General features: G+C 40.4%; 1 protein-coding gene and 1 long non-coding RNA gene across 2 annotated transcripts; one reads left to right on the plus strand and one right to left on the minus strand.

Annotated features, from left to right (window-relative positions):
• Window positions 1-12,123: 12,123 nt before the first annotated feature.
• On the minus strand, window positions 12,124-29,054 carry TENT5B (terminal nucleotidyltransferase 5B). The gene is made up of 2 exons (XM_083369624.1): window positions 28,493-29,054; window positions 12,124-16,995 (listed from the first exon to the last, which is right to left on the minus strand). The coding sequence occupies exons 1-2, from the start codon at window positions 28,724-28,726 to the stop codon at window positions 15,976-15,978; spliced, it is 1,254 nt and encodes a 417-aa protein (XP_083225750.1). The 5' UTR covers window positions 28,727-29,054; the 3' UTR covers window positions 12,124-15,975.
• Window positions 29,055-29,193: 139 nt separating this feature from the next.
• Window positions 29,194-42,808, plus strand: LOC310644723. The gene is made up of 4 exons (XR_014493361.1): window positions 29,194-29,642; window positions 34,972-35,105; window positions 35,990-36,190; window positions 37,460-42,808. It is a non-coding gene; the product is annotated as an uncharacterized lncRNA (long non-coding RNA).
• Window positions 42,809-72,089: the final 29,281 nt, after the last annotated feature.

The raw sequence follows: 72,089 nt of genomic DNA on the forward strand, positions 1-72,089 counted from the left end.
TGACCGTCAAACAAACATGAGCGATATCTTCAATGACTATATCTACAAGTCCTCTCATGATATGGCAGATGATGGAAGTGCCCATATCTGATCATGATGGACTTAGTGCTGCCCAGGAATTTGGGCTACAGCTACTAATTAGTATGACTTGTCATGCTAAAACCAGCCTTCACCTTTTAAGAATAGATTTTGATTATTTGTTAACTCACCGCTTCCTCTTAGGTGTCAAGTGGCTAAATTGGGCAAAAACCCAACAAACTCTTTTTTTTTCTTCGCAAGCCATGAGAAGGATGCAGTCAACGCTGATTTATGGTGGTGGAAATGTGGTTTCCATACTCACAGATTGCAACGCTTTACCTGGTTTTTTTGGTACTGGGTTGGGCATGGAGCCAGGAGATTTTTCTTCTGTTCTAGGAATTTATCACGCGGTAACTAAGAGCTGTAATTGTGAAATATTAAACCAGGCAAGTTGGCAATGATTTCTGGAAACAAACAAGATGTTTAACCCCCATGCCACCACCACAAAAAAAATCAACAGGAGGATTATCTCAGAGGGCATCTCATTATATGTTATTTTACACTGTGCATGGCCCTTCTCTGGAGGCGTGTTGCCCTAAAGAGATAAGCGCCCAATGTTCTTGTCAGAAAGGAACAAGAAGAAATTACAACTGACCTCTTCTGGATTCAGTTCATCAAATAAATCCAAAGGGTTTATCGTGTCAGTACGAGAGCTGTGTAGGAGACAGGACCTCTTCCCCATTCTATATTTGATAGCCTTTAAACATGCTCAGGTATTCCACTGTTGCAATTTTGGAAAGAGCCTGAGTTACCTGATAGTTTTCTATAAATAAATGGGTATATTTATTGCAGGATCCAATATAAGTCAGTCACCGGGACCAAAGATTTAGTCTTCCAAACTTTTGCACTCATGCTGGAGCCCATCCTCAGTGAACTACTCCCTCTGTATGTGAAGTGGGATGTTCTGTGCTTAGTATTTATGTGGTGCCTGGTTGTGTGTGGCTTTTAGTTGTTAATTGGAGTGTGGATGGCCGGCTATCAAGTCGGTTACTATTAAGTCAGTTATAGGTTACATTTAATTCTGTATTTATTTCTTTTTCAATACCTCTATTGCTTTTCCATTGACTGGTCCTCAAAGTCATAAAGCTCAAATTCATGAACTTTTATTTGTTTAGTTCATGAAGTTTAACCAATGATTTAAAATAAAATTAACTCAGCTACAACACAATAAAATAAAGTTCGCTTCATAAGTTTTCATACTTGGGTAGGGCGCTACTGCTATTAGCTGAGTGAATGCTTCTCAGTACTTCCAGTCGGGAAGAAAAATGAAGTAATTGGCATCAAAATCGAGCTGTGGTCTTTCCTTGTCTATGGAGATTCTCGATCATCCAAGTCATGGTTGTCTCAATGATGCTTTTTTAAAAGGCAACTGGACTATGTTTTTCCCCTGAGAAAGATGTTATGCTTCTCATCCAAGAAGCTTCGGCCTTTCCTTCCTTTCTCATTCATACAAAAGAAAGAAAAATGCTAATTAGAGGAAGAAATTTTCCTGTGACTGACTTGCATCTTCCAGTTAATACCCGGAAGTGACACTGCTTAGAGAAGGCAACTCTTCCTAGGGATTCTTGCAAGCTTTGGTGTTCTCACCCCAGTTCTAACCTCAATCAGATAATTATTTTCTTCTTTTGTCATAGCAGAAGCCTAGGGCTTGCTAGACACTTAATCCTCATTAATATCTAACCTTCTTTTGTTGATGCCTAAACTGAGCAACTGTGGGAATGGAGGTACAAAAAAAGTTTGCAAAACTATACATCTTGTTGAATCCCTTGCAATTGTGTTGTAGAAATATTCCCTGCCATTTTGGCTCTCCCCAGCTCTTTGGGCATCATATCCTTCTGATGCTGTTTAGGGGAAATCTCTTAATAAACATTTTTCAAGATGTATCACCATCCTGATGCCTCTCTTAGTGTCCTCATATCCAGGGCTTTTTTTCTCATAGAACGCTCAGAATGGAGTTCCGGCACCTTTTTTGAATGGAACCTTGTAGGGTAGGCAAGGTGGGTTGTATGACATGTGTGAGTTCCAGCACCTTTTTCTTTTACAAAAAAAGCACTGCTCATATCTGTCCTGTAAATTCTAAATTAAGCATCAAAGCACATCAACAATTAAACTGTTACTCCCTCCCAACATTCCTTGCAAATTCTGATTTTCTGCTTCTATTTGAGGAAAAATGAGTTGGGGGAAGTTGAATCCACAGTGGATTCTTCAGAAAGATTACAGAATGACCTCTCTAGCTTTACAACGAGTGGTGTTGAGCAACTGTTACCCTATCACCCTTGCAGTTAGCTGGCTGCTGAGCATGCAAACTTTTAACTGTTGGATACTGTCCATTTCTCATTTTTGGCAATGAGCAAGGAAGAAACTCAGTGATGTCGTAAGGTTTAAGTTTGTAACCGAAGCATGAAGATGAAACCTTTCTTTTCTGATTCCCAGCTCATAGATTTGCTTGCTGGGAGATCTAGAGGGGAAGCTGGGCTACTTGGAACGTTGATGTCTCCCATCATGAATCAATTTGTCTAAGAGATCTAACATTTCCCCAGCATAGCATGATTTCCCATGCTTTCAGATTCAGTTACCTGCTGTAGATTGGGGGATATAATCTTGGCAACTTGAAGACTTGTGGACTTCAACTCCCAGGATTCCCCAACCAAGAGTGACTAGATGACTAATTAACTAGAGATTCATAGCAGTGTTAGAAATGCCTATAATTTATAGTTAGTAGGAGGATGGATTAGATATTTGCTTTAAAGGGCATACTGAACACCAATCTTAAATGTCTTCCTGCAGATAACTTATGTTGACTCTCACTTTCTTTTCTTTCTTTCTTCATCCAGCAGAAAATGCTGCAGAGAACTTGTCAGATTGATAGATCCAGGCTGTTTATTTTATTTATTTATTTTACACTAAATGTCAAGCAATGAGTCCTAAACAGGGAAGGGAATTAAACTTGTCCATCAAGTTTGTCCTTGCATAGAGACACTATTTTCAAGGGCTTGTTACACAATGTACAGGTTCTGACACCACATTCCACTAAATACAGATAGTCCTTGACTTAAGGCCACAACTGAGCTCAAAATTTCTGTTGCTAAGCAAGGCAATTGATAAGTGAGTTTTGCCTCATTTTATGACTTTATTGCCACAGTTGTTAAATGAATCACTATAGCTCTGGGTGGCTTACAATCTTAAAAACACTACCTTCAACATGTGATTAAATGCACCTATAAATATATATATTTCTCAGCAGGTTTAATCAGGAAATGCACATCACTAAATATATTTAATCTCAAAACAAGGATTTGAAATTCTGTTTTTTTGTAGTTGACCACTGTATTACCAGATTCAGAGACGTCCAACTTAGATCTACTCTGATCTGCATATAACTTTGAGCAGTGTGGCCCAGCTCATTTGATGGCTGAACTCCTCTCAAGCATGCATAATAACTTTGCCTTAAGTAACAGCCTAGGTAAGGCAAGCATGTAAATGTTTCTCATGGGTTCAGAACTGGTATGTTATTTCAGGTCACCCTTCAAAATTAACTATATTATCATCCTTTTTTAACGGCACGCCACAGGGCTGTGTGCTTAGCCCCTACCTGTACTCTTTATACACTTATGATTGTGTATCATGTGACCCATCCACTGCGATAATCAAGTTCGCAGATGATACAACTGTGGTGGGTCTTATTACAGGTGGGGATGAGACAGCATACAGGGCGTAGGTACAAAAACTATCCATATGGTGTAGTAACAACAACTTGCACCTGAACATCGGCAAGACGAAAGAGATGGTGTTAGACTTCTGGAGAAAAAAGGAGGAACCTGCCCCACTTTACATCGGGGAGGACTGTGTGGAGAGAGTTTCCTCCTTTAAATTTCTGGAAGTCTACCTCTGTGAAGATCTGACCTGGAAAGTTAACACAACCCAGGTGGCTAGAAAGGCCCAACAGAGGCTTCACTTTCTTAGGGTCTTGCGGAAGAACAGGGTAGAACAACGGCTTATGACCCTCTTTTACCAGTCTACTATAGAGAGCGTCCTCTCGTATGGTATTGTGGTTTGGTATGCTGGTCTGACAGCCGCGGACAGGAAAGTATTACAGAGGGTAGTGAACACAGCACAAGACATTGTGGGCTGTCCCCTGACACCACTGGATGACATCGCCAGGGCTCGTTGCCTTGGAAGAGTGAGGAAGATTCTCAGGGATGACTCACACCCTGGACGGTATCTCTTTACTCTCCTACCATCGGGTAGGAGATATAGGAGTATAGCCAGCCATACCAACAGGCTGAAAAACAGCTTTTATCCGTGGGCTGTTAGGCTTTTGAATGGGATATAATCTTATGCAGAATTGACTTGGGAGGCCAGTGTGTGGTGTAGTTGTGTGGTGGGATGGAGGGTTTGTCGTCACTGTGTGTTGGGGGGAGAGAGCATGGGGGGGGAGGCTCAGCTAATCTCAATGTACACATGTTGTACTTTGACAATAAAGGTTTATTATTATTATTATTAAAGGGGAAGACTACTTTTTTCAGCTTCTGATAATTGCTCTTAATTCAAATATCAGCTGAGACATAGTTATTTTCTACCCAACACTGGAAAAAGGTCAACCCTCATTTTAGACTGTAAAGAAACAGTTTTGGCCAACAATAGACCCAACAGCTTAAACATGAAGCATCATTTCAAAAGCAATGAAAAATTAAAATGATGGCTTCAATTTTTTTAGAGACATCTAGAAGAAGGTGCCAGCAGAGGTTTTTTCCCCCAAAGTTTTAAAACTACAATTAGCTGTTCAAAGAGCCATACGCTAGCACAGGTCTCTCTAAACGTTGTTGAAACTTGACCTAATCAATATTGTTTGATTCACCAAAATAACTAGTCTCCGGCAGATAAAACCAGACGCACATAAAACCAGACACACAGCCTTCCTTCTTCATAATTAGGTCAGTTTCATCTTTAAATGTGGTAAATGGCAGCTGTTAACAAGACGTTTGGCCCTTAGATTTCAAATATTAGGCTTTGAAACCACTTTCAGATCTAAAGATAATGTCTACTTTTTGTTTTTAAAACAAACGTAGTTGAATCTCACCGAAATAGAGAATTATTTATCAGAGAAAAAAATTCGTGTTCTTGAAAATTTCAGAATTTTCACATCATTAATGTGCAGCTTAAAAAAAAAAAGCCTGTTTGCTCTATCTCTGCATCCAACTATAGAAGGGTGAATTGAGCTTTCCTTTACTAAATTGGTCTTAATTTTTGTATTAATGTTTTAAAAATTATACCCTGTAAACCGCCCTGAGTCCTTTGGGAAAGGGCGGTATATAAATTCAATAAATTCAATAAATTAAATTCAATAAATTAAAGTTGATGTTTGAAACTCCCCACTACTGCTCATGAAAAAAAAATGAAACAAATGAAGTGTATGTCCAAGTACTACTCTTTTAGGAAGCAAGACCAAGCTTTCTGGGATTATAAGCATCTTCTGTGTTGCCCACACGTGGTTTTGGAGTGAAGTGCTATGGGTTCTGTTCCAAAAATGAGTACAGATAATTCTCAATTTACAACAGTTCATATAGTGACCGTTCAAAGTTACAATGGCACTGAAAAAAAAGTGACTTATGACCTTTTTTCACACTTACAACCGTTGCAGCATCCTCATGGTCACATGATCAAAATTCAGCCACTTGGCAACTGACTCATATTTATGAATGTTGCAGTGTCCCGGGATCATATGATCACCTTTTCTGACAAGCAAAATCAATGGGGAAGCCAGATTCACTTAACAACCGTGTTACTAACTTAACAACTCCAGTGATTCGCTTAACAACGGTGGCAAAAAGGTTGAAAAATGAGGCAAAACTAAATAAATGACTCACTTAGCAATAGATATTTTCGGCTCAGTTGTGGTCATAAGTCAAGGGCTAGCTGGGACCAGAACAAAATTTCATTTTGTTTAATTGAAATTAAGTCACGGATTTACTGTTTTTCTTCTCCTGTCATGCTAGAAACACTAATTAGGTAACCGCTTCTGGAGGTCTCTGGAGGAGGTAATCAAGATTAAGACCTCGGGTTATGCATTTCTGCTCTATGACACATGATTATGACATTATTGAAAGATTTGAGTAGCTGCCATAAATTTAGACTGTTAGCCTGTGAGCAGGGATTTTCTTCTTTTGTTTAATTACTGTAAGCCCCTCTGGGAACCAGACCAGAAATGTAGAATAAACAAACACAGTTTTGCAGGGACCACACAGGGCGTAGCTGCAGATGAACAAAGTACTTGAAAGTTACTAAGGAGGAAAAACCCTTTGCAGAAATCATAATTATATACTTTGCAAATTTCTAGGCTAGTCATTCATGAGTGAACCATTGGTCGCTGTCGATATGGAAAAACTGGCTCAGCTTGTATCCCAATGATTAAAAAAAACAACAACTTGGGAAGCAGATGGTAAAATGCATGTTAACATTCTGTCCAGCTGTTAATGAATTTAGTTAGCGTTCATTAGCAGACTGGTAGTTATATGAATCACCCTCAACCTTACAGAGTGGATATCTAATTGCGCCTTTGTAGGGTGATGAGCTAAAGGAAGTAATGGGATGTTGCTAACTCCACTGCCTTGTATTTCGGGGAAGGAGAGATAGGTGTGTCCTTCCGATGACTCCTCCCTTGCATTAAGAAGCCAAATGTAGGGCATGCAGTAAACATCCTGCAGAACAGAATGGGTTGAAGTTGCTTGCCTCTGCTTTGAAGGCAGGGTGACACTGTTCTAGCTGAAACACCCTTTTGATAAGTGGTGAAGATAAGAAAGGTAAACATGTGCGGGTGGCAGTATGGGGGCAAGGATCAGTGCCTGAGAAGGGAAAAGGGGACAAATGGACAGTAGTATTTCAGAGTTACTCTGTGTGTGTTTGTGTTTGTGTTTGTGTGTGTGTGTGTATGGATTCCTGGGGAATGGCTTGCTAAGGGATGGTGCAGGAAGAAAAGGTAGCCATATCTGGTAGATAATACAGACCTGAACACCACTATGTTTTACGGACTCCATCATATACCCTCATCCCCTACTGCAGGGGTCCTCAAACTTGGCCCCTTTAAGACTTGTGGACTTCAACTCCCAGAATTCCCCAGCTGGCTGGGGAATTCTGGGAGTTGAAGTCCACAAGTCTTAAAGGGGCCAAGTTTGAGGACCCCTGCCCTACTGTACATAGATCACCGATAAGCAACCCATAGCCAGAGACATCCAACCTTGGCAACTTTAAGACTTGTAGACTTCAACATAGCTGACTGGGGAATTCTGGGATTTGAAGTCCACTAGTCGTAAAGTTGCCAAGGTTGGACACCCCTGCCCTGGCCATCCACAATGCCATTTGTGTCTCCCGGAATCTTTCTGTTCTACTGCTTTTTAATTTGGTGGAAAAGTTCAGAAGCAAAACTAGTACCTTACATCTTGTAAAAGCTTCAAGCACCCTTCCCTTTTCTCTCTCACACACCCCCAATTAAAAGTCTCATGAATCCCATGAAATTGGGCAGAGGTTTCTCATGGGTCTGTTTGAGAAAGTTGACTTTTCAAGTAGTAGAATTTCTAAGTCACCTTCTGGCTCTAGATATTTTAGTGTGTTTTAGTGTTTGGAATGTTGCATTTAACCCCTTTGGGATTTAAACTATGCCAACGGCCCCCAACCTTTTGGGCACCAGGGACCGGTTCCGTAGACAGAGGTTTTCCCACAGACAGGAGAGGGCATGGTTTCGCATACTGCCTGCATCCCATGGCTGGGGCTTTGCTTGTTTGTCCGGACTGGTTTCTGGCATGCTGTGGACCAGTGCCAGTTCAAGGCTCCGGGGGTTGAGGACTCTTGAACTATACCACTCTTTTGAATGACATATTGATTAGCAGAAAACCTTTATTTCAATGTTTAGTAAGTCTTTAAAGAAAAGAAGAAATAGGGGAGACCTGATAGCAGTATTCCAGTTTCTGAAGGTCTGCCACAAAGAAGAGGGGGTCAGGTTTTTCACCAAAGCACCAGAGGGAAGGATGAGAAACAATGGTTGGAAGCTGATCAGAGAGAAGCAACCTGGAATTAAGGAGAAACTTCCTGACAGTGAGGACAATCAACCTGTGGAACAGCTTGCCCACAGAAATCATGGACGCTCCATTGCTGGATGTTTTTAAGAAGAGACTGGACAATCACCTGTCTGAGATGGTGTATGTCCTCCTGCTTGAGCAGGGGGCTGGACTAGAAGACCCCCAAGGTCCCTTCCAGCTCTATTCTATTTTTATTAATATTAGAGCATGGGTATTTTTTTAAGAAAAGATCCTCTATCATATTAAAATAAATCATATCCAAGACATCGGGGGCTTCAATCATACCAGAATCACAGTCGTACAACAGAGTTTGATTGGAATGCGCCTAAATCTACCCACATTTTCAGTTTGTTTACTTTTTCTTTAGAAATCCTCTTGGGAAGCTAACAACTGACTAGTATTAATATGTTAATAAAGCCCTTTTCAGCGAATGAGAAAGGAAATAATGAGATTTTATCTATTTCTCAGCTGGAACTATTTGACCTTGTCTGCTTTACAAGAAACCACCTTTGCGTCTTGCGAAGTCCCGAGAGAAACTTGTCATCCTGTCCAAGTGATATATTTTCCAAATGAGCTTTGTGTGGCTTTCAACAAATCTAATCAGAACAAGCAGCTGAATGACACCTTATGACAAGGGCAACGCGGCTGTGTTTACGTTTGAGTTGCTTGTCATTGGACTCCCCTTTTTCTACTCCTGTTTGTTCAATAGACGGAAAGGAAGTAGAGGAAAACAGCTCCTTTTCTGCATCGTCCAAGAAACGGTGTCGGTTAGCTACTACCCCAAATATTCCTTTTTTGATTCTTTATTTTTATGTGATGAATTTCCTTGAAGCCCTTACTCTTGCTGAACATAGGATCCCAACTTTGCCTACCACACTGTCAAAGAACAGGAGTTTCACCAGCATGGGGTAAAATGCCCACTTTTCCCAATAAAAATGTCTTTGTTTTCAGACATTTCCTTTTTAACGTTCTTATTTTAGCTGATCTTAATGATTAAAAACAGGCAAGACTGTTCTCATCAATATCATTAAAACTATAAATAAATGAGAGATAACTGGGACCACTGCAAGTCCAGTTTTCTTCTAAACTCCCACCTCTCCCCAAAGAACCACCGTATAATAAGGACTAACAGATTAGTATTTTAATTCTGCCTCCAAACCTCTGAAGTGTCTGCATTCCTGAATGTACAGTACTGTGTGGATTCTTGCTTAGGGTGTTTGACATCTGGTTCTAGTTGGTAAAATGTAGGCTCCATGGGAAGGGGAGTTGAGTAGGGAAAAGACAAAATAATAGTTCCTCAGCCCTGAAAACTGTCCAATCTGTCCTGGCTCACTTTTCAATTATTCCATAGACAACTAATCCCCCATTACAATAGCTTGTTGAGTCTTTTCCGGTGCCATTCTCTTCTGTGCACCAACTTACTCGATACTATTGGCTCAAAAAATCACGGTGGTCCTTTGAAATACTCTGTCGTCACTCGGGAGCTGCTCTTCCTTAGTTTAGAAAAGACTAACTGAACAGGCCAGGGAAACTTGAGGATTGGTGGGGAACAACTTGGGACCCACATGAAAGGGGAGCATGATTAGAACTGATGGGAGGAAAGGCTGCCTATTTTTTCACAAAGAAACCTACACAACTTTTCTTCTGGCCAAATGAGTCTCAGATCTTGATTCTCCCACTCCCATTCTTTCACACAGTGAATAGAGAGCCATAAAATAGGCTTGGAATTACCCTATTGTGGTCCTGTTTTTCTTTGGGTCTGTTCCTCATCTGTTTGCAGCAATACAGTGCCTGCACTGGAAATGACATTGTGTATTGCAGATATTAACTGCATTGTACGACTCTCCCCATCTTTGGCATAGTCTAGGGCCCATTAGGTGTTCCCGTGTAAAACTGAAGACACTTATCAACATTCACTGAATGTAAACATTATCTTCAGAGGACAGTGGAGGAATGATGTTGCCAGAAAGTGCCATATGGTGTTTGTTGCTCATGCGGTGACATTGGCATGGCTTGGAGAACAGGCTAGATCAGGGCAAATAAATAAGACTTACAAATCTTTATTATTCCAGGAAAAAGCACATCCTAAAAACTTCTTATAAGTTTGCACTTCAGCATAAACAACAAGGTCCAAGTCCAAATTGGAAGGTGAGAGGGACCTCTAATTTATTACATTGTTTGGTGAACTTTAAGCATCAACCTTTCAACAGTCCTGTACTGTAGGCTTAGCTAGACACTGTCACAAGTTCACCAACACTCTTTCCATACAACTCTAATTCCCTTAGGAGAGACTTAGTTCCATAGCATACGCCATTAACTATTTTCAAGATCAGATGCTGGGAATTTCCATTTGAAAAAATGAAACCTAAGTGGACTCTGGAAACCAGCTACTAAATACCAAGTGATTAGGTTAAACCTTTGAGTGGTGGGGTTTTTTAAGTACAGTATTATGTAAGAACTCCCAAAGATAGGAAAACATGCATATAGGATGCTGGCAAAGAAGATAATTCAATTTAATGATAAAAATAATTTTCTCTTCATCATCTTGTTCCTTCTCTACACTGTGTTCAACAGAAAAAAACGGATCAGAGGATACCATATACTTTTTGCCTTCAGATACATTCCGGTGGCTCAGTGGGTTAGGACGCTGAGCTTGTCGATCAGAAGATCGGCAGTTTGGCGGGTCGAATCCTGAGTGCCGCGTAACAGAGTGAACGCTTGTTACTTGTCCCAGCTTCTGCCAACCTAGCAGTTCGAAAGCATGTAAAAATGCAAGTAGAAAAATAGGGACCACTACGGTGGGAAGGTAACAGCGTTCCGTGCGCCTTTGGCGTCTAGTCATGCTAGCCACATGACCACGGAAACGTCCTCGGACAAGCACTGGCTCTTTGGCTTTGAAACGGAGATGAGCACCGGCCCCTAGAGTCGGAAATGACTAGCACGCATGTGCGGGGGAAACTTTACCTTTACCTTTACATTCCTTGAGACAATTGGTTTCCTCTTCTCTACTTCAGATATATACCTTTTGCAAAATAATTAGAGCTTTTATTTTTACACATTCTCAACCAATGCTTAACAAGCACATGGACAATCAACACTGCTATCCAAAATTCAGCACAATTTCACACCATTTCCATGCGGACTCAGAGCTGATTTGAATAGCACCATAAGAAGTTCTATTTATGAACATTTTTTGGCAGAAAGAACCTGTCAGATCACAAATTAGCCCATGCACAGGACTTAGCAATGGCTGCTTCCTTCTGAGTTTTTTTTTTTAAATTACCCTTGAATTTAAATACCTTGCATGGAAACAAGTCATTTTGGAGTAACTTGGATGTGAAGTGCAATTTTGCAAACATGACAGAACACAAATATGGACTGGTTCATAAAGCACACAAAGTTATAGAACCATAAGGTTGGAAGGAGCCAGCATCCAAATGAATTCTCAGCCACCAAGCCTCTGCCAGAACATATATTTTGCTCAATTTTGGCTCAGTATACTGGACAGACCTACTCCACCCATTGTGATTTATCCTGTGAACTGTAGTTAAGTAAATCATAGCTCACTGGTATATAACCTAGGTCATATTCTAGGCAAGGTATAACCATGATAAATAGGCTTCAGGCCAAAAAGTATAGCACTGTAAGCAATTCATCAAACTTCCCAAACCTGTATCAAACCTAAGAAAGTAGAAATAAAAATACTATTTGATTTGTTAAATTGCTGTCCCACCTACAATCCTTTAAATACACCTACATTACTACATTTTGACAAGACTTTTTAAATTTATTGCTATGGTAACTATTAAACCAGTATTGGACTGTACTGTAGAGCATTCTTCCAATTTGTTACGCTCAGATTAAACATTCCTCCAACAATAAGCTGAGCACGTATACACATTTAGTACATCTGATGCTTAAGGTTTTTATTTTCTATGCTGTTAGCCTTCATCATTCTGATATTGGCTTTTCTGTTCAATTAAAAATGACAGACCAACTTTTGAGAAAATAGATTTTTATTAGGTTTTTTTTTAAGAGATCAAACACTCAAAACATTGAAAGCCCCTTTTCAGATCACAACTAGTGTTTTCCACAAGCATCCTTTTGTTTAGGAATGATCTGCTACAACAATAGAAAAAGCCATCCACATCAGGAGGTTTGTGCTGCTCTGGTCAGTTTCAGAGACAACCGCCAATTACAGCATTAGGACCAGGGTTTGTGCTATTGGAATGGCATAAGAGGTAAAAACTTGGCAGGACCCCCTCCCCCAACCTATATGATATTATGTTTAAAGACCAAATTAATTTCACAATGGAAGGTTGTACTGAGTAGTGTTCTGAGGATAGCAAGTAAAGCCAAGAATGACTACTGAAAGAGGATAGAGAAAAATTCAGAACCAGGCTAGATCAACAGATGTCTTCCAGTAGCTTTAGATATTAACTTTCATTTACGTGCCTAGTCAATAGCAAATGGTTGTTGGAATAGCAGTATAAGGTATCTGGAAGGCACACAGAGCCAGGCTATTCCCCCATGCAAGCATCCATTATCACTAATAATTTGACAATTCACAAGCCATGTTAAGATATAGTTCTCTATATACATAGGATACTTTGAAGTATAGCATCCCAAACCTCAATTCAACACTCTCCATTTACTCTAGAAAGAAGAGCATAATAAGCAGCTAAGGCAGCCACTGATTAAACAGAGGCCTGGCAGAGAAGGCAATGCATAAATCTCATGTACTTATGAGGTTTTTTTTCTTTGCTCTCTCCATCTAGAACTGTTTGGAAAGGTAATTTAAATATGTACTTAAATACTATTGCATTAGGAAGATGTGAATCATTTTGTATCTTGGCAGAAATGATGTGACTCCTCTGTAGCAATGTTCCCTATCCTTTTTTTTTCTTTTGGCACTCTAGAGTAGTTAGTCCTGTGCCTCGGATCGTACCATATATGAACTGGGACAAGTACCATCCAATCATCAGTAAAAGATACAATCAACAATCACAGAGGACAGAAGACTGTAGTGAAACTTCAGCATGGCGTTTCCTACTTCTTTTCACCTCCCGTACTCTGCAAAAGCCAGTTATGTACTTAGGAGGAGAAAGGATAGCAGTTTGGAAGTCACCTTTATTCCTGGAGCCTTTTAATTTGGGTGGCCTAAAACAGCCTTTCCTTGTAGTCTAGTTTATCTAGAATGTATAGGTTGGGGAAAGCTAATTTAGATCAATTTTGTTTGAGGCCAAAGAGAGAATTGAGGGTTAGAAACTAAAACTATGGTACTTTGGTATGATTAAGTAAAGTAAATTCAATGGAGTTCAATACATTGTATTTATTTATGGTGACAGATTCTAAAGAATCCAAAGTTCTTATGTCAGGCTTATTGCATGACAGATTTGATAGCTGCAGAACACATTCAAACACAAGTCTAGAAGTGCCATTCATAGTGTTAAACTTTTCAGTATATTCTCATGCACACAAGGAAAACAGCAGTATCACAGCAGATATATCTGGTGCAGCTTCTACTTACATTTCACCACACATCCCTATACAGCAAAAAGTGCTTTAAAAAAGCATCCAGCAAGCCTTTGATTACATGGGAGAATTTTTCCCCCCAAACATAGCATTGATCTGTTTTTTTTTTAAGAGGCAATTTTTACTATTTAAATTTTCACCCATCATTTTAAGTCAAAAACATTGCTGGCAGCCAGCTGTGCGGTTTTAGTGCAAACCCATTTCCCTCCTTGTAAATGTGAATTATCAAATGGTTGTCAAAGGGGACAGTTTAGAAAAGCAGAGCCTTCTTTCAGGCGGCAGAGGAAACCTAGGACAGCCCCCTTAATCATCAGGTACTGCAGCCATATTCACTGCAGAATATGGAAGACTTCACCAGCATAGAGGAGAAATCATCTAAAGTCACCTACCAGTATATATTCAAGAAATCTATTTACACAGCACTGGATTTATCACAAATGAGAAGTTTCTCTTAGCTTGTATAACTTGTAAAAATACCAAAGTGGATGAAGTTGGGGTAAGTATTGGTCAATTAGTCAACAGATCTTACACAACTGCCTTACCATCTCAATTCATTGTCTCTCAGGAAGAGGCAGGATGTTAGCTAGACACAATCCAAGTATATTTTATTATTTTTCTTCATCTGCTCCAACAAGGTACAGTTTGATTGCAGAGAAAACAGATTAGTAAATAAGTCGACCTTCAAAGATACACCATGGAGCATTTTTGTGTATCCCTTACAGCGCAGGTATGTCCAACAGCCAAAGTATCTGCTGCCTCAGCTACCTAAAAAGTATAAACTAATCTGAATTGATATATTGTAAAATTTCTATGCAATCCCAAAAAATATACAGGAAGGATTATTGTGCTGGGTAAATAATTATTTCAAAACCTAATTTGACAAGACATCAACAATTTCTTGGGTACAGTTGTCTACAGCTCTCTCCCTCATCTCCTACTTATTCTACTGTAGCAAGCGCAATACATGAGGAATTTTCTCTACATCAATGTTTTATAAGCAAAAGCAAGGCAATGGGCCTGTGCAAATCAGATCTGATTCTAATGCATTTTTTTAAAATCAGATTTGAATTGTGTCAATCCAATTTGTAAGTTCAATTCAAACAAAAGTCATCTAAATTGGATCACTTCATCTGATTCAACGCATTAAACCTCGTCCTCAATTTGATGACTTGATTCAATACATCACTGATACCTTGTCAAATTAAGACTATAAAGTGTTGCACAGCCATAACAAGCAGTGTTAAAATGTTTCCTTAGTTGAACATGGAATCAAGTAGGTGGTCACAGACACCCAACAGAAAGTTCTCAAGATACGGTAGTGGGCTATTAGACAGAAAGCTGAGGGCTTCTGGGCCAAGGTCTAACTGGTTTTTTTCCTTTAACCAGGACAAAGGCTACGCATTTACCTTTTTATGTTTTTTGGTCCAGCTCATTTTTACTCTAATACCATTGACAGCCATAGAGACTATTAAAGCCTGGGAACAATTGCTCCTTGCATGAAAAAGATATATTGATCCACACAGCAAAATACTGATCTATAGACTTTCCTTGAAGAGGAATTAATGTGTTAAGGGTTTTGGCACTGCACATTAAGTTGAATTCAGGGTAGTTCCTATTTTCTCTGGTACTTTTCACAATGAGGGCACATAATCCATCTCATTAGAAATTCTTTATCATTATGAATTGAGCCCCCATTTAGTTCCCCACCCCAGCCCTGCTCTGTGAATCAATGCTGCTGGCCCATCAGACAGCAGCCATCTTACAGTGGTTGCTGTGGAAAGCCTACCTACCTCAGTTCCCTTGACAAAAATGAATGTGTAATCCTAAAACCAAAAATTCCTGGCAAACATCCATAACTAAGCTGTCAATATAGATTTCTGCCACTACAAAAAAAATTACAGTATTACTTTTTTTGTTGCAGGCACTTGTATAAGATTTCTTTGGTCCCTTAAAAGGAATTAATCACTTTGAAATATGTTCAGAGAAAATAGTCTGCACAGCCCATAATGCTTCTTGCACTAAGAAAGAAAAAAAAAGCTTGCATTTAAGGTAGTGCAGCTCTGCTTTTAACCTAATCCTTTCCACCCACCTTACACATTAATTCAAGCATTTTCTTCCTGTAAACATCTCTGGTAATTAGACATATCACTGCACAATTTCCCAGGATTAAGTAGACTTATAGTTCCAATGTAGGAGCAAGATACTCAGAGCAAGAGACCTATTTTTTTCTTCTTCTGAACACACAGCCTTTGCTCCTCGAGAAGACAAAGACTGGAGCTTTTTTCAGTATTCAGTTGCAGGGGAGCCATGTTGGGTAGGAGTGACTGCAAGGCAGAAGAGGTTGCATGTGGGTTACGTAATAGTTGACGTTTATTTCACTGATGTATGGTGCTGGCTGATAATAACAAGTCACATTTGTGACAGTTGGAATTACGTTCCGTTCAGCCAGGACCCTGAGGGCCAACATGGCAATGAGGTTCAGCGTCTGTCGTCTTTCATGTCCCATCAGGCACACCGTACTCTCATTTACCACTCTGTGTAAGGTCATCAGGCAATCATACCTTTTTCTTTCCATCCCTACAAAGTGACTTTGGAGATAAGACTCCAACTTTCGTTGCTGTTCCCCAATGTCAGGAAAGTCTATAAAAAACCTCGAACACATGTACCTCTGCAAGGCTTTCATGTCAACTTCTGATTTAGGTTGAAATCCCCTCACGAGGAGGTTGCAGTACTTCAGAAGCCCACCTCCTCTGATTTCCTCTGGATTCCTTGTAGCTATGATTCGATTCCTCAGATGATCAATCGCCTCCTCAAAGTCCCCATACATACTCTCCCCAGTGACAGTAGGGTGGAAGTTTGCAGACATTGGATTCTCTGAGCACTCTCCAAAGAGCAATAGTGAGTCTAATATGATCTGGAAAGAATCAACACTGAACTCAAACTGCCGGCGGAGAGAGTCTACAAATTTGAGTTCCACATTCTTCCCACTGTTGTTTGACAGCGATATAAGGCTCCAGCGATCAGTTTCATTGCACACTTTCACCAACTTCTGCACATAGGCCTCCTTCAGAGTCATGGGAGTGATCTTATCTTTGTTTACCCCTTCAGGGAGGAAATCCAGGAGACAATCCATCACTACATCTTTTACCAGCTGGAAAATATCCTCGCTTTTCAGATCAACACCAAAAATGAGATCCAGATCTTTATACCCCAGACCGCTGTCTTGGTGCAACACGTGACTAGCTGCTGAGCCATTCAATCTCACATTGTGGACAGTGATACCTTGCTTTTCTAGACGACTACGGACCACCTGCAAAAGCAAGGAGAGGCAAATTGGTACGAGTTGACAGTAACTGTGTGGAAAGCAGTTTCAAAGGAAAATGTAATGGACTCCAGGCTAGGAAATTTGAAATATGTTAATATGTCCTTGGTATTTTTAGAGACAATAAAGAAAATCAAGCCAAAAAGCACAGTGTAAAAACCAAAGGCAAGATCCTCCTATGAACCCAGCTGAATATAATGCCTGGAAATGATCAAATCTATTGTTGTATCACTGTTTGCACACTTGTCTTATGGGATACATAGCAGCTCAGGTGAAGAAATTTTAAATAGGAATAGTATAGGAGAAAAGGTTAACAACTAGCTATACCGATAATCTGCAGACCGTCTTTTTACTGAATTTTTGGTGTGACATCTACATTGATCTTAAGTAGATTTCTGGTTTTGGTCCTGATTTCATTATGCATAGTTACAGGTGAACAGATCTTCCATATACTTTATTGTTCTTCTGTCTTAAGGTGGCATCTGCCCCGACAGGTTCAAAATAAATAGTTGGGCTTTCTCTTATCACCTTTATTTTCAAAGTCGGGAACTCCTACAACTTTATTGTAGCGCAATTGGTAGATATAAACTTGAGGTGGTAACTTGAAATGTGGAATAAGTTCGATGTTAGTTAAAAAACTGGTGCATGATATTCCAAAATGCCAAGGCTTAAAGACAAAGAAAATCTGTTCCTTTATGGACTAAGCAACTATACAGCTTTAAACACCTTGTGAAAAATTTAAGTTCAATTATCATGCAGCTGCAAATTTGTTCAAATTTAAATGCAGCTCAGGCTGTAAGTACAAACAGAAATATTGTATAGGGTTGAGATCAACCCCCTCAGTCTTTTAGTTCTCTTCCAAGATCACTTCAGTACACTTTCAGAAAAATTATGTGAGATATTCAGATGACTATACTAAAGGAGAAATTGATATACATCTTAGTCATCAGGACTAAATCAGGCAACAATGTCAGAAGCAGGCTTCAGACAGAGACACTTATAATGAAAGCATGTGTTATATCCAGTTAGGAAAAAATATATTAAGGTACAGAATTTCAGACCACCAAAACCCAGAGCATGAGGATTTTATTCTACCAAAAATAATAATTAGCTTTCTGGTAAAGACGGGGTTTTTAATGGTGTTAAAGTGAATGAATACCAACTACTGTTTTTATTCTTAATATGATATCTACCTATACAATCTGAAGAAAAAACAATTATATAGCAACTGTACAAATTTAACAAAAATTGATTTAAATGTCCTCAGGGTTTTTTTTCTCTCTGATTCAGTACTAGCACACAATTGCAAGCTGGATAATTTAATATTAGAAGAATAAAGCTTACAGAAGACGGCTGTTTGCCCAGAATACTGGTCAATTTGTATAGCTACAGTGTACCATTAGCCACCTCTTTTGGTTTAGAGGCAAGACATATCAGGCATTAGAACAGTGACTGCCTTTTTAGGTTATGTGCTCCAGACTAGCGAACACTGTATTTAGCACTAATATTTTCTGGTCAGTGTCAATCATTTCTGTTTACAGTACAGTGAATTGCCATATGCTATTTAGTAATTTTATGGTTTTAGAAGTATACAAAGACTAGCCCTCATTTCCCTTTAAGTACACTTGTCCCTTTGCATGTTACAAGAGCATTGTTCTGCAAAGTTGCAAGGTTTTTCATAAAAGGACTTGAAGCAAGACACATTTTATCCAATTAATTGGACAGATTATATGGGATGCATTGGGAGGTCATTATCAATTTTTCTAATATTGCTGAAGTGATCAAGTTTGTGTGTGCATAAATACTTGTGGACTATTCTAGATAAATCAGAATGCAGATCCTGGCTAATTTGTTGGTGTTCTTGTGTAGTATAATTGAATAAACAACCTATTACTTTTACATGTTTTACTTTGAAGCAATTCAACTTCATTAAGCAACTTACTGAAAAAAAAGAATGTGCTTCTCTATTAGAATATTTAAATCTCATTGGTTAATGGGGATACTTCCAAAAGTTATCTGATTAACATAACTTGCCGAATTTATTTCAGTTGTACAAGCAGGTTATAAAAAAAAAGTCAGGAGGGCAGAGAGTTCTTCATATTTGCATCCAGGAATTGACGTAGGAAAAAAGTGAATTATATTCCTTTTTGTATTGATTTTAAAAAGCCACCTTGACACCTTGAGTACCATTGTTGCTATAGTCATTTGTTGTCAAAGCTATAACTTTATATACTGTACCAGTGTATAATCTCTTCAAGGCATCACACTTAAAGTAGGTTTAAAATGGCAAAACTCCTAACCAGCATATATGCAAAGACTACACCATTGTTTATTTGGACAGTGCTGTTTATACTTGAGAAAATTAGAATCTATCAGTTGAAAATCTCAGTCCAATCTGTCACTGTTCAACATCTTACCTTCTAAATAAAACCACTTCGTCAGCACCAATGCTATCTCCAACTGCTGTCCTACACCCTACAAAATTCAATTAATCACCAGCCAAACCCATATCCCACATGCTACCGCTTGTCCTCTGAAATACCTTCATGCCAAATCAGCATTTTTCCATGCTTTGCCAGCCAAGCCTTTTATACTGGCTGTTACATGTTCCATATCACACCCACCCTATAGTCATAGCTATATTCAACTACTTTAGCCTTCTACGCAACTTCTATGTTCTTCATAATTCCACTGCCAATGGTATAATTCAGGAAAAAAAATAGCAAAGGGCTCTCAAACAGGTGCTGGTAGCTAGCCTTTACCCATCAAAAATATTGCTTCATAATCCAAAGATAGTTCACCACTTAATTTAAGGTAGAATGGCAGAGATGGGACACCACCCAGTGCTTGAATAAGACTGACTACTCTGTTTAGCTAGTCAAACAAAGGACTAAATGTGTGCAAAAATATGCCAGACCTATTCATTTTTGCTTTAAAAATTTAATAGCTGCACATTTTGGAAATTACCACAATGTAAACTTAGGTAATCTGTAAGGAACCAGAAAATTAAATATCTAGAAACAAAATACTATATTCTAAAAAATATGGAATTTTCTTTTTTCTTCCATATTTCCATGTCAAACCTCCTCCTGGACAGAACGCCATGTTAAGAGGGATTCAGCCTGCTTTGGTGGTATCAAGAAGTTTTTCTCTCTAGCTTGACATTTTTGAAAACATCTCTTATTAGCTTGGCTTCTGTGTTCAGAGAGTAAAGCACTAGGTATACTAGAATTGCCTGGCAGTCATTATGACTCTCCTTTTCAGAATTTCAAGTTCTGCAGTGCCTATTTATTTATTCATCAGATTTCTACACTGTCCATCTCACCTAAATGACCGGGAGGCTTACAATAAAAGACAATGTCTAATTAATGATTGAAGCAAGTATAAAACTAGCACAAAAACACTAACATGAATGTCTTTATTTATTGCATTCCTAACTCATTTTCTCTCCAGAAGCACAAGATAGCACACATAGCACTTCCTTGTGCATTCCCCCACCCCCCAAAAAAATACAACTACGGTAAATAGGATAGACTGGAATAAGATACAATGACTACTCCTAATGCCAGCTAATAACTTCCCATGTCTAAGGATGAATTTTAACTTAGATATATTTTTCACGCACACATTTTACAGTTGGAGTAGGTGATTCAAGATAGAACCGGAAAATCTCTATATGAAAGAACTGCCCTAATTTAGAGTTCGGCAATACAATTAGTACAGAATGTGTAATTTTCATATAATACATTATTTGAGTACAAACATGCACTTCCCATGAAAACACTTTAGCTCCTGGCAATTACTGTAGTAAAAGACAGCAAGTTTTTTGTTCAATGCTTTAAAAAAATAGAACCTAATGTGCCTTGTTACATCTGAGTCATTGCAGAGGAATGAAGCCACCTCCCATATAAAATGAATATGCAAGCAGCTTTTTGGCACAACATTAGTGCCTACTAAGCAGTGTTGCTACTTTATAGACAAACAAATCCTTAGTAATTTGTGGCAGTGATGACACAGAGCCGAGTAGGCTATTTAAGGTCAAATGGACTGTACTGGAAGCAGTTGGTCCAGGTTCTCAATGGGCAGAGATAACAAGCATCTAGTATAAATTTGTGCCCCTGTGTACCCTTGGAGGTCTACTACCAATGAAGTATAGAAAGAGTATTCCAAAATAATATATGTGTTAATAAACATGGATTTGTATTATGTCACAAAGTTATGTAATCTCTAGGTAAAGAAGTATCATATGCAAGACCATGTGGTGTAATGGTTACAGTGTTGGAATAAAATCAAAGAATCTTCAAATCATGTAACCACAAAGCTTGTTGAATAAAATTTAGACTAGCTACCTTCTCTTAATCTAAGTTTTCAGTCTAAAGTTAAGTCTAATTTTTCAGATTCCAAAGAGTAAATATGAGAATTCTGGAGTTCTGGTGAAATAATGGAAAAGCACACAACAGGAAGGCAATGGAAGCAACAGCAAGAAAAAGTAACGTGGCTATCCTTAAGATTGAGACAAAACCCTACATAGCTCCTACTTCCTTAATATGCAGGCAATTCATTTTGAGAATGAGTGTATTAAAGTGATGTCCGAATTATATATTTATCAAGCCAAAGCAAAGCACAATCCTCATTCAGTGATCCAAGTGTGCTGAGGCTCACTTCCTGCCAAGACAGGATACACTTGACAGCAAATACTAAGGCTATAAATGGCTAGCTGTTCTAAAGTCAATGTAAAAGTTTAACTGAACTGATCAAGCAAACAGTAATCTGCTCCAGGCTGTTCTCATCTCAGAGTACATTGTAGATTCCCAGTTCTAATAAGCACATTAAAAATCCATCCTACCCTGAGCAGTGACATTTACAATTCTACCTTTCCAGAAAAAGTCCAAGCTGGTGAATGAAATGGTGAGCAAGTTGTTTTATACCTATTACAGCTGTAAGTTAACGCTTTTCATTAACCCAGGAGTGACTGATGTTAAAAAAAACTGACATTAACTGATGTGCAAGTGGCTGTTATTTCCCTTTTATATTGACAAAGTTCTATCAATATAATTGTTAGCAATGCCTTCATTAAAGGTAGTTCTCGATTTACAACTATTTGTTTAGCAACCTTTGGAAATTACAATGGCACTGAAACAAGTGATTTACAAGTGATCCTCACACTTACAACTGTTGTAACAGTCAAGTGATCAAAAATTGGGTGCTTACCAACCAATATTTTCTACAGCTGCAGCATCCTGGGATCATGTGATTGTCATCTGCAACCTTCTCAGCCGGCTTCTGACAAGCAGTCAATGGGAGAAGCCAGATTCACTTACTGACCATGTGATTCATTTAACAACTGCAATGATTCATTAATAATGTGTTGAAAAGGTCATAAAATCAGGAGCAACTCATTTAACAATCATCTTGCTTAACAATGGAAATTCTGGTCCCGAGACAAGTACTATTTCATCAATCTTCCAAGCTAGTTTTACGCTGCTCCCATCCTTAGAGTTATTCTATAATCCACAGAAATGTAACTGATATATAAACTTATGATATTCGGCTAGAGGCTTTGGGAAAATAAACATTAACCTCTAAGCTAAATTATCTGACATGATTACATGTACTCCTTGCCGTATAACCACAACTGAGCCAAAAATATTTGTTGCTAAGCAAGACAGTTATTAAATGAGTTGTGCCCATTTTACATTTTTGCCATGGTTGTTAAGTGAATCATAGGGTCATTAAGCAAACTGGCTCCCCCCCCCATTGACCTTGCTTGTTGGGAAGCTGGCTGGGAAAGTCGCAAATGATGATCACATGACCCTATAAATCATAAATACATGCTGGTTGCCAAGCACCTGAATTTTGACCATGTGACCACAAGGATATGGCAATAGTTGTGTGAAAAATGTTCGTAAGTCATTTTTCCCCAGTGCTGTTGTAACTTCAAATGGTCACTAAATGAATGGTTGTAAGTCAAGAACTACCTGTACAGTACTATGATAGTCCATCAAAGTGGTTTATGTAGTAGGTGCAGTAGACCAGTCTTTCCCTACTAGAAATTGTTAAAAGTTTGAATGGAAGGCTACACACATTTGCAGGGTCCACAGGCTGGGGAAGGCTGCTACAGTATATTTTCTTAACTACCATTAATGTCTCTGGATGTGTATCATTATCCAGGTTTTTCTTACTTCCTAATCTTAAACACTTTTTTTCAGTTTTATTGGCATCACAGGTTTACTGGTCAAAGGTTCCCTACTAAAGAACCAACATTTAGAGAGAAATGTACATGCCTTTACCAAATTCTTTCTATAAAATTCTTAGTGTTTTACTTAAAGACAGTGTGGTAGTCCTACATGCCAGTCATTAATGACCAGAGAACTTTTCACTTTTTTCATTTTTATTCTATACTAAAACAGACTTTCACATCTAACTAGAGAATCCTAAACCCTAATGGCATACAGCCAAGGTCAAAAGACCAGACACCACTTTCATCAGCAGATTTATTTTCTGCTAGCAGATTCCAAGCTCTGAATAAGCAGATTGTAGAATACCAAGCAAGAGGCCAACCACCATGCAAGTTAGTCAGGTCACAGTACAACATACAACTTTAAATAGCTTCATCAAATGTATTAATTATGAACTCCAAGAAAGAATTTGTTTTCCATAGTAGTTTACAGTTGTGCCTCCCTGCCCAAAAGCTTGAATAGCCCCATAATCTTTTTCTGGTGCAAAAAAATCCAATGAGCTTTCTTACACATTAAGATCGAAAGCTACAGCATAGATCAGGGGTCTTCAAACTCGGCCCTTTTATGACTCATGGACTTCAACTCCCAGAATTCCTCAGCCAGCATGCCTGGCTCTGGAATTCTGGGAGTTGAAGTCCATGAGTCATAAAAGGGCCAAGTTTGAAGACCCCTGGCATAGATCTACCTATGAGAAAAAGGAGAAAGATGAACAAGAGTAGCATGAAAGAAGAAGAATATAGTTCTGGGAATTGGTTCTTGTAACTGGTTATATCCCATATAGCATGTTGCAAAAGGGTCAACCCGTTCTCATTATTGGAGACTTGGTCCCACAAAAATCCAAATATTTGCCTTTCAGCATTTCTTCTTTTGAAAACACAGCTGGTAGGGATTTCCATCTTCCAATAAATCTGCAGCACTAGCCTTCACACATGAATTAGCAAAGTACTGAGTTCTTTGGAATGGAAAGGTGACCTGAAACAGCTGACTACAAGAAAAGCAAGGCACACTGCTCCCCAGGGTCTGTGAAGCCCCTCCAAAAAGGTTAGAAGCTTCTGAACAGCTGATCTGTAGTGACAACTTAGAAAAGCTTAGGCCACTCTTTCTACAGTATGGGCACAAGTGATTGACAGGAATTTAACTTTGATTGCATTCCTGCTTTTATGCAACCCACAAGAAATCCACTACTTTCAAGAGCAGGCATTTGCCTCTTTTTCATTCTTTTTTTCCATGAGTAAAGAGTTTGCCAACACAGCATAAACAAACTGCAACTTTTTTTTTACTAGGGATTGTTGCAGCCAAATGTGAGAACGAACTGTTCCCTTTCACTTTTGCTGAAAGGGAGGGAAAAGCTCTGTAGAATTGTAGTGGGGAATCTAGTACAATCCTCACCTATGTCTAGCTGACTGTTGGAAAACAATGGTTGAGGCATGCTACAGAGTGGCTTCATTCACACATTCTAAAAACCTAAATCATAGTTAACAAGCAGTAGTTATGCAATGTAAACTAAAAAAATCAAATAATGCAGCTTAATACAATGGGCAGGACTCACAAAATATGCCAAGATATGGTTTGGTTTTGGTTTAGGCACTGTTGCTTGTTATTAATGAATTAGCATGTTTATGAACTCCAGCAGTGTAAAAGGCAACACTCATTTCAAAACACCAACACATTAAAGAAATTACTAAACAACTCTTTACACAAAACTAAACCAGTGTTTACAAGACTATGATAAAAATAAAAAGCATATTATGTCTTAATGCACAGTATGAATCAGGATACCATATTAGGCCATAATAAAACATGCCTTTCTTGCAGAGAATCTATATGGTTGCTAAGAGTCATCACCAATTTGACAGCACATAATCCATCCAATTGATCTTTTTGTTACAACATATTATATGAATAGCAACTTTGGTTCATTAGCTGTGGCTTCCACAGGCTTCCACATGAATCCTATTTTATGGAAACAAGTCTTTTTCTAAGAGAGACACTCTTGGCAGATACTAAAACACCATCTAGATTCCTTCCACTAAAGACCAACCAGCAATCATTATTAAAACACAGCTCTGTCCAAGACATAGTATGCCTCTTAGTTCCATAACTTTGACATTCTATTAGTTATTGTTGACCCAAGAGTTTTTTTAGTTTAGAACTGACACACAACCAAAAGGGGAAGCTGCAACCTACCAACCACAGCTTCCAGCAGCCCTAAACATAGCCAGTGCAAAGAGATACACCGACTTGTTTAGCATCATATGCTTTCCTTGTAGCATTTCCCCAAATTCAGTTCCGAGACATTGAAGATTCCTAGGCACTAATACAGTTGGAACAAAGATTGCAACTTACATCTTTAAAATGTTCTGAGTCCAAGCTCTCATCAACAGTTAATGCCAAGAAACTGTGAAAGTTCAAAGCATGTGTAGCCCTCAGATTGTCAACGTTAAGAACAAGCTCCACCTGTCTTTAATGTGAATTTGTATGTAAATCAGAACTCATACTTACAAATGGGCTGCCTATTACTAAAAATGGTGGACAACTTTCTCCTTCGTCAAGATAATAAACTGCTGAAGGTGTGCTGTTTTTATGAACTGCTGAAAACAGTTTATATATTTAAAAACAGGCAACTTCAGCAGTTTGTCAGCTTGAGGAAAGACAATACCATCTGCCATTTTAGTAATAGGAAATAGTAATAGGTAATAGGCAAGTATGGGTAATAGGAAATAGGTACGTATGGGTTGTCCATTTCAGATGTTTTTAACCCAGGGATTGTCTGTATACCCAGGCTAACCCTAGCCACTTATGAAAGGCTTGGAACTAAAGGGTCCATTCCCCCAAATGCTCAGTCCTTCATGTATAACCCATTTATACATGAAAGCCTAAGGCTTCATCTAAGAGTTCTCATTGCATCTGGACACCAATTATTGGAACCTGCATTTAACTCCACCCATTTTAAATGCTGTACAGCTCTTTTTAGGTCAGGACTGTCTTCTAAATAGGGCACATAAAGATACCAGTCATTTCTACCTCTCAAAGTGAATGGAAACTGAGTGTATTAAATTATTTCTATGCACTCTAACTATACTGCATAACAGAAATGACTTTTCCTCCCAGTCATATACCGCCCAAACTAATTGCAGTCATATATCTTTCTTCTTGAGCATTTTTGGTTATCTGCTTCAATAATTAAGTTCCTCACAAATCAACAGACCAATCTGCCCCATATGTCTGGTGGCCTAGGTAATCAATGTATGAAAATATTACCTGGCAGCTAATTTTCTTAATAGCACTGTTGTGAACCAATGCATTGAAAAGTTGGGGCATCTTAAAAGTCTACAAATGTTATGGCATAAACTGTCCTAAACTACAGGCAACTTCACATATTAAAATATAACCTAAGAAAATAACATAAAACTCTTTGACACAGAAGACCTAAATGATTACCACACCCCACCCTGGAATAAATCTCAAAGCATACTTTCCTCCAAATCCCATTTTTGCTTGAGATTACAATCTTTTTCACTCCATAATACAGCCACTACAGCAGCCATCTAGTGGGCAGTTTACTTATACTAATATTTCATAGATCTTTACCCCTTCTTATGCAAGATAATGTTTAAACTAATGAACAGTAAGTAGTTGAACATTTAGTTGCAGCATCTCAAGAAAACTGCAGTTCAGAAAAAAGTACCACACTGGTGTAACATAACTGAAAGCCTGTTATTGGATTGCTTCATTGGATTATTGGTAAACACAACATAATCAATATAGTTTTTCTACAATATGGTAAGCCAAAAATTAATCCAAGAGTTTGAATGCACAAAATTTAACAAGCCAGAAATTAAAAAAAAATCAAATTAATGAAGTGTAATTATGCTCTGCAAATGAAGCAACTAGATCTTTGACCCGGATATTCATAAGAATAGTTACCAAATATTAAACTATAGTCTGCCATCTACAGTTAATCTAGTTAACCTACATCTGAACTATTAGTTCAGAAAAAGTGTACCTAAATTTACCCATAGAAGATAAAAGTTCATAGGAATGAGAAGGTACCCTTTAAAAAAAGACTGACCTAAGAATGTATAATATGTCAAATTCTATGGGGGTGGGTGGGATGGGGTAGATGGTGGCCAAATAGTTATCTGAATAAATTTTAAAAAAAATACAAAGAAGAACAAAAGAATCTGGCACCGAGTGGACCACATTTAAAAAAACGCCCAGAACTGTACTCAGTCGATGAGACTGCAGCTCTGGGGAAGCTTCCCGGAGATGCAAGCCCTTCCTTCCAAGTTTTAAAAAAAATAAAATAAATCAATTTAACAGCATCCTATTCGAATTGACTCTCCATTCCCCCACCCCCAGGGCTTTTTTTCTCATAGAACGCTCAGAACGGAGTTCTGGCACCTTTTTTGGGATGGAACCTTGTAGGGTAGGCAAGGTGGGTTGTATGACATGTGTGAGTTCCGGCACCTTTTTCTTTTACAAAAAAAAAAAAGCACTGCTCACCCCTATAGGCGAGAAGAAAGCTTTGGCACTTTGAACCCACAAGTAGCCAGAAGCCTGAGCAATCGCCACCCTGACCTTTTAAGCATCCTTTTCAGCATTTTTAATTCTCTTTTAACTTTTACATTTTGTATTGGTATGATTTTAAAATTTATTTTATTTATTTATTTATTCATGGGACTTATATCCTGTCCTATCTCCCCGAAGGACTCAGGGCGGCTAACAACAATAACATATAACAGAAATGTAAATGTAAATGCGCTGTAAACTGCCCTGAGTCCTTCGGGAAAGGGCGGTATATAAATCTAATAAAAGAAAAATAAAATAAATCCTCTCAGTAAAGCTGCTGCTGCTGCTGGGCTAAAATACGCGCAGGGACTTTACCCAGCTGCATATCCTGCCGTGCAGCAGTTGGTTGGCCCTTTAATTCCCGAGGAAGCCGGAGGCCAGCCAGGACTTTTAGGAAGCCCTGGTATGCGCATTCCCAACTACTGACACATTTTCCGCCAGAGCCTGGCCTGCCCGATGATCCCACATCCCGGCCCGAAGGGCACCCTTCCAGACGGACACGGAGTCCCCACCCACCTACCTACCCACCCTACCTACCTACCTGCCCCGAAGAGAAGGCTGGGGAAAACCACGAGGTAAACCATCCCACCCGGGATCCCAAGCCGTGTGTGTGGTGGGTGGGTGGGTGGGTGGGGGAAAGGGGGTCCACGGCGTGCCTCGGCTCCCTCACGCACCTGCACGATTCTGCGGGGCCGCACCGACAAGGTGGGGAAGTTGCCGCGGCCGTGGATGGGCACGGCTTCCTCCAGGATGTGGTCCAGCCGCTGCACCTGCTCCCAGCTCAGGACGCTGAAGCGCCCATCCCCGTCAGCCGGCGTGGTGGTGGTGGTCGTGGTGGTCGTCGGCGCTTTCCCCGAGCTCGCGGCGGCCGCGCCCGCCGTCCCTGTCCCCGCCGCGGTCGCGCGCATCGTGAGGGCTCTTCCCGAGGGAGACAAGAAAAGGGAGGGGTGTGGAGAAAGGCGGCACGCGCACCCGAATAAAACACAAGCGGGTTGAGTGGAAGAGGAAACCAAGCCGGTTTAACTCCCCCACCCCCCCAAAAAATAGAGGAAAATTCCAGAAGGAGAAGTAAGGGCGGGAAGAAAGAAGAAGAAGGGGGGAAAAAAACCACCCGAGGAAAGAAATCAGTCTGAGGGACCGGAGGGGGCGGGGAAAGGGAAGGCGTAACCTCGGCGCGTGCAAGAGCCAAGCCCCTTCCTTCCACCCGTCCCCTCCTCTCTCTCTCTCTCCGCGCCAGCAACGCTTGAGCACTGCGGGAACCTCAGCCCCAGCGTCGCTTTATATACAACGACGGCCAGGCGACGCGATTGGCTCGGCTTGGAGAACCAATCGTTGGCAAGCTTTTAGAAGTTCAGCGCGATGCCATTGGGTGCGAAAGGAGGGCGGGGTGCGGCGTTCGGGGTGGCGACCCGCCCCTTTGGTTATTAGACTGGGGATGGGCGGAGAAGAGGAGGAGTTGGAATGAAGGGGAGACGTTCAGACGTCAAAGGGAATCCTGCCTGTGATTGGCTATCGGGGATTTGGAGACTATGAAAGGTAGCCTTGCCTAAAAGGAAAGGCGATTTGGATTCTTGTCCGCTGTGCTGGAGCTGATGAGGCGTGAGATGTCCCTGTAATATATTTTATGCATGCGTAATACCTTGTACATAAAAGAAGGGAGTGGACCAAAGCATGGGACAATACTGGACATATGTTTAAAAGGAACTCTTGTCTTTATTTTTTTTTCCAGAATTCAATCAAGTATTGAAAATATGGGAGTCAAACCATGATTTTAAGTCAGATTGGTCTTTGGGCAGATTGGATGAAATAAAATATGTTGGTGAAGTATGAACAATTTTCTTTTAATTTTATGCAGTTCATTGTAAATAGAAAAAAAACAACTGATGATGTGATTTAAAGGTTATGGATATACTGTAGATGCAATATGAAATGTGACTGAGTACTGCAGCTCCTTGTTATAGCTAGTATTGTGCTGGTGAACCTGTAAGAGAAACATTACAATGTAATTGTGATTTCTTAAATCAGTTCTGATGAATTGAAACAATATTAATAATTCCATACCTTTTTTAGTACATATTGGACTAAATCTGGGCTAAAGGAAAATGTAGTTGAGCTGGTTAATTTCAGTAGATTTAATGCTTAACCTGCGGAAGATGAAGCAGCTGGGCCAGATCTGGAGATTTTTCATATTTGAAACTGGGTGAGGCTTCACTCGCCCACTCAGAGTTGTATATAATCTGAAGGTCCACCTGGACTTGCAACTCTTGCTTGATGATTAGGAGGCAGTACAAGGCTCCAGCAGATGATACCACTCTAATGGCAGAAAGTGAAGAGGAACTAAAGAGCCACTTGTTGCGAGTAAAGAAGGAGAGTGCAAAAGTTGGGTTGAAACTAAACATCAAGAAAACCAAGATCATGGCATCCGGCCCTCTCAATTCCTGGCAAATAGATGGGGAAGAAATGGAGGTAGTGACAGATTTTATTTTTCTGGGCTCCAAGATGGGGGACTGCAGCCAAGAAATTAAAAGACGTTTGCTCCTGGGGAGGAAAGCCATGGCAAATCTAGACAGCACACTAAAAAGCAGAGACATCACCCTGCCAACAAAAGTGCATATAGTCAATGCTATGGTCTTCCCAGTTGCAACGTATGGCTGTGAAAGTTAGACCATAAGAAAGGCTGAGTGCCAAAGAATTGAAGCCTTTGAGCTATGATGCTGGAGAAGACTCCTGCGAGTCCCTTGGACTGCAAGGCGATCAAAACGGTCAGTCCTAGAGGAGATCAACCCTGATTGCTCTTTAGAAGGCCAGATCCTGAGGCGGAAACTCAAATACTTTGGCCACCTAATGAGAAGGAAGGACTCACTGGAGAAGAGCCTCATGCTGGGAAAGGTTGAGGGCAAGAGAAGAAGGGGACGACAGAGAATGAGGTGGCTGGATGGAGTCACTGAAGCAATAGGCGTGAGCCTAAATGGACTCCAGAAGATGGTAGAGGACAGGAAGGCCTGGAGGAACGTTGTCCATGGGGTCACAATGGGTCGGACACAACTTTGCAACTAACAACAACAACAAAGCTCCATCTTGTGTTCCAGTTGCCTCTCTTTCTGGATTAAGACTTTAAGAGGACCTGCTCATAACCACTCACATCTTGGTTATCTTTCATTTCGATTCTGCAGTATGCTATACATGGAACTGCCCTTGAAGATCATCCAGATGCTGCTGCAACTGGTGCAGAGGCATGAGTAGTAATGGGCAAACATCAGTACACCTATGTAACACCACTATTCCATAAGGTGTACTGGTTCCGTATAGACTTCCAGATGCAAGTCAAAGTACTGTTTATCACTTATAATGCTTGTGTGGCACAGACCTGGATAATTCTGTCCATTCCATTAGATTGTACAGGGGGAGCATACTCCAGTCCCCCAAGCAGTATTATCTAACGAGACCTCAATGTGCCCTTTCTATTGCTGTACCTGTACTTTGGAACAAGTCCCCCCTCCCCCCACTGGAGGTTTGGATGGCCACTATTAGGCTTTTGTGGAATCATGAAGACCTGGCTTTTCTTACAAGGCACTGGGCCAGGATAATAATTGTGCCCATTCTGCTGGGTAAATAAGATAAGACATAAGATGAACTTTACTGTCATTTTTTACTGTGGGCACAACGACACACATCAAAAATGAAATTTGGTTCTCTGCTCTCAAAATGAACACATACATGACACACCTAAACATACTATATTCAACATATGTATAGACCTACACCCCTACATATACATAAGAGCTTGTTATGCCCAACATTGGGTATGTGTACCTTACAGGATATAACTTGGCCTGTTATATTAGCTTTTTAAAATGTTTTGTTCAATTTGGAGTGTCGTTGCTGTTTACTGATGCATGCTGCTGAGATATATAAATTATGGCCCCCAGGGGGAGAGCGTTCTCTGTGGGCGTGCCAGACCTTTGGAACCGCTTGCCGGTTGAGCTCCGGACGGCCCCCGACCTTCGCTCCTTCCGGCGCGATCTCAAAACCTTTCTTTTTGAACAAGCTGGCCTGGTCTGATGGGTTGGGGTTGGGTTTTATAATCGGTTTCAACTTTTAATATGTATTAATTTATTACGGGCATTGTTGTTTAATTACTTTTTAATTTTTGTATCCTGTTTTTTATTATGCATTGCCCTGTTCACCACCCTGAGTCCTTCGGGAGAAGAGCGGTATACAAATTAAATTATTAAATTAAATTAAATGAGTAGGAGGGGCTACTAAATGTCTTTAGTATACCACTAAATGAATATTTTTAAAAATTATTGAGTAAATTATTATTTACTCAGTGAGTAAATACTATGAGACCATTGAGATGATGGGTTCATTTGTGCGATACATTGCACATACAATTTAAAGCTTTTGAACCATTCATTGATTGGGAGTGCTGTATAACATATCACATTAAGGTATAGGTTGATTGGCCATTATTTATCGAATAAATCACAACATTAGAGTTCACACAACATTCTAAGGCAAAAGTAGTAACTCCACAAGCACTGGTTTCATACACCATGCTATGTCAAACCAAACAATCCACATTGTGAATTTTGGGTGATGCATAAAAATATGTTTGTACATCTGATTTTTCTGAGAAGAGCCATTGCTCTCTTTCATATGTCTTCAGCTTCATTCTTTTAGAATTATAGCTGAGTGTGATACATTGGCATAAACTCAACTTAGTTATAGTGGCATGGTGTATTTCTCCCTTAGCCTTTGACTTCAATGTGGTGCTTCTATCTTTGCAATGCTTTTGCCAAGACTCTTTATACATCTTATTGTTCAGTTTTACTTTTACACGAGTAGGTTGTTGTTGTTTTTGATTCAGTGGTATTGTGGCAATCAGTCTGCTGATCTCAACAGAGTTGTTGAACTCCTATTGAACTGTTGTTGTTTGTTGAACTGTCAACATTAAGTGCTTGTAATTCTCCAGTGAGTGGGTCTTGACAACCTGAAAGCTCCAAGTCCATGTTTCAGTAAAATACTCAAAAGCTGGACAACACGCAGTCACAGCCTCATTTGTAAAGTTTCTAGAGCATTCTCACCCTGGACTGCCAAGATTTGGTGGCAAAGCTGCCAATTTCTCTTTGTATGATTTTTTCCTGGTTTTAGATCCCTCTGAAAAGACAAAGTACAAGCATTACAATCTGCAAAGTTTTGAAAAGTTGAGAACTGTCTGAAAACATTACTCCCCTCTAGGATTTTATCACATCAGGCTTCAGTAGCCCTTTAAAAAGGGGAAAAAATGACATTTGCTTTCTCCTACCTGGTTCATCATATAATTTAGAATGTTGTGTGAACCAGTCCTTCTGAAGCACAGCCAGACCACTTGGCTTGTCCATGCTGTTGCTTAGTATAGCAACCATGTAAGTGATAATAAACTTAAGAGCTAAGAGCTGTACTTTACATTGCCTTCAAGGTTAGTAAGGATCTTATTTTTGGTACTTAACATTCTATATGCCAAACAACTGAAGTATTACCCAAACATAGCTATCCATGATACTATGAGGGGTCCTTGGTGCTGTCTGAGCTTGGTTGTTTCCTTGCAGATGTTTCATTACCCAAACTAGGTAACATCATCATTGCTAATACCTAGTTTGGATATGAAACATCTATAAGAAAACAACCAAGCTCAGACAGCACCAAGGACCCCTCATTTCAACGCTGAGCTACAAATATTCTCATTTATTGGTACTTTATTTGTCATTTGAAATATAAATGTGAATTTAAGAGCTTTATAGACAAGGAAAGGATAATCTTGGGGGACCAACTGCTGTACTTTTGCTTTGGCAGCTATAGATGGCACATGGACTGGGCAGTGATGTAGTGGATACACTGGAGGAAATGGGACTTTAAACCTATTTGTCCTGATTGGACATTCACTTTGTGAGCCTAGAACATTAAGGAGCACACTTAGAAGCATTAAGTGTCTTCTTTTTATTGAAAATAAGCATTGCCAATTTTGGTGCCAAGATTTTAGGGGCCATGAACCCTTATATAGAAAATGTTCTCCAGTGTGGGAGGCACACTGATAAAAACTGAGGGCATTCTGACATTTATTCTAACAACACAGAGCTGAGAAGATGGGATTGCACTGAAATAACAAAGTAAGAAAAACTGGGTTGAAAATGTGGCTTCTTCAGCAGGACCAAGATGAGTTGTGATCTAGCTCCCTTGATAAACCAAGATGATTTTTCTAATGGGTTTTGCTGTTTCTCTAATGTGGGTTATATTATTTTTGACACACACATTCAGGGTGGATAGCAGCGTTGAGCCTCTTATCTTTATCCACAGTACTGGAGACATTTGAATAAAAGGACCCTCAAACTGAGTTTCTTGGGAAATATGCAAAATGGCAACTAAAAATGAGGAAAAAAATGTGACCATGGCATATATCAAGGGTCTTCAAACTTGGCCCTTTTATGACTTGTGGACTTCAACTCCCAGAATGGGAGCTGGCTGAGGAATTCTGAGAGTTGAAGTCCACAAGTCATAAAAGGGCCACGTTTGAAGACCCCTGGCATTTATGTGTTAGGAGCTGTGCTGCCTAGATTAATCTGAGATCCCTTCCAACCCTTTTATTCTAAGCGGGCAGACTTATTTGTTTTTCATAATAATTATGTTGGGAATATAAGCAGTTCTTGATTTACAATCATTCACTTGGCAAGAGTTTGTTTGGTGCAACAGCAACAAAAGAAGTGACTTACAACCAGTCCTCACGCTTACAAACATTACAGCACAGCCAGGGTCATATAATCAAAATTTGGACACTTGGCAAACAGCATGTTGCACCATCCTGGAGTCACAAGATCACCATTTGCAACCTTCCCAGCTGGGTTCCAACAAGCAAAGTAAATGGGGGGGGGAATCCAGGTTTGCTTAATGACTGCATGATTCACTTAAGAACTGCAATGATTCACTTAACAACTGTGATGACAAAAAAAATCATAAAATCAGGTATGACTCACTTAACAACAGCCTTGCCTAGCAACATAAATTCTAGTCCCCATTATGGATGCAAGTCGAGGACTAACTGTTAGAGGCGCTGACATAATGTGATTACAAAGTATGCTGCTCTCCAATTGCTCATCACATCACTCATGTTTTCTAGTGTAATTAATGGAAGTTGATCAAGACATGTCCTACTTTGGATTTTCCATGTTGACTGAAGCTTGGTGGATGGAAGCAAGAGACTACACCTTTTTGTTGTGAAAGTGGAGACTGAGAGGAATTTTCAGAGAATAGGTAACACAATTTGACTAATTAGCTACGTATTGACTTCTAACAGTGATTAGGAAATTCTAACTCTCACAGGGGTGTCGAACTGCCGGCCCGGTTGCATCATGCGAAGGCTGCGCCCACCCCAGCTCTGGCAATGCGGAAAAAAATTGCAATACGTCACAGCATGTCACATGATGCAGCAAGTTTGACACCCGTGCTCTAAAGCTTCAGCTACAGTAAAACAGCCAGGGATGAAGACATTCTGGGTATCTCGATTCATTCTTTGGATGTCCCCTCTTTGATATAAAATGCCTCTTGATTTTACTGCATAATGAAGATAGTGAGAGAAATTTTAGTTTATCTGGCAACTCTGCATTGGTTTTATTGCACTTTTTTTATGCAGTCTTGGTGCAGTTCCTTGGTACAGCAGGTGTTATGATACAGATTAAGTTGCAGTCCAAGTGTGAGATTCCAGAATCGCTTAACAGCCGTGTGAGAAAAACAGACCATCCTAGGCTTGAAAATAATTAAACAGAAAGATTGAAGAAGAACAAAGAAATGTCCACTGTAGTTAATTACTTAGCACTGGAGGGGTGTGAATAGGATATACTATAGAGAGGTTTGCTAATTCTGCAGAAAAACCTGTGCAGGCAGGTTTTTATAGTGATGTGTTTGTAAAAGAACATAGCAAAACCTCGATCGTTTGTCCCTTGACTGTAAATAACTAGCAACCCAGGAAGTTCCTTTTTTTAAGCCTGTGGTTTCCAGGGATGTCATAATGATATGTTGCATTTTAGTGGAGTGATTTAAATACATTGTGCTGGTTGTTTACCACAGCTGCTTGCTGCGTAATGTCGAAGCCCTTCAGACTGGTTTACATTTCTCTCTGTATATTTCTCCTGTTTTAGGAGCTACATGGTCTTACTTCACAAAGAACAGCTCTGTCTTTGAAAAGCTGTCCAGTCCGTATCCCTGTTAAAGAAGAATATACCTCGGGAAGAACAGCACTGGCTTTGGTAGTGTGTACTCACAATGAGTGCCTGGATTACAGGCAGTGTAGTTCTACAGCTCTCCTGGCACAGATTTCCCCATTAGGGGAAAGCATTAGGGTGAGAGCATCTTACTAATTTTAAATCTGGATCTGTCTATATAAATTACAAGCCACCAAGTTTACCTTGATCTCTTTCTCCTTTTATTTACAAGCCACCAATTTTACCTTGATCTCTTTCTCTTCTTTGGCCCTTAATATGCATACAGGTAGTCCTTGACTGACAGCCTCAATTAAGCCCAACATTTGTGTTACTAAGCAAGACAGTTAAGTGAGTTGCACCCCATTTTACGACTTTTTTTGCCACCGTTGTTAAGCGATTCACTGCAGCTAGTTTAGAAGCCAGCTGGGAAGGTTACAAATGGTGTTCACATGACCCTGGGACACTGCAACTATCATAGACACATGCCAGTTGTCAAGTGCTTGAATTTTGATGCTGCAATGATCAAAGTCACTTTTCCCCATCACTAATAAATGGTTGTAGGTCAAGGACTACCTGTATTCTCTTTTCTGGCTAGAGTAGCTAACTCTATTTGATTGTCTAGCTTTATTTCTATTCATACACAATATGGCAAGATAAAAACACTTCCCTTGATTTGAGAGGAGCTCCTGGGGTTTAGACAGAGTTAAGCCATAATATAATTTGGTTTCGGCTTTGTGTGTTTTGTGAACCTTGCCTTCATGGTATTTTTTAGCACGTTTTAAGTTTTATCTAGCAAATTGGCTCAGTGATCTTTCCCTGGTTCAGTGGATCTCCTCATAAAAACCCACATCTTCACTTAGTGCTTTTCAGAGAAAAGCGAGCAGGATACACTGATCCTATCAACTCTCAGCATGAGATTTGCACAAGGAGCTTCCTGCTTTATGGAACCCTTAATTAGCTTTCTCCAGAAATGTTTGCCATTTATATAATCAACCTTTGAAAGCAGACTACAATACCCAGCTACTTCTGCAATAAAATGTGTGCGTGTGGCAAGACAACGAAGGCACGTTCCCAGCCTTGCAGAATACACAGCCAAAAATTCCCAGATATGCACATGCTGCAGTTTCATCCACATTAAGGAATATGTGTTTGGGGTGTGTAGCCCAGGTTTGGTTCTCAGATGGCTGAAGTAAGCAAGTGCTGAGTTGTACAGGTGACGGGTACAGATAGTCCTTGACTTTCGACCACAGTTGAGCCCCAAATTTCTGTTGCTAAGCAAGGCAGTTGTTATGTGAGTTGTGTCTCATTTTGTGACTTTTTTTTGCTACAGTTGGTACCCAAATCACTGCAGTTAACTGAACCATGCAATCATTAAACAAATCTGTTTTCTCTTATTGACTTTGTCAGAAACCAGCTGGGGAAAGTTACCAATGGTGATCACGTGATCCCGGGACTCTGCAACTGTTATAGTTACATGCCAGTTGCCAAGCACTGAATTTTGATCACTTGACCATGGGAATGCTGCAGTGGTGATAAGGGTAAGAAAAAAACAACACCAGTCATAAGTTTTCACTGCTTTTGCAACTCTGAACGGTCACTAAACAAATGGTTGTAACATGGAGTATCTGTAGTAAAGCTAGATGAAATGGCAAGACTTTACCGGTCACTGTTCCACTCTGGGATAGTGTGATCGGATTATACTATCAAAATTCAGCAACAAAAAAGCTGGCTATGAAAACATGATTTTAGACTGTTTGGGGGAAAAGATTAAGGTTGGGGTTGGGAGGGCTATTGCTCCCTTTTTCACTGATCTGAAAATAATTATTGTGCCCCTTCTTGTGATATCAAACACTTTCTAGATGGTTTCCTACAGCTCTCCAGGTGGTTGGGAGGCTGAGTTGTGCCTCCCAACCTCACAGATATTGCTATCTCTAGTGTAGTGTGCAAATATTAAGAAACTGGAACAAACTGGAACATATCCAGTGGTAGATTTGGGTAATAGGAGTAGTTCTGTTTGCTCCATACACACAGGGAATCCCCATCCAAAGGAGAGTCCAGCAATTTAAATAATCACAAGGATTGATACTTAACGTCATTCATTGCAGGAAAATCTTAAATGCTTTTTTCTACTTTTTTTGTTTCTCTAGAAACTCCAACTTCCTGGGCCATTTATTTCAAAAGGTAGGAAACAATAAAAGAAAAATCATTTTGAGGACTGAACAGGAATACCCTAAAGGTCTTGAGAACGGGACCCTTTGTGGAACATTGGGCTAGATTAAACGTAGCCTGGAGATAAAGAAGATCAGTGGGAGAGGGGCGGGGTTGTATGATGTATTTGGAAAACCACAGTTGGCAGAGCTCCCACATTTTAAGCTATGGTTTACAGCGGATGACTTTGTAGAACATATGAAGGCCCAAGCCAAAGAAATATTATAATATAATGAAATGGGTGAACCTCACCTATTTATATGACTCTGAAGTCATATCTCGTATCCAAACCAGCCTTTTTTAAATCATTGAGTCAGAAGGGCTGGGTGCTCTGATCTGTAAACCATGGTGACTGGATTCATATCACTGACTAAGCTGAGCTAAATAAAGCATGCTATGACTGCCTCCACACAAAACAAAGAAGTCATCATTTGAATAAATCCCACTGGTTAGGTTTGTATAAGGTCTCAGTCACATAGGTACATACCAGAGACTAAGCCAGAAACAAGTGGATCTTATGTAGGGTTAATATGTAGGGTTTGTGGCTTAAGCTTTTGGGCGAACCATATCAATGAGAAAAACCATTGGCTTGCCTCAGGCCAGTTTCTGAATAAATGCCCAGCCAAGAGGCCAAGGAGCACGTTGGCTAGGAAATTCTGGGAGTTGAAGTCCAGATATCTTAAAAGTTGCCAAGGTTGAGAAATACTAATCTGGCATGATTAACTCAGTGATAACTTTTGGAAGTGTTCTGGTATTATGTCCAAGGTATTATGTCCATGTCCATAGTAAGGGGATGGTTGGAAAAAGGAACTTCTACTATTTGTAGATAGATAGATAGATAGATAGATAGATAGATAGATAGATAGATAGACAGACAGACAGACAGACAGACAGACAGACAGACAGACAGACAGACAGACATTTTTTTACTGTGGGCACAATGGCACATGTTAAAAATGAAATGTAGTTGCTCTCAAAGTGTACACACATTCAAACATACTATATACAACATATGTATAGAACTACACCCTTACATATAAGTAACATATAAATATTAATCACTGTTAATCACATTAATCACATATAAATATTAATAAACAAATATTAATCATTTATGCTGAAGTTTTAAAGGGCAGCAGATTTGAAACACTGGGTGTAGGATTTAAAGGACCCTTATCTAAGACTTTGTCTACATAACCCACTTAAGATGTTTGGTTATCAAGCTACAGGCTGCCTTTGCATCACAGGCTGACGTTTGTTACTTTTAACAGTATTTCTTCATGCCTTAATGTGGTCTGTGATTCCCATTCTGGTCATGTTGTGTCATGTCTTATTTTGATCACATCATGTGATCCAATTACCTTCAAAACATCTGTTAGGCTAGGAATGGCTGGGACTGTTAAAAATGAGACCGGAAAAGAGCACGCTGGGTTGATGAGATCAGGCAAGAGAAGCGTTTTAAACCTGGAAATATTTGGTGATGCTGTGAAACTTTGGAAAGAATGAAGAGAGCTAATCTACAAAGGAGCTGAAATACGGCTGTGACTAAACAGACTGAAAACACCCAGGAGCAAGGAGAGCAAATTGAATGGAGAATTAAGGTATACAAATTCCTTGGGGAGAAGACAGCACCTGTTTGGGTCTTGCATAAGATATAGGTTGTTACCAGCTTCAGAAAGAAAGCCAAGACAAACAACCCATTCTATAGAAACCTAGCCAGTGATTAATATTTATTGAAGGCCATTATTTAAAAGTGCCAATGATAGCAGCAGCATCAAGACATACCAAAACAGACTCATCACAATTGCTACATCACACTTGTAATGCTGCATCCAGTTTTGGTCACCACGATGTAAAAAAGATGTTGAGACCCTAGAAAGAGTGCAGAGAAGAGCAACAAAGATGTTTAGGGGACTCAAGGCTAAAACATATAAAGAACGGTTGCTGGGATTGGGTATGTCTAGTTTACTGAAAAGAAGGTCGAGGGGTGACATGATAGCAGCGTTCCAACATCTCAGGGGTTACCACAAAGAAGTTATGCCAGTGGTGGGATTCAGCTGGTTCGCACCAGTTTGGCAGAACCGGTAGCTAATTTTTTGTTGCCCAGGCCCAGAACGGATTTCCGGAAATGGCATCCAAACAGAGAACTGGTTGTTCGCATATTTGAATCCCACCACTGAGTCAAGCTATTCTCCAAAGCACCTGAAGGCAGGACAAGAAGCAATGGATGGAAACTAAGGAAGGAAAGAAGCAACCTAGAACTAAGGAAGAATTTCCTGACAGTGAGAACAATTAACCAGTGGAACGATTTGCCTCCAAAAGTTGTGAATGTTCCAACATTGGAAGTTTTTAAGAAGAGATTGAACAACTATTTGTCTGAAATGGTATCCTGCCTGAGCAGGGAGCAGACTAGAAGACCTTCAAGGTCCCTTCCAAGTCTGTTATTCTATTCGTTTGTTAATTGCAAGGGTACCAAGGATACCAGTTTGGCGCAATGGTTAAGGGACTAGCCTAGAATGTGAGTTCTAGTCCTGCCTTAGGTATGGAAAGTGGCTGGGTGACCTTGAACCCATCACATTCTCAACCTGGGCTATTTTATGACATATGGACTTTAATTCCCAGATTTCCCCAGCCAGCATGCTAAAAATGTAAAATGGCCAAAATTGAGAAATACTGCTACAGCGATAGGCTTCTAACCAATTGACCTCAATTGATTGTTTGATTTTGATTTAGGCAGAATATATAAACAAGCCATTATGTCTTATTCAGTAACCTCTCATTGTGAGAAATGGTCTAATAAAATATATAAATCTAGCCATTCTGTGCATGTTTATATAAAAGCAACTAAAGCTGGATTCAGTGGGATTTATTTCTGGACAACCATATGTAATACTCAGCTTTATAGTTTGTTGGGTTTTTAGCACAAGGCAAATAAACAAAATTATATTATCACAATTTGGGGTGGGGTGGGAGCTGACACTATGGTGTTCAAGTGGCAGAAATGGAATTTAGGCTTTCAATGAACTGACTTTCAGTTAGGTCTAGACCAGGGGTAGTCAACCTTGGCTCTTTTATGACTTGTTGACTTCAACTCCCAGAATTCTTGAGTCAGCCATGCTGGCTCAGGAATTCTGGGAGTTGAAGTCTACAAGTCATAAGAGCCAAGGTTGACTACCCTTGGTCTAGACTATATATTCCAAATTTAACATATTTAATGCATTCAAATATAGGCAGTGTTTAAAGAATGAAACAGAAATTTAAATTAACTGTATCGGTCTGGAATTCAGAAGAAACTCACTATTCATACATTGTCAAGAATTCAGGCTGTTGCAATGAAGTTTAGGGTCACAATCATGCAACACTTTAGGATGGTGTCCTAAGGCACTTCAGAGTGTAAAAGCAGTGTGGGTAGACTTCGACTTACAACCATTCATTTAGTGACTGAAGTTACAGCAGCATTGGACAAAAAGAGATTTATGACCATTTTTCAGACTTATGACTGTTGCAGCATGCCCATGGTCATGTGATCGAAATTTATGATGGTTGCAGTGTCCTGGGGTCATGTGATCACATTTTGCGACCTTCTGACAAACAAAGTCAATGGGCTAGCCAGATTCACTCTTACAACCATGTTGCTAACTTAACAACTGCAGTGATTCACTTAACAACAGTGGCAAGAAAGGTCATAAAATAAAACTTAACAATTGTCTTGCTTAGCAACAGAAATTCTGGGCTCAGTTGCACTTGTAAGTCAAGGAGTACCTGGACTTGTTTATAACTGCTTAATCTTTGTGCCTTTTCCAGAGATTGTGCCCTTTGAAGTTGCCTAAAACAGCGGCAAAACACTGCTTTATTCAAGCTCCCCTGGTCTCTGAACTACTTTGAGACTGCACGTGAAGTGATGCAGTTCCTCAAATATTTATACATTTAATCCGGACAGTTTCCCTCGGCTTCCTACAGTACATCCTACTCTGCTGCTCCTCTCTCCAGCCTCAGTTGGCCACTTTGCCCTTCACGTGATGGACTGTGGCAGCCCATGTGATTTGCTTAATGGGCATCTGTGACCTGGCTGTCAGAAAATTGCATAAGTCACCACAGGTGGTTGGATTAAGTGGCAGTGAGAGCAAAAAGAGCCAAGGGCAGTGAGGGTGAAAAAGAAAGGGAAAGTGGCAGAGAAAGAATCAGATCAGTGCAAAGGTCTTCACAATGAAGGCTGAAAACTAAAAAAAAAGTTATTTGATATTCATAATACAAAGAACGTGGTCGAGCTTCAACATCAATGCAAAGACTCTTGCTTAAACATTTATAGAATGAACTAGGATATCAATCCTTTACACACACACACACACACACACACACATACCCATCTCTCTCTCTATATATGTGTGTGTGTGTGTGTGTTTGTGTGTGTATGTATGTATTTATGTATGTCTATCTATATTCAATATAGACAGTATATAGATATATGTACAGATAAAACAATGGATGTAACTTACTTTAGTTTATTCCATAAATGTTTAAGCAAGTATATATATAAGAACATGTGAGAGGCTGAAGATAAATGCATTTTTGTAAGTGAAATTCTGTGACAATAAATACTAAAGAATCTCTGTTTCATCTTAAAAAACTTTTTTTTCCTAGCTACTTTAAGTTCTTAAAGACATGCTATAAAATTCTGATTACTTCTTCCCATGGATACCAGACATTTAGGCTGGTATTTCACTAATTCTTCCAAAGAGATTTCTAAGGAAGGAAAGAAGGAACTTCCTTGATACTTAATCATTCTGCATTTCTTGCTAAACTTTCATCTTGTATGATTGTACTTGTCTAATCATTCAATACAGGTCAATCCTGAATAACCTGATAAATTCCTAAAAATATTGTCCATTATGCATGCGAATATTGCCTGCCTGGGTTGTATATGTATAGGCCAGGGGTCTTCAAACTTGGCCCTTTTATGACTTGTGGACTTCAACTCCCAGAATTCCTCAGCCAGCAAAGCAAAGTTGTCAGAAGGTCACAACAGGTGATCACATGACCCCAGGACACTGCAACTGTCATAAATACGAGCCAGTTGCCAAGTGTCCAAATTTTGAGAATGTGACTATGGGGACCCTGTAATGGTCATAAGGCTGAAAAACAGTCAGAAGTCATTTTTTTCAGCGCTGTTAGCTTTGAACGGTCACTAAATTTATTTTATTTTTTATTTTATTTTAATTCCATTTATATCCCGCCCTTCTCCGAAGACTCAGGGCGGCTTACAAGCTTAGCAGTAGCCTTCATTCTATGTATATGCCTGCTTATTAGGGCTTTCATACCCCCCCAAGCAGCATTATTACAAAGTCAGCTTAATTGCCCCCAACAATCTGGGTCCTCATTTTACCTACCTCGGAAGGATGGAAGGCTGAGTCAACCTTGAGCCTGGTGGGACTCGAACCTGCACTAATTGCAGGCAGCTGGTGTTACTTAAGGAGGCATTAGCCCACTGCTCCACCAAGGCTCAATAAATGAATGGTTATAAGCCAAGGTCTACCTGTACAGTTCATTCTAGATCAGGGGTAGGCAACCTTGTCTCTATTATGACTAGTGGACCAACTCCCAGAATTTCTGAGCCAGCTGGCTCAGGAATTCTGGGAGTTGAAGTCCACGAGTCATGAAAGAGCCTGATCTAGACCTTTCCTACACTGACATGGAAGCTCTCTCTAGCCATGCTTACATTTTTCCTGACCTCCAAAATACACAGGACTTTCTATGTGATCAAATACAGGTAGTCCTCAGCTTATGATCTCAATTGGGACCAAAATGTCTGTCACTAAGCGAGGTGATTGTTAAGTAATTCATGTCCAATTTTATCATTGTTTTGCTATGGTTATTACCTGAATTGCAGGGTTGTTAAGCAAATCTGGCTTCTCCCATTGACTTTGCTTGTTGGAAACCTACTAGGAAAGTCACAAATGGCCATCACATGATTCTGGAACAGTCCAGCCATCATAAATATATCCCAGTTGCCAAGTGCCCGAATTTTGATCGTGTAACCATGGAGATGCTGTGAGAATCATAAGTGAGAGGACCAGTTGTAATTTACTTTTTTCAGCAACTTCGAATGATCACTAAACCTATCGGTGTAAGTTGAGGATTATATATAACAGTAGTTAATCAGCATGGTCCATAAATGTAGCCACTTCCTAGGCTGTACATGTACACAAAAGAGGTAGTTTTTTCTTGGGTTTGAAAGTTACTCTAATCTAATTGGAATTGTGTCTACAGCAACCACTTTTTGCCGATCATGGGTTGTGCCTCTTTGGGAAACTCCCTAGGCCAAGGGTAGGCAACCTCGGCTCTTTTATGATTCATGGACTTCAACTCCCAGAATTCCTGAGATCAGAGAGTGTGTGGTTTTGTGTGCTGCCTGCATCCCACCAATGGGGCTTTGCTTGTTTGTGTGGACCAGTTGCTAGCATGCCACAGCCCGATACCGGTCCACAGACCGGGGGTTGGGGACCCCTGGCCTAGAAGATCCATGAAGATGCCACCATGAGGTGTGGCATGTCCCCCTAGAATGAATTTGGTCTACATAAATATTTCGTATTTAAAAATGTGAACATTTTGATAGTTCAGTACTATCCCAAAAATCACACCATGATTGATCTTATCGGCTTAATGCGCTGTTCCTTTAGCCCATGCCCTATGAAATTACCATTATGCAGGCTGTGTGTCTATATGTATGTCAAAGGTTTCTCTATTCCAAGATGCTTCAATAGATCTCTTCAACAGTTCGCACTTAGACATAAACCATATAATTAAAAAAATAATTTAATTTAAATAATTAAATAATAATCATTTAAACAATTTTAAAAATATATTTTAACAAAATTATTTTTTTAAAAAAAGGCCACGGTTCCTACAGGTCTTCACTAAAGTGGCATCTTAAAACCACCTGTTTAAAGAAGAAACATACAAACACCAAATATAACACCAAATATAATCGTCACTGCATTAATGCCAATGACAAACGTGCCTGCTCTATTTGGAGCCTTTTTTTAAGAGGGGGGAAAAAAAGCCTGGTGGTACTGCTGTTTTCCCTTCTCTTGATATCCTTCTGTGGAACGAGCTGTTTAACAGCCTTGACATCTCCCCAGCCCTTTTAAGCCTAGAACTTCCTCTCTGAGCACCTGGCACAGCAAAACAAGCCTCAGAACTTTCCCAGCAGATGTTTGGTGTATCTGAGGATGGCACTGCCTCCAAGGCGAATGACTGTAGACTTTTCCTGTCTGATCCTTAAGAGGCCCTGGTGGAAATAGCAGCCTTGAGCAAACTCTGGGTGGAATGCAAACAGTTTGATTCTGGAGATGACAGGATGGACAGGGTTGAGTCCATGTACTGTTAATGTTTACCTAGGGAAGGTGCATTATTTGAGCTTCACCTGTTTCTTTCTGGAGGTAAGACTTATCTTCTCTGATTGGCCTTTGTTTTCTGAAGTGTCTGTCCATAGGATGGTCAGAAAAGCTACCCATGTAAGTCTTGGTTAAGCACAAAACTTGTGTGAAAGAAGGAGCTATAAAATTTTCTGTCTACAGCAAGCACCTGGGAGTTTTATATAAGCATAACAGTCCTGAGATATTTTGGAGTTCTCTTTAACATATTGCAAATCTCTCTCCCTCTCTCTCCCTCTCTCTCCCAGGCTAGGGTTGCACTGAATGTTTTGGAATCTGTGCAAGGAGGGCACAGTCAGTGATGGGATTCAAATATGTGAACAACCAGTTCTCTTTCTGGATGCCGCTTCTGAAAGTCCATCCTGGGCCTGGGCAACAAAAAATTAGCTACTGGTTCTGCCAAAGCGGTGTGAACCGGCTGAATCCCACCACTGGGCACAGACCAGATGGCGCTGCTTCAGAGAGGGCAGGGGCATTTTGTGCCTGGGTGTTCATTGATTCCATGTTCTCCCTTTGAGAAAGCAGGGAGTGATTATTTATTTTAATAGACATTTGATGCCTATTTCTAGGGCTTATATTATTGCTTCCATGTCTTTTTTTGCCTCAGAATAGTAGGAAACTGCCACCAGTGCTGACGGTCATTCTGACAACATTGGTGGTCATTTTGACATTTGCGTGATCTGCACCCTAGTCCTTCTGTCTGTGAACCATTCATTTTGTCTAGTGGCAACTCTGTAGGAATCAAGCGGAGGATCCTGCTTCCTGCTGCTTTTTTTAAAGCAGGAGGTGCCAAGAATTGAGCAGAGCTAATTCTGTTCTACTGAACCAGTACGTTACACATAAATGTATTTTTTTTAAAAAAACCCTTCAAGAAAACACATTTTAATTCCTGGTAATCTACTTCTTCTCTTACAGGGATTTTAAAATGTGGATGATAAAAAATGGTGACTACGCTCTATAGCAGGGGTGTCAAACTGCCGGCCCGTGAGCCAGTTGCATCATATAGAGGCCGTGCCCATCCCAACTCCGGCAATGCAAAAAAAAAATGTCACGATACGTCGCGACATGTCACGTGGCGAGTTTGACACCTGTGCTCTAGTCTATGGTGTTCATTATTGGCACAATAAAATAATATCATCTTGTACTGCAGTGTAATTCAGCTGCCTTTATTTTCTGGTGCTGGGAGAAGGAAGTTAGCATTTATATCCGAGACCAGATAGGAAATTTTGCTGAGTGAACAGGACAAGAATTAGAAAAAGGCAAAGCCGGGAACAGAGTGTGGAGCCAGGAAATACCACCTGCCATTCTATCTAAGGTCATTCTCTCCTCAAAGAACCTATTTGAAATTCCATTTCTAATTTTGGACAATGACCTCTAAAGGAATGTCGTATCCAGCAGTGGTGAAAATGTAGCTCCCACCAGAGCCTAAAATATCTTACTACACTGTGATCAAGGACCATTCACTCTCTACTAGGGTTTAAACTGAACCCGATTCTAGGTTTTGCAAAGCTGATCTTTGGAACTGTCTGATCTGGGCAGCATATATGCTTCCTGGAATGGCAGTTAAACGTGTTCAAATAGGATTTTATTGATTGATTGAAAGTGGGGTGTTTACCTGGCATGCAAAACCTAGCCCTGTTAAAAAAATTCAATGCTTGAGTTCACATGACACTGTAGTCCTCTAACAAATAAATCATATTATTGCATAAGATAATGGTCTGATTCAAATACATACCAGTACAAAAACAGTGGCTTCATTTCCCACAACACACTGACCCACAAACCATCCTCTCCATTTTAATCTTATCTAGAATGTTGTATGATGGTGGTTTAAATGAGTCGATAAAGACTACTATTCTGCCTTCCCCCCCCAAAAAATCAGCTGTTATGGGGAGCTATATGTCTGCAAGTGAGCTGAACAAATTTTTGAAACCAAGGTTTTTTGCTCCCCTCAACAGCACTGATTTGAGGTAATCAAAATGATCAAAATGATAGCTGTCTTCCAGTACTTGAGGGGCTGTCACAGAGAAAAGGAGATTGACTTATTCTCCAAAGCACCAGAAGGCAGGACAAGAAGTAATGGGTGGAAGCTTGTTAAAGGGAGATCCAAACTAGAAGTAAGGACAAATTTCCTGATGGTAAGAACAATTGATCAGTGGAACAGCTTGCATTCAGATGTTGTGATGCTCTATCATTGGAGGTTTTCAAAATTAGACTGGAAATCCATTTGACTGGGATGGCATAAGGTTTCCTGCCTTGAAGATTCTAAAGTCCCTTTCATCCCCAGGATTCTATGTTCTTTCAAACACAAGGTTGGTTGAACATTGTTGTGAACAGCAATAGAATTAATTGAGAGAGTGGAGGTATTCCATGGGTTTCTTCAGAAAGGAAGAACTGACATCTAATCATGAGGTCAATCATGCAACTGACACCAATTAAGGAATTGGTGTCATCTGGGCAATGAAGTTATGACACATATAATGTTATTGTGGCATGCATTCCCTATCATTACAGACAATCATACAGGGGTGGGTGGGAATTATATTATTATTTATTATTTATTTATTAATTTAATTTGTATACCGCCCTTCTCCCGAAGGACTCAGGGCGGTGAACAGGGCAATACATAATAAAAAACAAGATACAAAAATTAAAAAGTAATTAAACAGCAATGCCCGTAATAAATTAATACAGATTAAAAAGTTAAGATCAATTAATAAAACCCAACCCCATCCCATCAGGCCAGGCCAGCTTGTTCCAAAAGGTAGGTTTTAAGATCGCGCCGGAAGGAGCGGAGATCAGGCACCATCCGGAGCACGACCGGAAGATGGTTCCATAAATCCGGCGCACCCACAGAGAACGCCCTCCCCCTGGGGGCCACCAGTCAGCATTCTTTGACCGGTGGCACCCTGAGGAGGCCCTCTCTGTGGGAGCGTACTGGGCGGAGGGAAGTTGACGCCAGCCGCAGGTGCTCCCCAAGGTATTCCGGACCCATGCCATGTAGGGCTTTGTAGGTCATTACTAACACCTTGAATCTCACCCGGAAGACAACTGGAATATGGATCAGTTGTCAAAATTAAGCTCAAATATTTACATAAAAGGAAAAAAGGTAAAATCTGAAATAGAGGCTTCTATTTTGTTATCCAGATTCTGGAACTTTCTCCCAAGATATATTGACCTGATGTTGTCTTAGTTACAGGGCTTTTTTTCCTTATAGAACGCTCAGAATGGAGTTCCGGCACCTTTTTTGGATAGAACCTTGTAGGGTAGGCAAGGCAGGTTGTATGACATGTGTGAGTTCCGGCACCTTTTTCTTTTACAAAAAAAGCACTGCTTACCGTAGTTATATTTAGACACCAGATAAAATTGTTTCTGGTTTCCAGGGAATTTGAGGTTTTTCCTTAATTTTTTTTCAACAATTATTTATTTTGCTTCTGACACCTTTGTTGATTTTCTTCTGTGTTCTTCCATATTGTAGGTGAAGTTTGTTTTGCAGTCATGGTAAACTCCCTCAGAGTTGATGACTGCAGAAAATTTGTTGACCATTCAGTAAATAAATAGGTGCCGTTTGCAATTCAACTTTGGTAACTGTTTTTAAAGTTTAAATGAAGATACAGGAGGCTTTGTTGTCACTGAAACAGAATGGAATTTTAAGTATCTTTAAATTCATTCAGGCCATCAACAGTTTGGCTAATTATTAACAAATGACTAAATTTGAATGGAACAATAAACTAGACTTTTTAATACATAAAAAAGCCTCAGTTGCATCAGATCATGTCTGTGATATAAAAGATGACACTAAGTGAAATAAAAGTTTCCCTTTTTATTTTTATGATATCATTCCTTTGTTGTTGTTATTTTTTTACATTTTTATCATTTTTCCTGTTTTAGTGTGCCACCCAGAGTTGCCCCACAGCAAGATGGGTCACAAATAAATAAAATAAATATAAATAAAATAAAATAAAGATGAATAATAAAATAAAATAAAATAATGCATTTTATGGAAAAAACAGACAGAGAAAAGGATCTCTTTTCTTCTCATCATCTTTATTAAAATGCTAGAATCAGAGTTATCCCAGGATTCTGACTGCATTAAGAGGCAACAAGAAATATTTATTTACATAGTGCTTACCTAAACCATGAAACTCACTAGAGAAGATATAGGGATTATTGGCAAAGAGAAATGAAGGCATTATTTGGGGAAAACATGTCTATTTGTGCTTAATAATTGCAATGGTGGTCCAGCACCAACAGCTTTTGTAGCTGTCTCCTTCTGAATACCAGATATTTTTGCAAGTTTGTCCAGGTTAATGTTCTTTTCTTAGCTTCACAAAAGGTTGAGACCAAAATGCTGCATGATACAAAATTGTTGCCTGATGCAGCCCATTTTTTCTTCTATATGTTGTCTTTAACATGGCCACAAAAAAGAGATTGGAAATGTCCACCGCTTAAAAAAAATCACCTCACCAGAGATGCGACAGTTTAGCTGTAGTCTTAATGAAGCAAAGCAACTCCTTACTGTGACTTACAAAAGGATATTGTTTCTATTAGCTGTGGTTAAAATTAATGAGAGTTTCAAGTTTCGAAGATAGCGTTTAACTGAAACTGGTTCTTTGAAAGTAAACATAGAAATATGACATTTCAACACCAGAAGAGGAGACAAACCAATGCTTGTAATGAAAAACCAATGCTATGTCAGAATGCAGTCAGCAATTGGATTTATTGACTGTACCCTCATTCTCCTTATGCTGGTCTGTGACCATAATAAAGATCTGATTAGAGTAATTGGATTCAAACAACATGCTGAATCATAACATGATCCTCAGTGGTGGGATTCAAATATGTGAACAACTTTTTCTCTGTGTGGATGCCGCTTCCGGAAGTCCATTCTGGGCCTGGGCAACAAAAAATTAGCTACTGGTTCTGCTGAACTGGTACTAACCGGCTGAATCCCACCATTGGATCTGTGTGATTTGGAGTTAGCATGAGCACATCCAATTATAACTTCCATGTATATTCAAGCCAGACCATGATGGATTATGCAACAAACCAGGGATTAATATCTTGGTTTAGCATTATGTGAAATCAAAGTTTTAGTCACACATCACTTGTTTAACTAACTGGCTTAACTAGTTTCCTTCGTATGCCAGGCTGAGCCACAAATAAGCAAACCCCATTTTGACTTAATGTCATGTGTGATACCAAGCCTCTGATTCTGCTTAAGCATTTTGTTCATCAAGAAGCTAGTCACTAAATTTGAACCCTTCAACTAGGCTAGAATTCCTGATACAGAGCATCCTAGAATGAACACTGTACAAGCAGAAAATTTAAAGTCTAGGCCAGTGGTGGCGAACCTATAGCACGGGTGCCAGAGGCGACACTCAGAGCCCTCTCTGTGGGCACCCGCGCCATGCCCCGGAGGTGGCAACTGTCCCTCTTCAACCAGCTGCCTGCTAACTTGCCGAGGTCCCACATGGCCAGACGCATCCGAGTATGGCTGGTTTCCCTCCCCCCCATCCCATCCCTCCTGGCCTCGCATGCTTTCCTTTTCCCAGGCACGACCCACTGCATTGCCTCCTCAGCTGTCGGCCAGCCATCCAGCTCAGAGATGGCTTCTTTGAACTGCTGGCGATGGGCTGCGGAGCCCCAGAATGTGCCAGTCAAGGGGCCGGCAGGCTGTGGCTACTGATGGACACCGTTGTCCCCCATGCGTTCACTGGCTTCTGTGTGCAAGGGCCGATGGTGTCAGGCAGCAGCTGCCATTGCCTTGCCCCATGGCAATGGCACCCCCATCCTGCCTCGCCTCACCCCACAGGATGAGTCTCCTGCCTACCGCCCCACCTGCCAGACACCCCCTGGATCTTCTCCATCCCTGCCCACCCCCCACAGGTGTCCCTCCCCATGAGCAACATTGAGGTGACCACGCCTACCCTCACCACACCCACCCAATCTGCCATGACCACCACAGCCATGCCCACCCAGTAGGTCATGCCCACCTGGCACCCAGCGATAAATAAGTGGGTTTTGGGTTGCAGTTTGGGCACTTGGTCTCTAAAAGGTTCTCCATCACTTGTCTAGGCCAATGTTTCTCCACCTTAGGAATTTTAAGATGTGTGGACTTCTACTTGCCTGGTGCGCCAGTTGCGACCCTATCTGGACCGAGATTCCCTACGCACAGTCACCCATGCACTCGTGACCTCCCGGTTGGACTACTGCAACGCTCTCTATATGGGGCTGCCCTCGAGGACCACTCGGAGGCTTCAGCTGGTGCAGAATGCTGCTGCGCGAGTTGTGATGGGGGGTTCCCGATACTCCCATGTAACACCTCTACTCCGCGAGCTGCATTGGCTTCCGGTTGCCCTCCGGGTGAGATTCAAGGTGCTGGTGATGACCTATAAAGCCCTAAATGGCGTGGGTCCGGGATATTTGAGGGAACACCTGCTGCCGGCATCAACTTCCCTTCGTCCTGTGCGCTCCCACAGGGAGGGCCTTCTCAGGGTGCCGGCAGTAAAAGAATGCCGGCGGATAACACCCAGGGGGAGGGCCTTCTCAGTGGGTGCACCTGCCCTTTGGAACCAGCTGCCCGTGGAGCTTAGGACTGCCCCCGACCTTCGCTCATTCTGCCGGGACCTGAAGACCTGGCTCTTTGAGCTTTCTGGCCTGGACTGAGAGGTGTTATTTTTTTTTCCCCCTCAGGGATCAAATTTAATTATTTTAACTGTTTTTAACTCTTGTATTGTATTGATGTTTTTAAATACTTTGTAAACCGCCCTGAGTCCTACGGGAAAAGGGCGGTATATAAATTCAATAAACTTAAACTTAAACTTACTCCTAGAATGGCTGGCTGGAGAATTCTGGGAGTCGAAGTCCACATAATTTAAAGTTGCTAAGGTTGAGAAACACTGCTCTAGGCATAGACAGATGCCGAATTCTGCTGTAAAAAGTTGGAAGGTGAGCTAAGCTGGTGTAGTGTGTCTCTACATTAGACAGAAGAAGAGGCCGAAGCAAACAACAATGCATCACCAAAGATAACTAGATTGTTGCTTTGATGTGCCGGCAGTTATTGGAATGGTAAAAGCTCAAAAGGAGTGGTGACCCATGGCTTGGATTCTTGTGATGGCTTTGTCACTGACTTCCTCCGTAACTAGAGGCAAGTTGTTTGACAGCTTCATGCTTCAGTTTTGCTCTGCATGCAGTGCAATTAATACTACTTAACACCTACCTCACATGGGGTGTAGTGAGACTTAATGAGACCTTGTAACATGCTTTACAATCCCAAGATGAAAGGGGCTGGAGCCGGGCAGGCTGTCATTACAGAAATATAGCCAAATGATGTAGCCTGGTGGGAACACCACCAAATACCTGACTGTGAGCTCTTTAACACAACCCACAGTGACACCTGGTGGGAATGAGTCTGTCAGTCGGCCTCCACCCTAGAATGAAACAAACAAAAACGAATAGATCGTGGCATAGGGTAGGGTGGGAATGGAAGCATTCGTTTCTACACATTTGCTTTGCTTTGGATTGGAACAATTTCCTAACTTCATTTTTCCAAATGAAAACTGAGAATTCTTTTTTTTCACAGAGGCTGGGGTCCGACTTGTAAGCTGAGACTCTTAAGGCATGGCGACCCACTTATGGGCATGTGAGCTGGCTGAATAGGAGGACTGCCACTTTTTCTTGAAGGCTCCACTGGCAGACAGAGCTATGAAATGCAAGCGAAGAAAACCCAGGACAAGAAGAGCTGAGCCAGCAGATTCTTCGGGTCTTCATTCCTCAATTCCGTGGGGGTTGCAAAGCTTTACCTTCTCCACCCATCTCCGATTCATCTTCCACTTGGCTTCCTCCCTGTCTATTTCTGTGAGAGAGGCCACCTTACAGTTGCCAAACCAAGAAGCGGTCTATCACTTCTGCTCTGACAAACAGCAAAGAGATCCAATTGGTCTCCACACTTACTGGCTGGATCCAGATAACATCTCCTTAGTGGCCAGAAAGCAATTAGAGCAAAGAAAAGTGGTATGCTTTTTCTGTCCATCCTCTCTCCACAACTCCACACAGAAGAGAAAAGATAAAGACACTGATAATGCCCAGTCGGTTTTGAAAATGTGGGGAAGATATCTCAGAAACCATAAATGGGAAGCCTCCTGATCATCGGGTTCAGGCAGAATTCTTAGCACTGCCTGGACAGGTTGGCTCTTGGTGGATAAAAGGGAATAGGTAGGTTTCCAGACCCGATAAGGCACACCAGTAGATTCACAGAGCAAGACTGCTGCTGAGTATTGAGGATGGTTAGAGAGATTTGGAGTTGCATCACCGCATTAAGCAGACCTAGATGGGGCAAATGTGTCTCAGATAGAGAAATGTCTAGTAGGCACTGGCTTGGTTTCAGAGTGGAAGGTGAATGCCATTCCTCCAACAATCTCACATCTGTATGGAGATATGTGGGTTTTCCACATACTTCAGCAGGAGCAATTGTGGGTCAAGATGCTATCAAAGCCCTGCCTATTTTTTTATGTGGGACACGCCTTAAAGTGGGTTGGACTTTGATCTTGAGATTGGGGTAATTATCCTAACTTTTTTTTTATTTCCCCTACAGATTGCATTGCATTGTTTATCCAATGCATGGGAGTTAGTTTCCAGGACAGGAAAATATCACTTAGCTTGCAACGCTGAACTGGACCAGCAAACCCCAAATAAACCAATTCTTTATTTTCTTACTGCTAGGTCAAATATTATTTACAAGTAGCAAGGCACATCTAAATAACTGCTCCTGGGGTATGAAAATTTCAAGTATATTTCACAGATCTATGTTGTATGGGTTTGTTTTTTTTTTTTAAAAAAAACACAGTTTACATAATAGAAGTATTATACTTCTTAATATTTTATAATTTCTCTAGTGGGCTCCCAAACTGGACCCTTTGAACTCTACTATCAAATCTTAAAACCTGCATTTTAAAACCTGCTCTCTTCTTAAAAAGAAAAGCAGGATGCAAATATTTTAAATTAAAGAATTCTCTAAACCAGGGGAAAGATACTCCCAAATCGGGTCCTACTGATAAAATAACATGTGACATAAGCGTATCTTCCAATCCTTGGTGTTTCTGTCCAAGTTTGGTAACTGCTGCAGTAGGGTACATTTAAACTATTCCCAGGATATGGATATGAAGGCAGCGATGAGGACCCTGACCCTAACACTGAAATACCCATCTGCAAAGGATAAAAAGCATAAGGCTGCTTGTTGGTGCTTCTTGGCTAATCCTAGAGCCAGTAAAGCTTGCACTATTTTTTATAACTTCCAACTGCAAATTGGGGGTCACCTGATGGGCATAATAGTAATAGTGGCTGCATTAGTAGCAGTTGATTTCTTATAAAAGCAATAAGAGTGCTGTGATGGGTTTCTTGTTTTTTTTAAAAGAAATCCACGTCAGGGAGAAGAAGAAATATTTATTACAAAGCTTTGAATACCACCCATTCACAGAGACTCAAGGGAGTTGATGACAATGAAATGCAACAAGCAGAAACATCTAAACATTCTTCACACACACACACACACACCAATCTACAAAAATCCCATTAACTTAAAAACACATGTTGTTGTTCCTAGCATTTGTTCTGCTTATTTACAAGGATTGCTTACTTTGAATTTGCGCTCACTTTAGTTCACCTAGCAAAGCTACCAAAGTGACAAAGGGTTTTGGTTTTCAGCCAGCTTGTCACAGAGACGCATGCTGATTTGGGCTGAGAGGAAGGGACTGGTCCAAAATCACCCAGCCAGTTTCCATGCCTAAGGGAGAACTAGAACTTGGGTCTCTTTCTTAAAACTCCAGCACCTTCGCCTCTGCATTGCACCAGATCATTAACTTAAAAACATAATCAGGGTGAACAATCTGGGGGAAAAAATGACAGCCCACATGTCTGTCAGAATTAATCATTTTAGGGCTTTATAAAAATCCAGAAGGATGACGACCAAATGACTCTCAGGAAGTAAACTGTAAACTGTTCCATAGTGTTGGTGCTGCTTGTCAGGCTCCAAATCAAAAATGACACCTGGCAATTCTTCCCAGCTGAGTTCTTTATTGTTTTACACCTATAGACAAAACCTTGCCAGACTGAGGAGCCTACAATATACTGTGTGAAACATTAGGGAGGAATTGTCTTCACTCTCTTTCTCTCACACGTGGTACCTGGGTTGAGTTGCCTCTTGCTCTTCTTGACTGCAGCCCCTCCTTTCTAGGGATCCACCTTGTCCCTCCCATCCTCATTCCATCCCATCCTCATTCTCTTAACCTCTCATGGGGGTAGGCCTTTAAGTGCCCCCAAACCTCAGGCAGCCCAAATGAATGCCATGATTGAAGGTATTACAGAGTGCCAAAAAAGTGAACTACAACTCTCTCCATCCAGATCCTGGCCTGAGTGACCTGTGCAGTCCAACATCTGTGTCCATATCTGAGCCCTAAGTTTAAGCCCTCTGTAGCAGAAACTCAACCATTCAATTAAATGTTTTCTTCAGAAAGGCAAGATTGGAGGTTGGATGGAAATGGTCAAAACCAGCTGGTCTGAAAGATGGTGTTTTCAAGAGCGGGTACCAGATTTCATAAATTAGGCCAAATCATTCTGGATTCATTAACTAGGCTTTCAGCTTTACTATATGCATGAAAGCATAATTTATGGAGATGTACAAAAATACGAACAGCACAAAGGATACCATGAGTGATTAGTGTCACCTAACTTTCTCCAATCTAGTATTGTACCCTCCAGATGTTCTGGATTACACTTTGGCTTGGAATTCTTGGAACTGTAATCCAAGACATGAGCACATCTGGAAAGTGCGGAGGAAATTTTGAAAGAGGACAATGGATGTTTCTGTAACAGCATTGAACATAGTGAAGAACCGAACAAGAGAGAATGACTCAACTCTTTGAAAGCCTTCCAGAATAAACCAGCATATTAGCTGGCTTCTTTGTGCTTGCCTTTCCAACATAGAGACGTGTATTGCATCCAGGTCTAATTAAACTTCTGCTGAAATACTGAACCACATTTTCCACCTACCCTTTGGTTCATCTGTTCAGCATATATTTGTTTGTTCTGCTAGCTAACAAATCCAATATGTCTTTCAAATGAAAGTAAATATCCAATTGACCCACTCGGACCAGCTGCTTGGAATTAATGCCAATGCTTCATTCCAGATTTGCTAATAATTACCGAAGCTTTAAGGATGGATGAGCTGCTTTTTGGCAGAGGGCAATAAACGGAAATTAGACTGGGGGTGTGTGTGCCTAAGGAAGGTCTCCTTCCCCCTCAATAAAGGTTTGTCTCCAAATTCCAAAACTTTTGTATTTCATTTTTTCACCTGCCCAAACTTTACTTGCACACCTCCTATATTCCTGAATGTTTCACGTCATATTTTCACCTGCACACATACAGTACTGTCTCTATTGTCTGGTGTTTTTCAACCTTATTAACTTTAAGATGTGTGGATTTTTGGTTCACGTGCTGGCTGGGGAATTTGGAAATTGAAGTCCACATACCTTAAAGATGACAAGGTTGAGAAACATTGCTTCCTTCCTGGTGGAGCGTGGATTCTTTTCTTTTTGTCTCCATTCTGCAAGTTTGTTGTGCTGCAGGTTTAGCCTTTTAAAAGTTGAAGAGTTTAGATCTGGAAGACAGCAGACCTGTCCAATATTTTTTTCAGAAGGCTATCAGAAGAAGGGCAGGGCAGGACCAAATTCATGGTCAGGTATTCTTCTCTTCAAATTCTCTATTAAATGATTGAAACTGCCTCTTCCCCTGCTCGGGATATAAAGTCAAAAGACCACCTTGGGTTCAACCACTGCAGCACCATTAATTTTTTTTTCATGCATTACACTCCTGTCTCACATTTGCAGGGGCTGTAAAGGGCAGCAGAATGACAGTCTGAAGCTCAAGAGTGTGGAAATGCTAAAGAAGGTGGTCAGAATTGGTAGCTGAGGTTTTGTTATCTATCAGAGATGACAGAACAACTTGGGAAGACAATCATGCCAAGGAGATATTGCTTGTCAACCAAGTACAGGTAGTCTTTGACTTACAACTACAATTGGGATGGGAACTTTGGTCACTAAGTGAGATGTGCCTGATTTTGTAACTTTTTTTGCCACAACTGTTAAGCAAATTACCTAGCTGTAAGCAAATGCAGTATCCCCCATTGACTTTGTTGGCCGAAAGCCGGCTAGGAAAATTGCAAATGGTAATCACATGACCCAGGACACTGCGACCATCATAAATACATGCCAGTTGCCAGGCATCTCAGTTATGACCATGTAATTCTTATAATAATTATGATATGCAACGTGACAGTCTTGGAAGTTACATAGACCTAAGCATATGTTCATAGAATATATATGATGGGAAGATCAGTTGACAAACTCCTATAAGAGTGAAGCCCCAGTGAACCTGAAGTTTTGATAACAATGGCCAGGTGTGTTTGGCTCTTATTTATTTTGCAAAGGCTGAGAAAGACATATTTCTGAACTACTGGAAATTACTGGGATTATACACTGCAATATGTCAGGGTCAGGGTCCCTGAACACGCTAGTATTCAATAATATTATCCTAAGTCAGGGGTAGGCAACCTTGGCTCTTTTGTGACTCGTGGACTTCAACTCCCAGAATTCCTGAGCCAGCCATGCTGAGGGGAAAGGGAGAGGTTTCCAAGCTGAGCCATGCTGGCTCAGGAATTCTGGGAGTTGAAGTCCACGAGTCATAAAAGAGCCAAGGTTGCCTACCACTGTCCTAGGCCTAGGCCGCTTTATGACTTGTGGACTTCAAGTCCCAGAATTCCTGAGCCAGCCACGATGAGGGGAAAGGGAGAGGTTTCCAAGCTGAGCCATGCTGGCTCAGGAATTCTGGGAGTTGAAGTCCACGAATCATAAAAGAGCCAAGGTTGCCTACCCCTATCTTAAGTCATAAACCATGTTTTACACAGCTGTGTTAATGCTTACGTATGAGAAGAGATAGCACAGCTCGTGATTACATATTTTTCTCTGTCATTAAAGAGAAAATTTTAATATATTAATTTTTGTTCTTTGGTTTGCCCATTACATGTGGTTTGACAGTGTGCCAACTAAAAACCAATCAAACTACATTATAGATTAGCAGGGTGTGTAAACTTTGTCCCTGTATCTTACAAAGCCATACTTTAGAGGTTCGAATTATGTTGGAGTCAGACCATTGTAACTGACACTCAACCGAATAATAGTCTGCAGCATATTTAACTGCTTATTTCTTTATTGTTGAACAGACCATTGTAACTTATCTTTAAAAAATGAGGAAAAAAACCCATCTCATACTAATCCATAATGTGGTTTGTTTGGCACAGCATGATCCCTGAATTTATCCTATTGTGTTTTACTCAGACCATGATTTAGCAATCAAAACCATGCTGAATTAAATATGATTTTATATAAAGCAAGTTTTTCTTAAAGCTTTGCTACCGCCTTACCTCCAAAACCTCAAAGTAGTTTATGTGGAGATCTCCTTACATTTTATTCCACACAACAATCCTGTCAGATAGGTTGGGCTGAGAGAGTGTCTGACCCAAAGCAACCCAGTCAGTGAGCTTCCATGGCTGAGTGGAAACTTGAACCCAGATCTCTCCAGTCCTAGCCCAGCATCTTAACTTCCCCATTGCACTGTTTACTAATGTAATCATACACTTCCTGTTGCTGTCCCCTCCATCATTCTTGAGAGAAAATGATTCTGGTTAGCATCTGGCTAGGCCAGTATAGTTCCACCTGGGGCACACATGCTCTGTAAGCTATTCTCCTGAGTGGTTAACCTCACTCCTAGTCTGCGATTGAATTACGGATATCAGAATAAGCTTTGGAATAGGTGTGTTCTCCTTTATCGGGTCAGTTCTTAGGGAGGAGAATCCGATCTTCTTCAGAGCAATTTTCAGGCTTGTCAAAGGTTAAACAAATGCAGCATTTGCTCATCCAGGTAAGTTACCAATCAGGTTTGTTCAGTCATTTCCTGCTACGCTTGTGTCTTTTTAAGGAGATCTGGGTTGTTTTGCGGACTACTCATTTCCTACTTGCCCTTTTTGGCTAATTGAGTGTTGCACAGGGTTCATTAGACTTGGCAGGAACCTAGCAGAGCAAAACCCTTTTGACTTGGAGAAGTCTTTGTGGAACCCGTTAATAAATGAAGGCTTTCTTTCTGGCTCTGAGCTTCATTCAAGTCCATGGTCTCAGCTGTTCTCTATTATTCCTCCTGGAATCTTTGCCTGCTGGCCATTTATCTAGTGAAAAAAAGATGAATGTCATGCCAAAGTTTTCTTCTGCATTTTGGGAAACCATTCTCATTCTGTTTGATGGCAAAGGAATGGGTTCCCATTTTTTTTTTAGTGTAGAAAAAATACGGGTAAAATTGTCACGAGCTCTGGTATTCCCCTTACTCATAGGGTAGCCAAGGTTAGATCCTAATTTTTTTGCCAGTTATCTCTCCAGCAATCACTTTGGCTGCCCATGTCTCTAAAGAAATGTCAAAGGCAACAGTCATATGTCAACTATTCCCATGAAACTTTTTTTCCAATCTTGGTCAGAGCACAGATTTGCACGAGTCTGCAAAGCGATGTAACAAAAAAAAATGGCAATGGCATCAGCACCCTCAATATTACAGCAATGATAGACGCTCAAAAAAGGGCACCTAAAGAAGTTGGAAATACATTTAAAAGCACCGGATGAAGAAAATCGAAAAAAACAATCTTTTCTCAAAGAAAACTTTGAGGGAGTTGGAAGAATGTTGGCACAGGTTAGAAGGCATTCTATTTAATTATGCCTGGTTGCCTTTAAGGCACATGTGTATTTTGTGCCATCCTGGGCAACAATAAGAATTTCTGGTGCTAAACATCATGTTCTAAAAGTGAATTTTAAAAAGCCCCTATCAATACTGGAAGCCAAAATTATCCAGCAAAGTGAGGCAACCCATAATTTTGTACAACTATCCAGCTATCTTGATCTTCAGGTCAAGGGTTTGTAGCATTAGAAGGTAAGAATTTTTTCTAGGTAGAAGTTTCAGAAGGACACATGAGTGTCCACAGGAATGGGGTGGGTGGGTTTCAAAAAGCTAACAACCATAACCTTATCATCAAACCTCAGCTGAGGGCAACATCCTGTTCATAGATACCAGTGCACGTACGAATGCTTCCATTGCCATCCACTATTGCAATCCATGCTCTGTATTTGGTTGATTCTTTTTTTCAGATTCTTATAGGGCAAAATATTAAACGCAGAAATGCAATTCTGCAAATCAACTAATTTGCAACATCATCTCCCCGCCCCCCCCTCTCTCATGGAATACCTGTAGATTCCACATAGTTAAAAAAAATAAAAATAAAAGTGGCCAGAGGCTGCAAATCAACACTACCTCTGGAAAGATAAGGTTGGGATGTCAGGGAGTATTTGGGAGGGTGTGAGCTAAAAAATGGAGCTGGTAGCTGACCCGATCATGGTGACATGTTTTGAATGGGCCGACCCTCCCCGCCACCAGTCATGACAACTGAGATGAAATGTTCCATGAGGGTCAATGGCCTGACAAGGTTGTCTTCCTGTGCTTTTGCTTCTTACCACTCATGTCCTCACTTCAAATGACAACGGCACTTGGGATACACATGCCAAAACTGTGCATAAAGCAATGTACCTCTTGAGGTCTCAACGGATAGAAGAAACTCTTCTAGATATCTACTTATATAAGAAGCTTGGCAGGACCCCCAAACTGGCAGTTAATCAACTATAGAAACAAGATTCCATCTATTACAAAGAAATGGTCTCTTGAGAACAAATAACAGTAGATATCTTAGTTGATCCTCAGGTTTGAGTAACTGCCAAGAGAAATAGGCTTCAGAAAGCTTCCTTTGCCAGGTGTCATTCAAACAACTGGTCTGAATGGTTGCTTCTACCACCACTCCATTAGGAGGCCCGCATAGCAAGAATGTGGGCTGTCAACAAAATTTATTTTTATTTTTATTTTATTTTAATTCCATTTATATCCCGCCCTTCTCCGAAGACTCAGGGCGGCTTACAAGCTTAGCAGTAGCCTTCATTCTATGTATATGCCGGCTTATTAGGGCTTTCGGCCCCCGCCAAGCGGCATTATTACAAAGTCAGCTTAATTGCCCCCAACAATCTGGGTCCTCATTTTACCTACCTCGGAAGGATGGAAGGCTGAGTCAACCTTGAGCCTGGTGGGATGCGAACCTGCACTAATTGCAGGCAGCTGGTGCTACTTAAGGAGGCATTAGCCCACTGCTCCACCAAAATAACCCATAATCAGCTTTTGATTCACATAGGTCAGTTAGTCCAAAAGGGAAAATAAGGTCAAGATTGACTAGCTACAGTTCCAATGGTTATGATTGCACAGGGATGGGCAACTATGGCAGTTTTATGACTTGTGGACTTCAACTCCCAGAATCCTTGAGCCAGCTATGCAGGAATTCTGGGAGTTGAAATCCACAGATTCTAAAGTTGACATAGTTGCTCATCCGTTACTGCAGTGCATCTGATTTTGGCAAAGCCAATAACAAACACTGGTGAACATAGAATTGCTTGTCTCCAATCTGAATAGGTTAAGAGATATTAATGGAAGAAATGACATGTGTCCGTTGGTTTGGAACCAAGAATGGTCATGTCATTTGGTCATTATTCAGCTCAGCCTTCCCCAACCTAACACCTTCAGATGGATATTGTATTACAGCTCTCTTGAACCACCTGGAATCAGATGGAATACTGCAGTATATCATTGATGCAATAAATAAATAAACTCATATGGCTATGCTAATTGGGAATTGTTGTCGGAGTTAAATTTCACACTGGGCCAAACCAATGACACAAAAATCATGATTCTGCACAGTACTGTATATATATCCAGTAACAGTTATGATTAGATTGGCAGATTGGGCTAAATTATAGCATGGTTTATTTGGTTGCATTTTAGCATGCTGCGTGAAGCCAGCCCATTGTGGTTCATTTAATAAAGAATGGATAATGCAAACCATGAATCAATTTGTTCTGTCAACCCAACCACTGAGGTCTTTAAACTCTGGTTTAAGGATGGTCATTATTTGTAAATATCACCAACCAACTGTGGCTTAGTGTAATGTGTGAGCTAGGCCACTCTCTGATCTAATAGTAAAAAAAAATATAGGATGGAAGAGGGATGGAGCTTTGGAGAAATATTATATTTCCTGAACTGGAAATCTACAAGCATTTAAAAGCAGAATTATCATACCTTACCTTCCCTGAAAAGATTGAGAAGGCACCAAAGGTAGCTAATTTTTTTAGCTATATAATGGCCATCTGAATTTTTGCAGTCCAGATAGGTTAACTTTATTCATATCTATAAGAATGGGATTCAGAATAAAGAGACTCTAGAAAGAGTGCAGAGAAGAGCAACGAATATGATTAAGGACTGCAGGAGGCTAAAGCCAAACAATGAATAGTTGTGGGAATTTGTCTAGTGTCTAGTCTAGTCTAGTTCAACAGAGAGATAGCCTAGGGGTGATATGATAGCACTCTTCTAATATCTCAGGGGCTGCCACAAAGAAAAGGGGGTCAACCTGTTCACCAAAGCACCTGAAGGCAGGACAAGAAGTAATGGATGGAAGCTTATCAGAGAGATATCCAAGCTAGTATTAAAGAGAAATTTCCCGACAGTGAGGTCAATTAACTAGTGGATTGATTTGCCTCCAGAAATTGTGGCAGTTCCATCACTGGAGATTTTTAAGAAGAGATTAGACAGCCATTTGTCCAGAATGCCATAGGGCAGGGGTCTTCAAACTTGGCCCTTTTATGACTTGTGGACTTCAACTCCCAGAATTCCTCAGCCAGCTTTGCTGGCTGAGGAATTCTGGGAGTTGAAGTCCACAAGTCATAAAAGGGCCAAGTTTGAAGACCCCTGCCATAGGGTTTCCCACTTGAGCAAGGGATTGGACTAGAACAGGGGTCCCCAATCCCCGGTCCGTGGACCAGTACCAGGCTGCAGCATTCCAGCAACTGGGCTGCACAAACAAGCAAAGCCCCATCTGCGAGATGCAGGCAGCACACAAAACCACGCACCCTGTGGTTCACGGAAAAAACCTCTCTCCACAGAACCGAAACCTGGTGCCCAAAAGGTTGGGGACCTCTGGAGTAGAAGACTTCCAAGGTCCCTTCCAACTCTTGTTATTTATTTATTTATTTTTCATTTTATTGGATTTGTATACCACTCTATTCCCGTAGGACTCAGGGCGGTTTACAGGGCAGTTAAAACCATGAATACAAAAATTAAAAACAAATAAAACAATTAAATTAAATTCAAGCCTCAAGAGTAAATCTTGGGGTTATGTATTTAATATAAAATAGGCCCATTTAACCAGCTTGTGAGTGCTGCTGCTAGGATAATGAAAACCAGGCTCTGTATTTCTCAGCCCTTCCAATGCCCATTTGAGATAAAATGGCTGAGTTTACACATTCCACCATGATGAATGATAAATACCAGTGACTGGATTCCTACCACACGCTAAGCGAAAACCAAACAAATCACATCAATAAGAGTGTTTAGGTTTTTCTAAAGAACTATTTGTTTTTCTGCTAACTACACACACAATTGTAGTAATAAAAGCCAATTGTTACTTGCAATTATTTGACCAGGAATTTATATCCCTTTCCCTTATCCCTTTGGATAAGGGAAAAACTGCTTGGAAGCAATTGATTAGCCAATTTCTGCTTCCCACTCCAAGCATCGTCTCCAGGAAAGCTGCTGCCTATCAATAAAGGGCGTCTTCTAGATTGTTTTGGATTGTAAACCCAACTACCAAGATTTATGATTAAATTGCCCCATGGGGGCAGCAAAAATCCAAACCGCGAGATGGCGGAAAAGAGGGTTCTGTATTCCCTTGAGGCCATCTAGTGATTATCAAGACTTTAGCAACCAAGATGTGGTTTTTATGGACCAGTTTTTAAAATAGGTCTATATCAGAGGTCCCCATCCTTTTGGGCACCAGGGACCGGTGCCATGGAGAAAGTTTTTTCCATGGACCAGAGGGGGCGTGGTTTCGTGTGCTGCCTGCATCCCGAGGATGGAGCTTTGCTTGTTTGTGCAGCCCGCTTGTTGGCATGCTGTGGACCGGTGCTGGTCCAAGGACCAGGGGTTGGGGGTTGGGGACTCCTCGTCTATATTATTAGGCCCACTTTGCAGATATGAGTCCAGGCTGAATGAGAGAAACGTCTGTTACTTTCACTAAGCTGTGGATCACTTATCCCCAAGGGTAGCTCACTTGCCTACTCAAAAAATGCAGCAATCTAGGAGAATGTATCCAACACTAATAAGCCCTAGGAGAAAACACTGCTTGAAAATGCCCTTTTTAGATTGGAAATTGCTTTTCTGCCTACATCTCTTAAATGGCACAGCAGGTCAAAGAAGAAAACACTCTTGAGAAAGACCAGGCTGGAGATACTTTGATTAAGCCTCCTTATCTGATGGAAGAGCTTCCATCTCCCATCCACATTTCATGAAACTGTGGTAGATTCAAGAGTCAAACGAAGTCAGTGATTCCGTGACAGTTCTGTCGCACGCAAGGTATGTTCAGTCTTGCTTTTTGATGGATATTAAAAAAAAACACGAAGAAGGATTAGGTGGATACACATAGCATTTCTATTAACTATAACAGGAATGCTAATGTGACACTAGTCATGATATAGCTGTAATAATTTGTGTTCCACTGCAGGTAGCAAATGTCTTGAGTAAACATTTGCAGAGGCTTAGTAGCCATTCAAAGTTCAATGTGTGAAATTCAATGTAATTTGCTTGACTTTCATTCTACCAACAATGGTCTTAAATTAGCCATTTTTACGGATGTCCATTTCAAAGAAAAAAATTACGATCACCTCTCAGTTGTTATGCCCGCTAGAGTTTATTCAACAGATCAGGTTTAAGAAACATGAATCCAACCACTCAAAACAGACTTAAAACAATTAGAACCAAATTGTGTTTTGGGGGAACTTATTTAGGAGATCTAGGTTTGAAAGGCCTAGATGAACTGGAAGAGTAACATGGAGCTTTGCTGGAAAATATGAAAGCTTTACTGGGATAACATAACTCTCAGCATGGATGCAAACTTTTCAGAAACTTTCTTCAAAACAGGACAGTAATAAGAATCTTGTTTATGCATTAAGACTATGGAATGCCACCATCTGTTGGTTAGAAATGGTGCTCATATAATTAATATATTACATTAGAGTTCCAGTAGAAACTATTGCAATTATAGCTTATCCAATATATGTTTCATATGTAATGTACCTGTTGTCAAAACACTTAGAGAATATCCATTTAGAACATCCCATTACACTATCAAATTATAAATATAGGCAGTCACAGTTTTGAATACTGATAACATTCAGAGACATTCTGGCACTGCATTTGTACACACCCAAGATAATGAACATTTGAGTTTCATCTTCTCCCCCTTCACAGTACAAACTGATTAAGAGCATCTCATTTTTCCAAGCATATGTGCTATCTCTGTTTCTGCATGAACAAGCAACTAGAAAACCAGAGTCTACCTGAAACTTGAAAGTGTGTATGAATTTTCTAAACTGTGCCTTACATATAGACAACTTCTGCATATTCTCATCTTTTACCACAGTTGCACCAAACACATCAGATTTTTATTTCTTCCTTATGCACATGTTTTGTGAGAACTTTCTAGGAACTATAAACTGCAACAGAAATGTATAGAAGTACAGATTTTGGTGTATAATTTTATTTTGGTCTGCACAGAAATTAAAAGTACACCTTATCACCATATCTCTAGTAGCATGCTGAAAAAAATACCCCAAAGTCTATTATGCGGAGTTGACCATACTAGATTAGATGCATTAGTGAACTGATTGTCCCCTAAGTTTGAAACAATTGACTTTGTAGAAGATCAGTCTGTGGAAATAAGGATCCTCTTGTCCATACACACAAACAGAGAGAAAAACTCAAACAAGAAAATCTCTTCCATCAACTCTGTTCACACTGACCCCTGAAGAGCCTTGGTGGAGCAGTGGGCTAATGCCTCCTTAAGTAACACCAGCTGCCTGCAATTAGTGCAGGTTCGCATCCCACCAGGCTCAAGGTTGACTCAGCCTTCCATCCTTCCGAGGTAGGTAAAATGAGGACCCAGATTGTTGGGGGAAATTAAGCTGACTTTGTAATAATGCCGCTTGGGGGGTGTGTGTGAAAGCCCTAATAAGCAGGCATATACATAGAATGAAGGCTACTGCTAAGCTTGTAAGCCGCCCTGAGTCTTTGGAGAAGGGCGGGATATAAATGTAATAAAAATAAAATAAAAAAAAATAAATTAAAAAATGTCAGGACATTCTAACTCAACTTCAGGGCCTTTATTTCATAGAAACAATAAGGCTTCCCTATATGGTGATAAAGCAACTGCAGAGTTTTTTGCTTCCTATTTTTATAGTACAAATGGGGGAGTCCATAAATTTCAATTTCTTCAGTTTGACCCTTCTCAAGTTTCCTAGCTTTGCAAATAAGTGAAATTTGTAATCAAACTTAATACAGGTAATCCTTAACTTATGACCACAACTGAGCCCAAAATTTCTGCAATTGAGACCTTTCTTGCCATAATTGTTAAGTGAACCACTGCCGTTGTTAAGTTAGTAACCCAGTTGTTAAGTGAATCTGACTTCCCCATTGACTTTGCTTGTCAGGTCACTGCAACCGTCATAAATGTGAGTCAGTTGCCAAGCTTTTGAATTTTGATCACATGACCACGGGGGTGGTTCAACATTCTTAAGTGTGAAAAATGGTCATAAGTTACTTTCTTCAGTGCTGTTGTAACTTAGAACAGTCATTAAAGGAACTGTTGTAAGTTGAGGACTACCTGAATTATGAGTTTAAATCCATTAAAAATATGTATTATTTTGGTATATGCATCTCCCCAAATGCATGTTCTCCCTAACAAGCATTATTTTTCCACATAGGTTTCCCCCAGTATAGTGTACTTTATAAATTCTTTTTTCATGAAGACATTCATTCTTGTAGACATAGATTTTGTAAGAGTCTAAGAACGATTTTGCTACTAACAAAATTCAACTGGGTACTTTAAACGATTGTTCAGTTCATGAACTGGGGGAAACTGCAAAATTATATCATTTCTCACCCCCCCCCCCGTGTCTAAATTATACTTCACTTTACACTGTCTCCTTTAAACTTTTTTTTTAAAAAAGAATTAACTTTCAAAGCGAATCTTCTCAAAAACACCAAATTTGGGGGAATGAATGAGAGCTAAAACACCTTTACTGGGAAAACCACTATTTAATTCATGCAATACTAAAATCCTCTGATGGAAAATTGGCAGGGAAGTGCAGACTTATTCGGCTGAGTGACCTATTGGAGGTGTTTTGACTGTCCCGCAAGGAAGCCCAGAGGTTCTTTAGATAAGGGAAGTCATTTCTATGTTCCCCTTAATATGCTGTAGACTTGACGCATTTGACTAAGAACACGGATTTGCGTGTTTATTACCATGGCAACCTGCACAGGTCACTGGAAATATACACACCCCGTCTCTTACTTGTTCTCTTTGCCTTGGAGAAGGTCACACCTGTCTACCCGGAGGGTGTTTGTAAGCAGAGCGTTACTATGCTGGTGCAATGACATAGGACGCCTGCATGACTTTCGGCATCATCCTTTCCTCACTTCTCTGTTCTTGCACTCATGGCTGTGTTTGCATTAACCTCCCGGGAGCCCAACAGGATTTATGAGTTATCCTGTCCGGAGAAACTACTTAGCTGACCAATTCATGAGAATGTGTGGATGGAGTTCTCACATACAGGTTCTCCTTGACTTACTATCATTTTGTTAAGGGAATGTTCAAGGTTACAGCTGCAGTGAAAAAAGTGACTTCTGACCAGCCCTTACACTTATGACTGTTGCAGCATCCCCATGGTCACGCGATCAAAATTTGGATGCTGGGCAACTGGTATGCATTTTCAACAGTTGCAGCAACTTGGGGTCACGTGATCATCATTTATGATCTCCTCAGCTGGCTTCTGACAAGCAAACTCGATGGGGGAAGCCAGATTTGCTTAACAATGCAGCAGTTTGCTTAACAACTAAGGCAAAAAAAAAAGTCATATAACGGAGCATCTCACTTAACAACCACTTTGCTTAGCAATGGAAATTCTGGTCCCACTTGTGATCATAAGTCAAGGGCTATCTGTAATTTACTGTAGGTGTACAACCAGAGTCACACCCAGACTTTGAAAGGTGTGGCCTCCTAGGGACCTTCAAAGTTGTTACCAAGTTGTGTCAGTTAAGCAGCTAAAACTGACTTAATGAATAAATGTGAAAGAGAAGAGAAGGTAGTGGCGAGTCACTTGATCAACTGTATCTTTAACTGCATTTGATTGAAGTGCATGCCATCCAGCTGAATCCAGCTTTCTGCCTGGCACCATTTGTTAGATACTTTTTACTCAGAGAATTATTTTGAGAAATTGGAAATGTGCTATTAGGTTAGGTAGATTCAAGACGTGTATAATCTATCCATTTTTGAAAAGGTAATGTTTTCTGCTAATCAGAAAATGACACAGTATGTTTCCCTTTGGCACAGTGATATTTCATAACAATAGTTTTTTTAAAAAATTGGAAATATTTACATTTGATTTAATATAACCTAGGGGTGAATGCTCTGGCTGTAATTTTTTTTCTCTTTTCTTGTTATTCTTTTTTTTTTACTTTTGCTTACAGCCTGTTTTCTTTTGTTTTCTGTATTATTTAGAGTTGTACTGTTATGTTTCTTTCTAAATAAATAAGGTCTCCCCAAAAGAGCGTGTATCTTCACACCCTTGCACCTGCACACTTTCTTATCTTAGTACATCAGGATTTAAATCTACTTGCCAGCCTGTGGAGATCAATTGTTTTCCCTGGCAATCAGCTGGGTGGTTGACATGAGATTGAAAGGCAGACGATTGCTTCAGGAGATCACCCTTCCCAAAGAGATCACCACTTAAATCACCTTCTGGGCAGCCACCCAACTGTTATTTGATGGGCTGTCAAAAAAGCACAATTCTGCTGAGGAAGGGAGAACCTGAGAAGAGTCATCCCAAAATTCTCTGACTTTTTAAGTGTCATTGACGTGGTTGTGAGAGAGAAATTCAGGCTGTTAACATGTTGTGCAGCTAAAGTTGCATAAGGGATGTTCATAGACAATTAGAGTTGGGAAGTAACTTGGAACTGCCCCATGCAGTGAGTGGTTGTGTTTCTACAGAGTTTTAATTGGAGATCTTCCCCAGCCCTATTAAGCAATTCCAAACTCTTTCTAGTTATATCTGTCAACATTATTTGGGTCATGGACATTATTATCTCTCCCAAGTGGTTTCTACCCAATCTACTAGGCAGAATAGGAGAGCACAGCCAGATCTCTTTAATTAAAGATTTAAATCATATGCCCTTTCTGTCACAGCATTTGCCCCCTGGAACACCATACTCCCTGACATCAGATGGACCCAATCTTGCTGGTCTTTTGCAAAGAGTTGAAGACACTGCAGAACCTGGGAGTGTATGCTTGTCAGGTTGGTAAATGGCCCCTTGAGAGGTCTTTCTCAATTATACTGTTGGATTTATCTCCAGTGATCACAGAAGGTTTTTCAAAATTCTTTAGTAATATACTTTTTTAATTGTTTTAATTCTGTCTCGATGAAACAGAACAGAATTTGGTGTGACACAGGAAGAAGTGATGCTTCCCTATATCAGTGGGGCTAGAAAGATTCCCCTTGTTGTGACTGTGATGCTGATATGCAAACTATTAAACATATTGTGCAAGATTGCCCATGATGTGCGTTCTCTGGTTCCATAGAAGATCCACATGAAGCAACACCAGAGGCGATCGCCTGGATAGCTGAATTGGGTATCCAGTCATGAGGTCGTTGCCGTAGCCCCCACCCATCCCTAGAAGCTCTGTATATAATTGCTTGGATTGTGCGTATATGTTTACTTCTGTTTGTCATATTTTCATCATACTTTAAATAATTGTTTTAACATTTTGTTAGCTGCCCAGAAATGCATTCACAAGATGGGTGGCCACATTAATTAATTAAACAAGGAAACATTGCTTTCTCTACCTGCAATGGTATTTTTAATAGTAGATGGGAACGGCTTAGGACTCTCCCTAGTCTGTACTTTCAGACCTGCAAGATTGATGTAATAGAATGTGTGGGTGACTTTGGGGAGAAGAAAAAGAGTTGCTGAGTAGGAATAGCAACAGCAATAGCACTTAGACTAATATACCTCCCCACAGTGCTTTACAGCACTCTCTGGGCAGTTTACAATGTCAGCATATTGCCCCCAACAATCTGGGTCCTCTTTTTACTGACCTCTGAAAGACGGAAGGCTAAGTAACCTTGAGACAGTCAGGATCCAGCTCCAGGCTGTGAGCAGAGTTGGCCTGCAATACCTCATTCTAACCACTGTGCCACCAGGAAACAAGAGAAGGGAGAGCCCCCGGGGACTTAACAGTCAGAGGAAGAAGCTTAGGAAGTACCTGCTTTATTTGATCAAACAGTTAAAATTGGCAGCAGGAAATTTGTACTTTCAGACTTGCAAGCCTCGTCTTGATGAGGTCTTACCGTAAAGTAGAATTAGCTCATGTAGTTGTGTTTCCTGTCTGGTTTACCTTGAGAGCTGACAGCTGATGTCAGCCTGGCCAAGAAATCCAGACAGAAAGCACACCCAGTTGAACTAATTCTACTTTAATGGAAGCTTACCTTCATAGAACTTTACGAGTCCGAAAGTACATTTCTCTCCCATCACTTTTACAGCCTCAAAACCTAGGGAGGATCCCTTCTGAGGTGTTTGCTACACCCATATTCCTTCTGCAGACTAAGCTGCCTCTGTCAGCCTTGCCAGATAAACCAGACTGGAAACACGACCAGATTCTATTTTATTGTAAGGTTACATTAACAGAGTCTTGAAAGTCTGAAAGTGAAATTCTCCAGCTGTCACCTTTACAGCCCAAGAACTTTGGGAGAATCTCTCTTGAACCCTTTTTTTTTTGCCCACTACGCAGCTATGGGCTATGCTGTCTTTTATCTGACTATTCCCTAGGCAGATGTCTATGGAGTTTCTCAGTCATCCAGGTCATAGTTATCCCAAAGGTGCTTTTTTTTACGAGGCAACTGGATCAAGTGGATCAAATACAACATTGTCTATCTCCAGTCTACAACGCAGTCCTTTCAGCAGTTCCAAGAAGGCTCCACTCCCATTTGCACTACTCAGGTGACCCTGAGGACACAGATAAAGCTCCAAATGGCCTCAATGACCAGCTGTTTGCAAGGAGTATTAATCCTTCCATTCCCCACCATTCAGTCAGAGATGAAGAAGCTTCT

Source organism: Vipera ursinii (assembly GCF_947247035.1).
Source record: "Vipera ursinii genome assembly, chromosome: 9".
In the NCBI taxonomy this organism is placed as follows: Eukaryota; Metazoa; Chordata; class Lepidosauria; order Squamata; family Viperidae; genus Vipera; species Vipera ursinii.

Excerpts from the sequence above, each read along its gene's own strand:
- TENT5B (XM_083369624.1), bottom strand. The coding sequence starts at position 28,726 with ATGCGCGCGACCGCGGCGGGGACAGGGACGGCGGGCGCGGCCGCCGCG. Across the intron at positions 16,996-28,492 it reads GGCCCCGCAGAATCGTGCAG|GTGGTCCGTAGTCGTCTAGA; the intron begins GTGCGTGAGGGA and ends TTGCTTTTGCAG.